Here is a 72,089-nt window from a genome sequence, read left to right as displayed (position 1 = left end):
CCATTGCAACCCTCTGGGTCCGGTTCTGGAGAAAGGAGCATATCCAGCACAAGGCTGTGCCCCCTATCCCTGTGCTGGCAAGGTGGTGGACCAATATCTGAAGATCCACGATGTCAAAGGCCACCGACAGTTCTAAGAGGACCAGTAAGACTGATCCGCCTCTATCCAACTGGCAACGGAGGTCATCCAGCAAGGTGACCAACAACGTCTCCACCCCATGGCCAGGACAGAAGCCAGACTGATATGGATCGAGTGCCAAAGTTTCCTCCAAGAAAGCCAGGAGCTGGTCTGCCACCACCCTTTCCAACCCCGTGCCCAGGAATGCTAAGTGCGATACTGGGCGCTAGTTGGCAGGATCCCGTGGGTCCAGCATTGTTGTTTTTTTTCAGGAGAGGGTGAACCTCTTGGAGAAAAGCCCTGGTTTTGGATCCCATGCAGGTACAGGGATGCCAGGCTCCAGGTGGGAAACAGAGAAATGCTGGGTCCCAGAAGTAGGATCTCCAGGTCCCAGTTGGAGGCTAGCATCCCCACCACTTGTCAGGTTTTCATCTTCCACTGCAACTCCCTGGAACCCACTGCAACTCATCTCCCACTGCAACCCCCTGGGTCCAGTTCTGGTCAGGGGTGCCACCCTCCAGGTGTGACCTGGAGAACCCACAGAATGAAAGTTCCTCTCCAGGCTGCAGAGATCAGTTCCCATGGAGGATACGGTCGCTTGGGATGGGCATAAAGTGCCGTGTTGTACTCCCCACTAAATGCAGAAAGAGAGAGAGAGAGAGCACAGAAGACAAAAGCATTCATCTCTTCTGAAATGGCAAGCCTTATTATTCACACAATCACCTCACCATGTAGGAAATACCTGAGTGTCTCCCTACTTGAATTGCTCTGAGAAGCCATTGGCCAGAAGGTCCATATTTAAAGGAAAATAATCCTATAATTGTCAACAAACAAGTTAAAAAAAAACTTACACCATCCTCCTGCAACCACTTCTTCTGCCTGTGCTCTAGCTACGTCTCTTAAAGGCAATGACCATTTGTACAGCTTGGTGTAGTGACTAAGAGCAATGGCTTCTAATGTGGTAAGCTGGATTTGATTCCAGAGGGGGCTCTCCAGCACTGTCTGCTGGACAGTGGAACCAGTCCTTCTCCAAATGTTAAAGCAATTCCTTTGCACAGAGCCAGCGCGTATAAATGAACGTGGATTACTACTTTGAAAATGAAATGCGTAGATAAAGTTGTTTCCTTTTTTCATATGTGGTGGAAATGCAAAAAAATATACACATTTTGGGCTAAAGATCATACTATTATGCCGAAAATGTGGGGTTTGAGTTTTCCTTTGAAACCTGAATTTATATTGTTAAGCATACCACTGCAGTGCCTCCCAGCTCAAACTAGAAGCTTATTTTTTTACGTGACGATGGCAGCATGGTTAGTCCTGGCCAGAAAATGGAAAGCCCAAGAACTGCCTTCAATAGAGGATTGGTTGAATAAATTGGCAGATTTGGCTAAGATGGCCAAACTGACATTGACCGTCAATGGAAAAACGGAAGATGTCTTTCAAGAACAATGGGGCCCTTATCTGAATTACCTAAGAAGATAAACTAAAATGGAATACTAAAATTGAGGGGGTTTACAGTAAAACATATGTAGAGGATAACTTATTTGATGTTTACTAACTCATATCTTATATATCTGTTCTAATTCTGTTTTTTAAGATAAAAAATTGTATTTAAATAAAAGAAAAAAATGAAACGTGTGCTTGCCCTTATGGGAGTCTATGTGTATTCAGAACACACCTATGAGAGTCTTGCATGCATAGTGTGTTCATTTGTTTCTACCTAAATTAGTGTCTGAATAGGACTATGAGAAATTTTCTAGGTGAATTTAATGCTAACAGAGGAAATGTTATGCACCCTGCACATGAACATGCCAGGTTTGAGAACCAGGCTATTCCGTTCAAAAAAGTGACATCAGCCCAGAATACACCAGGTAGCTTTAAGCAAGATGGAAAAAGGAATAACACTGATCAATTTTAAAGCACAGTAAAAATTCCTGAGAGTACACCTTCGTTGGAAGGCTTTTCATTTCATATGCCAATAAAAATGCATGTAAAGCACCAAACATCTTATGATTATTTAATATTTGTCAGGGATGTAGCAACTGCCCTGTTTATTGCACACAGGTGCAGTTTCAAGATGTCACAGTTTATAACACTGTTCCAGGGTCAGTCATAAAAACAGAGTTCCAAGGTTCAAGCACAGGACAATACTCACAGCTTCAAGTCCACAGGGAAATTCAAGAATATTACAAAGGTACAGCAGAAAATCCCGAGCACCAGCAACAAGGTCAATAACTAGCAGACAACTTGATTCCACCCAGTTGCTCCCTGCTCTGCTGCTTTTAAGCACAGGTCCCTAAACACCTGTATTGAATCAGGCATATGCCAGCTGCCTCAGTCCTGCTTCTGCAATCACTCATCTTCACTGTTGATGCTGAACCAGTGCTGTGCTGCTAGTTAGGCACTGCACCTCCTGACTTGAAGGTCTCTCCTTACCTTACCGATGGCACTCCTGAGGCTCTGGTGATGGGGGGGGGGTGAACTGATCAGCAACTGGCTCTCTGTTGCCAGCCTCTGTCATTGGCTGTGGGTTGGGGTCAGGTCTGCTGGCTGCCTCTAATTCAAAGGAGTCTTCAGCATCTCTTTGCTCTACTGAGCTAGGCTGGTCCATGACAGCAACACTGTAGAAGCCCTACAAAGATTCTAGAGATGCAAAGAAGTCAGCACTGAAGACCAAAATGTTTAGATTTGTCACAGGGAAAGACAGCATTTTATCAGTTCTCCAGTTACGTAAACTTGAGAAAAGAATGGCACCTTGAGGTAAATCCAATCCATCCATCCATGTCCATCATCTTATCATCTATCAGCTATCATGCATCCTGGCTCTTGGTGGTACACAATGTGACATGCAATACATTAAAAACTAGATCTAGTTAAGACAGTTTAAAATGCAGTTAAAATGATTAAAATAGCAGTAGACTTCATGTTAAAAATCTAGAGTTGGCTATGTAAAAACTGGCATCTCTTATCATATTTCAGTCAGATTGACAAAGGTCTCATTTCAGTGAGATCTCTCATTTCAGTGGTAGATGGTAGCATGTGGGATGGGTGGGGCCTGATATAAGCTAGATGTTCATTTTCATCAGCGCCAACCAAAGGCCAGGTGGAAGAGTTGGGTTTTGCATGCCCTGCAGAACTGTGCTAGATCTGTCAGGGCCCAGATGTGCTCTGAGAGTTCATTTCACCAGGCAGGCGCCAGGATGGAAAAAGTCCTCGTCCTAGTTGAGTCCAGACATACCTCCTTGGGGCCAAGGACCACCTCACTTCAGTATAAACCTGACTGTCTAATAGGGATAAGACTATTGTCAGAATCATTGTGCTAATATATGAAGAGTTGTTTAAAAAACATAAAATATAAACATTAACATTAATTATATTAATATTCAGGATGGTGAATGAGACAGTTATTGTATGTTCTTCTTGCACAAGAGTATTCAGAAAAAAATAAAGGAACACAAATATAGAACGCTATTTGTGAGCTCTTAGAAGGCTACGACAGGTGTCAACATCACTAGCACCATACTAGAAGTGTGAAAATATGGTGTAAAAATACACAATATACAGATTTAGTGGGGGTGGGGGGATCATTCTTTTGGCCACAACAGCCAAATAACAAAAACAAACAAACCTCAAAACGCCAAAAGAAAGCTGAGGTATATACAGTCAAGAAGAAGAAGAAGAACAACAACAGCAACAGCAACAGCAACAGCAACAGCAACAGCAACAGCAACAGCAACAACAGCTAGTTCTTATATGCCTGGAAGATACTAGTTGAATATTAAGCACTTCAATGTTCTACATTTCATCTGCTCATTTCCCTTTGCACACAACTTGTGTGGTGAGCTATAGTTTAAAAAGTTCACAACCACCACCCAGCCATTGCTCTTATCACTTAGGACTGAAGCCTAGAAATGTAATATAATCCAGTTTATATTCTTGCTGTGCCTACAAAACAAAACAGTAGCATTGTGAAAGGAATAGGTTACCAATTACATGGTAGGCAGGAGGGGGCATTGTTGACTTCGAGAATATTTCAACATCTTTTGACTTAGGTGCATAGTATTCTTGGAGCTCTTTTTCCAGAAATATGCTCAGTTGGATAGCCCACAGTAGTATTCTGGGTAATTCTTTTTAGGACTTCATCTATAATAGCGATCCACAACCTGTGGGCCGCTGACCACATGTGGTCCTTCGACTAATTGGAGGTGGGCCGCGGAGGACGCTTTCTCCCCCCCCCCAGCCCTTTACTTCATCCCCCCCGGGCCTTTACAACACACTTCAGGTGTCATTGTCTCCCATCACTCCCAGATGGGACTATCTCGTTGCAGAGAAACAAGCTCAGGGTTCCCATTGATTTGTCATTGTCATGAGTTAAAATTTCCATGAAAATAAAATGTTCCTTATGTTCCTTGTTGTGGCGTGTCTCTATCTAATTTTGAAGGGATGATAAACATTACCATAGCAATCAGAAAGCGTTAGGGCAGTGGTTGAGAGTAGAGGAGTAAACTACCCCCCCCCCCACCGGGCCTCAGTAAAAGGCGTTGAGTGGTCCCCGGTGTTGGGTGGTCCCCAGTGATAAAACGGTTGGGGATTACTGATCTATAGCATTGCTGCTTACCCAGTAGAAGTGGAAGAAGTCCCACTATACCTCATTGTCCACCCTGGATGCAATAGCTGGAATGGTGTCTTGCAATATCAGATCATTTCTGACTGTGTAACCAATTTTACCATAGAATTTTGATTGAATCTTAGAACATCCCATAGTGGAGTAATGTTAGTTCTGGTTTCCTGGGTGGAAATGACATAAAGTGGTTAGAGGATGCCATTCCACTGTGTGGCCACTGCCTCAGTCTCCTGGACTTTGCCAGGTGGGCTGGCAATCTTATTTCTCAGGGTCAATTGGACAGCATCCCTGGTGGACTTGTCAAAAAGCTAGGGAAAATTGGATTGTCGTCAATTATGAAATGCAAAAGATACTGAAAATTAGACATATTATATCCAAACTGTATTTTATTAAGTATGGTGTCAAATAATATTAAAATGTATAGTCAGCTTGTAAATAATATGGGACAGCTGCTAGGATTTTATATGCTTCAAGACAGAAAAGAAGACGAAACATTCCTAGATTTTATAGACTGATCAAATAAACTGATGAACTTCACAACAATGGCAAAACATACATACTTGATGCACAACAGATCAATATCAGATTTTAGGGGGATATGGAGTTTAGATTGTATTACTTAGTAAAAATAAGCTGGAAAGTAATAACTGATTTATAGACGGTATAAGTAAATATTGGAAAGGATATTGTATATGTTATATTATATTATAGTGATGATGATGTTTGCAAGAATAAGATGTATTTCTGGGTTTTTTTTTAATTGTATTGCAAAATGGCAGATTCATGCTTTTTATAATAGCAGCTCTATTACTGTATTTTTATAGAGTCCAATAGCAATAAGTGAAATATTAAAATGCGAAAAACTTATTATTGTTGTTGTTGTTGTTGTTGTTGTTGTTGTTGTTATTATTATTATTATTATTATTATTATTATTATTATTATTATTATTATTATTATTATTATTATTATTATTATTATTATTATTATTATTATTATTATTATTATTATTATATTTGTTTCCCGCCACTCCCTTACGGCTCGTGGCAGGTTACAGTATCCTAAAGTCCCCATTAAAACCCCATTAAAAGACAAAACATTAAACATTACCAACATTACCAACATGGCGGAGATCGGCAACTCAACTTCCCCCCCTCCCACTACTGGCGGGTGGAGAGGAGGTCCTGATGATGTTCACTTCAGGTCCCAAATCCCGGGGGGGGGGGGCGGCGTAGATCTATGTTATCAGCCCCGGCCTGAACCATAAACCTGGCAGAAGAGCTCCGTTTTGCAGGCGCTGCGGAACGTTGAAAGATCCCGCAGGGCCCGCAGCTCAGTATCCCTATTTTAATTATCTATCTGAAAGGTAACCTTTGGCATATGTAAGACGTATGTTTGCTATCACAGCATATTTACTAAAGCTGTTCTTAGAAAAAATCTATGTGGCAAAACTGCTTTCATTATTGGCTGATACAAATGTGTGAAACTGCCTTATGGTAAGTCAGACAGTTGGCTCTTCTAGTTCCGTGTAACCTACTCTGACTGGCAGCTGCAGCTTCCTAGGATCCCTGGGAGATAAACATTTTTTCTAATGTCTATTACAGGGTATCCTTTGTCTGAGGATGCTAGGAATTGACCTCGGACAGGTATGGCCAAATTGTGGCTCTCCAGGTGTTCTGGTTGTTATTAGTTGCAAAGTCATGTCCAACCCATCGCGACCCCATGGACAATGATTCTCCAGGACTTCCTGTCCTCTACCATTCCTCGAAGTCCATTTAAGCTCGCACCGAATGCTTCATTGACTCCATCCAGCCACCTCATTATCTGTCGTCCCCTTCTTCTTTTGCCCTTGATCGCTCCCAGCATTCGGCTCTTCTCCAGGGAGTCCTTCCTTCTCATGAGGTGGCCAAAGTATTTGAGTTTCATCTTCAGGATCTGGCCTTCTAAAGAGCAGTCAGGTTTGATCTCCTCTAGGACTGACCAGTTTGTTCGCCTTGCAGTCCAAGGGACTCGCAAGAGTCTTCTCCAGCACCAGAGTTCAAAAAGTGTTAATGGACTACAATTCTCATGAGCTGCTGGCCACCCGACCTAGGATCTTCTGCAAACAAAAGAGCTGCACTGAGCCTGACATTCAATATAAATCATAATCAGCATATCAATAGGCACAAGGGATGAAGATATACTTGCACTCACTTGAGAAAACCCTCAAGGTTAATCCAAAGACATATGAAGCCCCCCAAAAGGCAAAAAGTACTTATTTCAGTGAAGAATTTTTATAAAAAATAGACAAAAGGAGCCTTTCACAAGCCACTGAATTATGAGCTCTACTCTATTGAAATGTTCTAGGGACATAAACTTTCCATGAGACTGAAGTGCTTTATGGGGGCCTCAGAATCTCCAGATGGAATTATGGTCTCATAAATATAATCTTTTCACATTTTGATTATATAAAATATGTCCCTTTGGTTTTCAGGAGCTGCATACAAACTAATCCTTCTCCATTCAGTTCCCCTTTATTTCATTTGAAGTGACTAAATGCTAGGGTCAAAAGGAACACCAAGGCCATTTGGTTCAACTCTCAGCTCTTTGGGGGAGGGCTACATTTCAAAACTCTGTGTTGATCTTCTCAGGAGGGATGTACCGTATCCCTTTGGGAAACCTAAGAGGAATCTGGAGGGAAGAAAAATGTTTCTGTAATCACTTTTAATTGCATCCCCGAAAATTCTTTGAACAGTATATCTACAGGAAAGCCTTCAAATTTACCTCAAAATTTGACTTTGAGGAAAACTTTATGGTGCCTTGGGGCATGTAGAACCTCCCTGAGAAATTCTGCTGGTCTTACCAGCATTCGTTTCATTTCTTTCAATGGAGCAAGGATGTTTCACTGGAGCAAGGATGTCAAAATTTGCCTTAACATTTTGTTTTACCAGCAATGCCATAGCAAATCTACTTCTATTTTTAATCTAGATCTATATCAGCCTTTCTCAACATTTTTACCATTGAGAAACCCCTGAAATCTTCAGACTTTGAGAAATCCCAGAGTGTACAGAATATGGTTGGGAAGCACAGCTCTGTACATGCCCACCCTCCCCTTCCCACCCCTCCAGGCTGGCCATTTTGGAAGGGGGAGGCAGGTTGACATGACAATACACGGTCAATCACCCCCATACGTTTAACAAATTATATGTATAAGGGAATCCCCAGGAATTGAGAGTTTTTCCTGTGACCACTCGATGCACTAGTTGAGTACACAGGTACAACTCAGCCGCTTAAACAGCTTAGCAACAGCCCTTCAAGGCTGACTTCACCAAACTATTTGCTGATTGCAATTCCAACAATAATGAAAGGGAAGATTCAATATTCTTTCAGTCACCAGAAACTATGCTCTGGTCTTGAGAATGAAACACCTAGTGGTGGGCAGTGTTGGTTGGCTGGCTGATTTGGGTTTTGTGTGTGTGTTTGTTTGTTTTTAACTTTCTGTAGTAGAGCCATCATGGTGCCTGCACTGCTCCCAATGAAACTAAACTATCTAATGCTACACAAAAACAGCAAATTCCCTTTACACTCAACGGTTCCAAAGCATTATCTTTATGAAGCAGAGGACATCATAAAAAAATACCCCCTCCCCCAAAAAAGTGTAAAATATGCCAAGTTTATGTCACTTAATGCAGAGCTGGGGCGGGTGGGAGAAACAAGGCTTGGGGAGAATGGCTTGGAATAGATTTAAGCAATGCTAAAAGTGATCATGGCCATGTGGGAGCTTAGGCCATAAAGCTTTTGGCTCAGCAGCATTACAACATAATGACACCGGGCTCTGTTTGCATATACTGATGCTCAGAGACTTTGCAATAAAACAAGGGCAATGAAACAGTGCATATGAATAAAAAAAGTGTTGTGCTTCCAGCAAGGTTGCAAAATGGGACTTTATTTATGCCAGTATATCTGGGGTCATAGCATAGGGTTGCCAACCTCCAGGTGGAGCCTAGAGAACATCTGCTATCATAATTGCTCTCCAGGTCAAAAAGGGGGATTGTTATCATATGTGGTGGAGTTGAAAAATGCAATAACATATTAAGGTAGAGTACATGGTGATTTTTAAAAAAAATGTTGAATTGTAATTGGAAGAAAAAAATTGAATTATTTTATTGACTTTCATAGATGGGGGGTATACCTAAAGACAAGAGGACCCTCCTTCTATATGCAGTATCAGCAACAAGACTAGTATATGCAGACAAATGGACAAGCTCAGAAACTGCCACTACAACTAAAGAAGATGTTGAGTTGTGCAGATTTCGCCAGACTAACATCATTATGAAAGGACAAAGATTTGGAGAAATATTATGAAGAGTGGTCACCTTTCTGGAACTACATGAAGAAAGTCTTTCTGGACTCTGTAAAGTTCTATGAAACATAAAGAGAGTGAAGCAGCAGATAGTTCTAGTTAGGTTTTGGCACAGGAAGTGGGTCTACTTGTCCAGGAGGGTGAATTAGGTTGGAAGTTGAATTGTAGGTTGTGATGTGATGTTTATATTATTTTTGTGTGAGTGTATGTATATTGTTTTTGGTTTTATTGTTACACTAGGGGGTCAAGCCTGTCGCATTCAGGAATACCATGGGTGCTAGATTGGGGGGCGGGGGAGAACTCTGCGGATGGCCACTCCCTCTCCCCAGGACCTGCAAAGGCTGCAGGCAGCTGTTATGGAACTGACTGGTAGGGGCAACTCTCAGGCGGCGGGGATCTGTAGCCTCCGAGCCTCTGAGAGAAGTGGGAGGAGGAGGGGGAGGTCAGGGGTGGGGGACGGAAGGCGATTGGCTGGCTGCTGGACAGAGAGGCAAGCTGGTTGGAGGAGGAGGCACTCAGGGGTGGGACAACCACCCTGAGTGGTTATTAAGCACTGAGTGGCACTTAAGCCATGAGACATGCTCCTCCTACAAGCCCTTACCAGAAATATATTATGTGGAACAGATGGAACAGAGTGTTATTTGTATTTGAACAAGCAGAATCAATTTTTTTTCTTTTAATTGCTCTCCAGGTGATAGAGATCAGTTCCCTTGGAGAAAATGGCTAATCTGAAGACCTGCTGAGGAAGGATCCCCACCCACTTTCTCTAAACATCTGCTAGGCCCCTGGAAAGTTTTTGGCAAGCACTGTGGCAACCATGGCCACTGTTCTGGGGGACTCTTGCATTATGTTATTGCTTTATACTAGGGAGCCATACCAGCAAGGGCTCATGGGAATTGTAGCCAATGGGCATCTGTACAGCCACAGTTTGGCCACCCCTGCTTTATACTGTTCCATTATGCTATTGCCTTTATAAATTGCCCTCCCAAACAACTGTCTTTGGTATAGTTTGTGGGATGGATTTCTTAAAGCATCATCACTAAGCCAGCTGTCCCCTGTCATAAGTGTATCCATACGTGTGTGCAATATATTGATCCATTTCAAGTGACCTTTCTGCATCACGTCTTGCTGCCCAGTCTTCAAGGTGATAATAAGGCAATACCCCTGGTGATGATTTTTGCATACACATCTTACTTTCACGAACACTATGACTTATACAGCCATAGCTCGGTGATAAATGGTCAACTCTGCAGTACTTTGCATCTGATCTCTCTTGTTTTCCTGGAAGAATACTTCTTTAAAACTCCCTTTCCCAGCAGGTCACTGTCCTGGATAACCTTTAGCATTCTCTGGAGACTTAAGTGAAAATTAGGTTTCTTTTTCTCACCTCAGCTCATCTGAGCGTGGATTTCTGAGTCATGGAAATTAGTTCTGCATCGTCCCCTGTTTCTACTTCAAGTCCCGGCAAGGATCTTTCACCCCAGAAAGGGAAGAGAGGCTGTAGCTGCTGATTGGTGATCACTAACATGTCAGATGAAGCCCACACAATGGCATGTTACCAAGGAACATCTGGAGTGCTCTGCTTGTTATGTGCAGTACCAGAATCTTCTCTTCCCCTTGATGCTTTGGGCCACCCCTTTGGGCCATAAAGATGGATGCCTCTGTGCAGAAGAGGACCTTGAGACCTTCACAGGTTATTGGACTTTTGCTCTCTTAAAATACAGGTACAGCTGCCACTCAAAATATTGTCCAGCATATAGGGAGGGAACAAAAATCAAAACGCTTATTTGATAAACCGCTAATGGCTGGTGATTTTATTTTTTTTTAAAAAAGTGTGAGCAGACTGAGGATTTGTAAGTGTTGTTCAGGTTGCTGACATGGTTAAGAGCAGTGGCCTCTAATATGTAGAACTGGATTTGACTCCCGCTCCTCTACATGGAGCCAGCCATCTTGGCTCAATGACAGTTCCCTCAGAGCTATCTCACCTACTTCACAGGGAGAGGACAGGTAAGCCACATTGAGACACAGGAGGCTTGCTGAGTGACCTTTGTCCAGTCAGGGAGTGAAAAGTGAGGTACAAAATCCCAGCTCTTTTTCATCTTCTTCAACAATCACCCCTCACAAGGCTTTGACTGATTGATTTAACTATTTCTGTCCTACTTGACTCCCCTCTGGGGACTGAAAGAAGGTAACTCCAATGTTATTATTCTGGACAACTAACCAACAAATAACAAAAAGATACTCAGTGCAACACATGGGCTACTTCAGGAACCACTGGCTGGCTTCCTTATGGCCACAAGGTGCAAGCCAAGAGTCTTTTAGGTTTTGCCCTTAAGTTCATGTCCAAATAGGATTTGCGAATTCTGGGTTAGGACATTGCCGGAGATTTGGAGCTGAAAGGGGAAATGATGGGACTTGAGTTCTGTGTAAGGCCGTAACATTTGCCCTCCAAAACAAGTATGCCCTAGGTCCCAGGCACCACATGGGATTAAAAAGGAAGAGAGGAATGGTATGAAAACATTCATTCTGGTTGGGGAGGAGGAAATCAATTTGTAGTGAATTTTCACTGTAACCTAAAGGGAGGTGTTAAGCCACTTCTAATCAACAAATGTGAAAATAATGTTCCTTCTAGTGTGCTGTAGGATGCGGGAAGAGCATGCGGCCCTCTCATCCAGAACTCTCAGAGATGGAAATGATTAAGTTCAATCCTTACACATAAATGTATATTCTATCTAAAACCTGATATATGTATATATTTACAATGGATGAAACTAGCATGGAAAACAATGATATCAACATAGAACAATACGTTTTTTCTCTCAAAAGAAGAATTTCTTTTTAATTCATGCATAATTGGGGATTTGCCCTGTTGCCCCATCGCCGCCAACCTTGACTTCCTGTCCCATGCATAATCGGTCTAAATGAAAGAAGCTTTCATCTGAGTGTTTATTTATTTATAATCCAATCTATATGCCATGAGAATGATCAAGAAATGACTATTTAAGTACAAGTGCAACAGTACAATCTGTACAACATGAGCTGTTTGTTCTACTCAATTTTTTGGCATCCTTCCATCTGGAGAGTTTCCTGATTACTGCTCATCTTTGGCTGTTCCTTGCTACAGGCATGCCTTTATGTCATCATGCCTTAATGCCATAACGTCTAGAACAGCCTTTTTAAAACTTTTGACCATGGAGGAACCTCTGAAATATTTTTCAGGCTTCAAGGAACCCCAGAAGTTGTGAGACTGCTCTTCGGAGAAGTGGGCATGGAAGTAAGATGTGGGAGCCAACCAATCAGTAAGCTGATCATGAAGAAAGAGACTAGGCCTAGAGCCATGAGGGAAGTGGAATCCAGTGATGTCTAGTGATGTCAGCAGCCAGCTGAACATCTGGGAAAAGCTGCAAAACCTCTGGGTCTTGCATAACCTCAGGGTCTGGAACCCTGTTTGGGATTCCTTGAACTAGAGTTCTGCAAGGGAGGTATCTTAAGATATCATACTCCATTAGGGTATGAAACTGTGGTGCAGGTCGTGTAGACACCCTGTCTCATGTGACCTTGGAATGCAATCATTTTTCTGAGCCTAGAAATATTTTAATTCCTGGATTTCAGTAATATCACTCAAAATGAATCCACCAGTCACAGAACTTTTCTGTAACAAATGATGATGATGAAATCCGTTCAGTCATGTCCGACCCTTGGCGATTCTATAGGAAAGTCTTCTCCATGTGTCCCTGTCTCTGACTGCTCCTTTTAACTGGTTCATGGTCATCCCTGTATCGGCTTTGATCATGATGAGCCAGCAGATCCTTTGGCGACCATATTTCCTTTTGCTGCTATCCATGCTGAGCATTAATGATTTCTCTAGCGAGTTTGATTGCATGCTGTGTCCAAAGTAAGTGAGCTATAGCCACAATATCTTGCCTTCCAATGACATAAGTTGGTTTGCTCCTCTCTAAAATGATCTTGTTGGTAACTTTGGCTGTCCATGGCATTCACAGCATTCGTCCAACCCTCCCCCCAAAATATAATGTAGAATAGTTCCACCTGCAATGTCATTTCCTGCATGGCCAAATAACATATTTGCTTGTAGTGATTGTAGGATTTTTCCCCCCTTGCTTAATTGCAAGTCAAGTCCAGTTCAAAGATGGAAGAGTGAGCTGTTTGAAGATTGGAGCAATGATGCTACAGAAAGCAGCACAGACACTAAGGTGGAATAACTATTACATTCGGTCATACTGAGAATTACAGCCATTAAGGAACATATTACAGGCACATGACTGTTCTTTGGGATGCCTCCTGGGAAGTCCATCTGGAAGGATGGCTAGGTGCCCACTTCAAATATGGTCGGATACTTGTCATGTTCCAAAGGTGCTAGATAGCAATCAACTTCCATGAGTATCCCAAGAGAATCCTGCTTAGGGCATCTGCTGAGTTGAAACAGGAAGTCCATCTTTGCTGACATCTTATTCCACTGATCCTGGATTCTTTGAGAGGATGAAAATATCTGAACATGGTACCTTTTGAACAATGGAACAATGGGAAAGTATAACACTGTTTATAGGCGCTTCTGGATGCCAGATGAGAAGAGACAATCCTATGGTGTCCATTTAGGAATGCCTGGCAGGTAATCCAAGGATGAAACTAAGGTTGTTTTGTCCCTACCTGCCACTTCCTGGCAGGCAACCTCTCTAGGCAAAAGACTGATAATCAAACTGAATCAACCCAAGGTATGTGATGGGCAGATTCTACACCATGGCATTAGAGCTGATGAAGAAACTAAGTAAAACTGATCCCCCTCCCCCAGGGAGTGCATTGTCCTTTTTCATTCAAAGAAAAAATGGACAGCTTAACTTGTAGCATTTATTTCTGCACAAAAAAATATGGGTGAGATAATAGGGACAAAAAATACAAATAAATGCCAACCAAACCCATCTGTTGCACTGGCATAAAACATTATAGAGAACTTTCTTTCAACAGTAGCAGGCTGATCTCAAACTCAAGAACGCTTCCAAGAGAAAACTGTAGGTTGAACCAAACAGAAATAAGACATATGTTCCTCACTAATAGTTCTTTGCTAACTTTGTTAGTAAAAGCTATCATATGCATATGTTGACTGTTCCCTCAACACCACCCCTTTAAAAATGTTTATTGAGCATATTTGCAAAAAGGGTTTGATTCTAAAGTTTTCCCTCCTGGCATCTGTTCAGAGAAAATAGCAAAGGACACGTGGCATTCTCAAAATATCTGTAACACAGAAAGCTAGCTGTCTTTTCCCTGAACTGTGATGTTTCTGTCTGAAAGGAGATATTTTCTAAATTATGAGTATGAGCATCTGGCCAAGCTCCCAGGGCTCCCACCCCTACTGACTGCCAAGAGGCACCCCCTACAGCTTCTTTTGGGGCTCCAGGTCCTCTTCCCTTGGTCTCTAGCCCTTTGGCTGTGCCAGGCTACTCCCTGCATTTCTCACTCCTTTGTCTCTCTTGCCCACTCATCACTCCATCTCTCGTTCTCCTCTCCTTCCTTCTTTTCCACTCCTTGCATCCAACTAGTGGTCCTTCCTTTCCTTTTATCCCTTCTCCTTCCTGCCCCCTCCCTCTTTGTTCCCTCCTGTGAGCTTACAAAGGCCACCATGAGTTCCCCACTTCATTTCCTTTTCAGCACCCTCACTGACTGGCAGACACACACTGTGTCCCAGCACACCCAGACAGGACTTTTTGGGCAGTGGGGTCAGCCAGTGGGCTATGCTTTTCCTCTGGGGTGTTGTGGAGCTGCTTGTTACTGAGCTTGTGGTTTACATCCCCAGCAGCTCAGACAAACCTGGCCTGGCAGCTCAGTCCTCTAGCTGCTGAGCCTGCCTTCTTGACAGGTGACAGCTGACTTTGTTTGGCTGGGGCTGAGAATCGTGCTGCTCTTTCCTTGGTCAGGGCACTCCTCCAGTGGAAGGCAAGCCTGGAAGACCCCTCTGTCATTGCTCAAAGGCCTGTGAAGGCTGGGGTGAGCTGCTGGCCCAGTGAGTAGAGCAGCTAGTATTGTCTACTGATTGCAGGTCTTCAAGGTCTCCGGCTGAGGTCCTTCACATACTACCTGATTCATTTCATGTCAGATAGAAATTGAACCAGAGATGGGTGATTCAGCTAAGATAAACCTCCAAATACTTGAACCTAAACCAAATCATACATCATATAAAACCAGTCAAATCAGAGAAGCCCAATTTGATTCAGGCTTGCCTTGGCAGATTTGGCTGGTTGAAAATGCCTCAATCTCCACAGACAGTGAAGGGTCTGGATGGAAGCCCTCAGGTCAGCTGTTCAGCAGGCCCTCTAAATGCCTCCCGCCATACCCTTCCCAGGCTGCAAAGAGTGTGTCAAGCATCTGGTTCCCAGAGATCAGCTCTCTTGTGCTGCTTCAGCTGAATCGATTTGAGGTTCCTGAATTGGCCAAACTCGAATCAATATACTGAATTAGTGATTCAGTTTATTTCAGTTGTACCAAATCAGGAAACCTCAAATTCATAAAGCCTCAATTTCCCCCTCATATAAATCCCCTTTAGCAATTGCTGAGACAGTTTTCTGATCCTCATCTACAAAGGAAAAACTGGATGATTTTTTCCTTCCAAATCAGACCAGATTTCACACACTAATAAAATATGTTCCAAGGACTCAAGCCTACCAGATTCACATTTACAAACTTTATCCAAATGTGACATGCCTGTGAATAGGCCTTCCAGCATGGCTGAGGGAAGAACTTAAACAAGTGAGCATAAATGCCCTTCAATAATGATCTTTAGAAAGAATGGGAACAGACTGGAAAAAAATGTTGTTTGTGTCAGTTTGTGGCCCTGCAAACGCCATTGAAAAGGACCACAGTCCCTTTAAACCTGGTTTCCAGAAAGTCCCCCAAACAGCTGAGCTTAAAAGGACTGTACTAGACAGCATGGGACAGCTGAACGGAGGGGAGTGGGCTGATGCCCAGTCCTCAGCTGTTTTTGCAGCTTTTGTGGGAAACAGAAAGCAGGGGTTATAAGGGAATTAGAGTCTCCTTAAATGCTTGCTTTCAGGTGCATCCATAAACCACTTATATCTACTTTAAAAGTTCATGGAACTTCACAAACTCCAGTTCATGAACCCTGAACAGGGCAAATTTCCTGATGAATTTTGCTTTGTGGTTTAGTTCATGCCCACCTTTAATCTTTAAGTCTTTTAAGAAACATGGAATAGGGCAGGGGTACAAACTGTTGCCCTCCAACTGTCCATGGACTACAATTCCCACGAGCAAATGCTGGCAGGGGCTTATGGGAATTGTAGTCCATGGACATCTGGTGGACCACAGTTTGACTACTCCTGGAATACGGTAAAGAAGGGAACCCCAAAGAACACTGGTGAGCATACACAGTGTGCCCTTACTAAGGTACTTGCTCTGTCCAAATTCAGTATTCATGGCTCTGTCAGTGGATCATAACCATTGGAGTCCATTTTTAATTACCATCTTCTATGGTCCCACATAAGATTCTTTCTCAATAATATTCAAAATCCCTTCATTATGTTAAGGTGAACTGTTGAGATACCACAAGAACAAGCTAGCCTGGGCCATTCACATCTTGGGATTGGCACAAACAGGCTGACAAACTAAAGTTCATCAGGAATGTTGGCTGGGTCATGGTTCATGATGCAATGTTCATGAACTTTCACAAATTTTGATGTAGTTCGAGGTAGCTTGTGAAGAGCAGACTGCATGTGGGGGAGCGGGGAATCAAACCTGGCTTGCCAGATTAGAAGTCCGCACTCCTAACCTCTACACCCAGCTGGCTCTTATAGTATAAATGCCATTCCTTAGAATTTTATCAAATGGGTCTCAACAAGAAGATCAATGGATGCAAAGAAGACACAGATACGATGGGCAATATGTAGGGATGCAGTCATATGGGTAATAATGTGGCCGTGTGTCCTCTGCTTAGGTTGCCAGGTACCCGCAGGCTACCAATGGTAGATCTGGGGGTATATTTGCAAGATCTAGTCTGAGAAACTCCTGAAGATTAAGAAATGGAGCCAGGGGAGGACCGGGACCTTAGTGGGGCACAGTGCCATAGAGTCCATCTTTCAAAGCATCCATTTTGAGGAAGATATCTATTCTATGGAGATGAGCTCTAAATCCAAGTAATCCATAGGTCCTACCTGGAAGGTGGTAGTCTTATCTCTGCTAGGCCCCAATCCCTTTTTCTCATTTGTGTCTTCCACCAGTTTATTTTGTATAGTAGTCAAAACATTTCTGTTATGATCTAGATGGACCAGACTTGTCCAACCTTGTCAGTGTGGTGAAGATGTTGAGTGACAGACTCTACTCTGGTTAACTGGGTTTGATTCCCCACTCTTCCATATGCAGCCAGCTTGGGTGACCTTGGGCTAGTCATAGTTCCCTTAGAGCTGTTCTCACAAAGCAGTTCGGTCTTTCACCCCCACCTACAGGGTGTTTATCATGGGGAGAGGAATTGAAAAATATTTGTAAGCCACTTTAAGTAGTGAAAAGGGGGGCATTAAAAACAGTTCTTCAGATTTTTGGAGATAAGCCGGGTTGGCCCTGTTTAGCATTTGGATGGGAAACCACCAAGTATTTGATGGGTCACCATGGAGACGAAGGCAATGACAGACCACCTCTGGTTACTCTCTTGCCTTGAAAATCCTATGAGTTCTCCATAAATCAGATGCACAGCACTTTACACACAAGCATACACACAAAAATATGTCTAGCCTCCCTTTCTCCATAGCTCCAGGCAGCTTCTCATACATTCAAGATAGATTTCACAGAATCACAGAATCATAGAGTTGGAAGGAGCCATACAGGCCATCTAGTCCAACCCCCTGCTCAACGCAGGATCAGCCCTAAGCATCCTAAAGCATCCAAGAAAAGTGTGTATCCAACCTTTGCTTGAAGACTGCCAGTGAGGGGGAGCTCACCACCTCCTTCCTGCTCCTTTCTGAGAAGTCAGGCTTCGTAGTTAGGCTCTCTATCAAGAAGGGATGATTGGCACATGTGAAGAGCATGGGCACATTGCCTACCTATGTATGAACTAACATCACACATCCATGCAACATAAAAAATAATCATCCAAAAGTGATATGTAACATGAGATTTCTCTTGAAACTTGAAAACATTGTTTTTCATCCCAAGACAGAATATAGAGTAACATTTACTGTGTGTTGTTAAAAATATCATATTTTGGGTTTAGACCCATGGGATAGCTGTTGCTCATCCACCCTCCAGACAATTGGCACAACCCAACAACCCTATTTGCTTTGATCTTGCTGCCTTTGTCAGTCGCTTTAAGAAAGAGGGGGAGGGGGAGGAGCAGTGGCAAGAAGAAGAAGAAGAGTTGGTTCTTATATGCCGCTTTTCCCTACCCGAAGGAGGCTCAAAGCGGCTTACAGTCGCCTTCCCATTCCTCTCCCCACAACAGACACCCTGTGAGGTGGGTGAGACTGAGAGAGCCCTGATATCACTGCTCGGTCAGAACAGTTTTATCAGTGCCGTGGTGAGCCCAAGGTCACCCAGCTGGTTGCATGTGGGGGAGTGCAGAATCGAACCCGGCATGCCAGATTAGAAGTCCGCACTCCTAACCACTACACCAAACAACATGGGCCATTTCGATGTGGCAACTGAAGGTGGAGCAGAGAAACAAATATCAAAGCCTTTGCAAAACCAGGAGATGCGCAAGAGGAAATCATTAGTGCGCCGAATAAAAATAGCGCAGCCAATTAATAGAATAAATGTTTTCCTTGTTATATTTCCAAACATAGTCAGAACATGCTAGATTGAGCCTTGGGGAACAAAATTTATTAGGAGCATGACAAATGTTTCGGTTTCGGTGCTGTTTTGTAAATGACAACATAATATGTTATGGATCATTAGATTATTTTGTTTACATTTTTTTTGGGGGGGGGTAAGTGGTATATGAAAACTCAGAGCCCCAAAAGGCATGTGCTGCTACCGGCACGTGCTGCAGACCTAGACTTATAGCATCTGGCAGCAGGACAATTGTCAGTCCAATGCAAAATTGTCACGGCAAATTCCCTCCCAAAGGGATTAGATTGGTTAACAGCATAGGCATTGCTTGGTAGATTGCTGCAATTAGTCCCTTGGCATGGCACACACTGTTAACTATTGGACATAAACACAATACAACTAGCCCCTCAGCACAGCACACACTGGTAACCCCTGGACATAAGCACAACACAAACAATCTCAGCCACACAACTAGGGGGAGTCCTTGATGTGTCATTCTGGACACTTTAGCTGCAGATTATGTTTTTTTCGTATCCGGCCAAAATGAAGCAGGCCATGCAAATTTCACATTAAAGATGCTCAAGCATTGTCCAGTTTAGCTCACCTTTGTGTTCGCCAGATCTGAACAGAAAACCGCTTTCTTGACACACTCATTCTCTGTTCCTGGACCTGTTTGTGATGTTTGGTAGTTTGCTTCAATCGGTTCCTACTGGTGTATGAGGCTGTTGGGCATTTCCCGTGGGGTTTTGTTAGTAGCACAGCATTTGTAGCAGCTTGGCCAGAGGTAACCACAGCCAGGATGCTGCCGATAGAGGTTGGGACCTGGCCTAGCTGCTGGGGCCTTCAAAGACCAGTTGTCAGATTGGCCAGAGGTATTCAGGAAGGGAGGCTGTCAAAGGATAGAGCCAAGGAACCTGGGATCTAGACCCTGACAAAAAAAACTGTGTCAGTGCATGGCCAGTTCTGGCAATTAAGCCATTCTTGCACTCTGATCAAATACAAATAAAAAAGGTACATCCTCTTCAGTGCATGTGCATGTTACAGATACATGTACATGTTTCTTTAAAAATACTTTTTGTGTTTGTAAGGAAGTTATATTGCATCAAGGGGTGTCATATTTTCAGGTAAATATGGTACACCAGTGGAAAGCAGAAGGTTAGAGGAAAGTTGGAGGCTTAGGACAGTAGTGAATACCCAGAGAAAGGCAAAACCCCTCCAGAATCCCTGGGCCAATCTCACCTGAAGGAAAACTCCTTCTTTACCTTAAAGTGGTAATTGGCTTTACCCTATGTAAGAAAGAGTCACAGGAGCCAAGCATTGGTTCATGCCTTCCTGCCCTTCATCTCACAATCAGCTTAAATTCACAGAATTAGCATTGTTGTCAGATGGTTATCTAGCCACTGCTTTAAAACCTCAATAGAAGGACAACCCACCACCTCCTGAGGAAGCCTGTCCTACTGGGGCTCAGCACAAATCATCAGAAAGTTCTTCCTAATGTTTAGCCCAAAACTTTTTTCATTTAATCTCAATCCACTGGTCCTGATCTGACCTTCTGGAGCAACATAAAACAGCTCCACTCCATTCTCTATATGACAGCCCTTCAAATACTTGAAGATGGTTATCATATAACCTTTCAGTCATTTCCTCTCCAGGACAAACATACCCCACTCTTTAACCTTTCCTCATAGGACATGATCTCCAGATCCTTCACCATCTTCGTTGCCCTCCTCTGGACATGTGCCATCTTGTCAACATTATTCTTAAACTGTGGAGCCCCAAACTGACACAATACTCTATGTGAGGCCTAAACAGAGCACAGTAAAGTAATGCCATCATTTCACATTATCTAGACACTAGACTTCTGTTGATGCAAAATCACATTTTACCTTTAAGCTACTGCATCGCACTGATTACTCATGTTCAGTCTCTGGAGTACTTAGATCATGAAGGAGGAGGAGGAGAAGAAGAACAGCTGGTTTTTATACCATGCCTTTCACTACCCAAAGGTATCTCAGTGTGGTTTTCAATCACCATTCCCTTCCTCTCCCCTCAACAGACACCCTGTGAAGTAAGTGGGGATCAGAGAACTCTGACAGAGCTGCTCTGTGACAACAGTTCCCACAGGACTGTAACTTAGCTCAAGGTCAATTAACTGGCTGCATTTGGTAAAGCAGGGAATCAAACATGGCTTCTCCATATTAGTGGCTGCCAATTTTAACCACTACACCAAGGCTAGCTATCCCAGGTCCTTTTTATCTGTACCACTGCCAAGACAAGTCTCTCCCATCCAATAATTATGCATTTGATTACTCCTCCCTAAACATATTACCAAACAGTTATCTCTTTGAGATTCATTCTGTTTTCACTTAGTTTTCTAGCTTGTCAAGATCACACAGAATCTTAAGTCTGTCTTTTACTGTATTTGCTACCCTTCTCATTTTTGTAAACTTTGCGAAAGAAAGAAAGAAAGAAAGAAAGAAAGAAAGAAAGAAAGAAAGAAAGAAAGAAAGAAAGAAAGAAAGAAAGAAAGAAAGAAAGAAAGAAAGAAAGAAAGAAAGAAAGACCAGTCAATAGGGCTGAATCCAAGCCAGGAAACAGTGATTCATACCCTTTCAGATCAATTCGGGTCAAATTCTAAATGGTCCAATTTTTCTCCCCCTGTGAACATGCCTAGCCAAGCAAGGCTCGTCTTTGGCCTTCCGCCTTTGGAAAACTGAGCGCTGCAGACAATTGGTGAGGCGCTCCTGGGGCCCTCCTCTGGCACACGCATGAACGGTATTCTGTAGCTTAACGAAGACAGATCTTTCGGAAGGGGCCATGGCCCGTTCATATCCTCCAGACGGATTTGTGTATTCGTTCTCTACAGGCCTCTTCTGTGCAACCCGGATCACCTCCTGCGTGGCAGACTCCATTAACATTCTGCAGCTCAGCCCAGAGCCAGGCCCTTCTCCTTTATTAATTTAAGCATTTTAATATTCTCTATATGCAAAACATAATTAGAATTAATGGACTTGAGTGCTAATGTAGTGCTTGAAGCAAGTGAGTGCATTAATCTTCTGCATATGATAAACACAAATCTCAAATCTCTTCACCACCAGCCAGGCTAGGAGCTCAGCCTTGTCTGCCGATGGAGTCGGTGTCCGGATAATGATCATATCATCTGACAGAGACAAGGGATGGGGAAGACAATCATCTGCTTTGTGATAAGCAATTGGTCCTCAAGGGAGGAAATCAAAGATGACTGATTTGGACTGATGATTAAGCAAGAGCCCATTATTAATCCACGAAGACAGAGCGTTGCCAGCAGTGGACTACCCAAATTTGTATTGCAAACACAAAGGAGATGGACATTTTTCTAGACCGCCGCTAATTTGTTAGACAACCCCAAACTGACTTTCCATTCTGATAAAAGAACAAAGCCGTCCTATCCGGAAAGCCCTTTTCACATTACAACGATACATTCTACTAACTCTGTTCCATCCGATGGTCAGAGAACCAGCTTGGTGGAGTGGGTAAGAGCGGTGGACTGTTCTCTAGAGCAGTGGTCCCCAACCTTTTTATCACCGGGGACCACTCAACGCCAGGGACTACTCACCGGGGACCACTCAACGCCTTTTACTGAGGCCCGGTGGGGGGGGGGGGTAGTTTACTCCTCTACTCTCAACCACTGCCCTAACGCTCTCTGATCGCTCTGGTAATGTTTAAACATCCCTTCAAAATAAGATACAGACATGGCACAACAATGAAGTGTGTTGTAAAGGGCTGGGGGGGGGATGAAGTAAAGGGCCGGGGGGGGGGTAGAAGGTGTCCTTTGGGGCTGACCTCCAATTAGTCGAAGGACCACATGTGGTCCACGGCCCACAGGTTGAGGATCACTACTCTAGAGAACCAGGTTTGATTCCCCATTTCTCCACATGCAGCCAGTTGGGTGACCTTGGACTAGTCAATGTTCTCTTGGAACTGTTCTCTCAGAGTGGTTCTGTTACAGCTCTCTCATAGACAGATAACAACAATGTGATGATACTGGAATATAAAATAAGCAGCATGACAGGATAACATATCTAAGGAATATTTCAATGAAAGCTACATTTAAATAAATGGTCCTTAAAAGAACTCCATAAGGTAAGCCAATGTTATTTATTTTTATCTATCTATCTATCTATCTATCTATCTATCTATCTATCTATCTATCTATCTATCTATCTATCTATCTATCTATCTATCTATCTATCTATCTATCTATCTATCATCTATCATCTATCTATCTATCATCTATCATCTATCTATCTATCTATCTATCTATCTATCTATCTATCTATCTATCTATCTATCTATCTATCTATCTATCTATCTATCTATCTATCTATCTATCTATCTATCTATCTATCTCATTTGTATGCCACCTCTTCTAAGGGTCAGGGAGGTTCACATAGAATGTAACAGAGGTTCACATAGAATGTAATACATTAAACTGGCTGAATAAATAAAGTTAGCAATAGTAATAACAATAAACAAAGAAGAAGACTCTAACATTGGGCAATCTAACAGGCCCATGGCTGGTCAGATCTGTTGCATGGGTTCAAGGGAGGGGGGCTGGGGCCCAGTAGGTGTTTGGTCGACCCCCAACCAAATGCCTGGTGGAGGAGCTCCCTTTTGCGGGCCTAGCAGAATTGTTTTATTTCCATTAGGGCCCTGATCTCCTCTGGGAAGTCATTCCACCAGGTGGGAATCTGGACAGAAAAGGTTCTGGTCCTGGTTAAAGTCAAGTGGACTTCCTTGGGGCCAGGGATCTCTAGCTGGTTGGTGGTGGTGGTGCGCAAAGCTCTTTCCTCCCTTCTCCAAGTTGCAGAGAGTGTATGATGAAGATAAATTATGATATGCTACCCAGTTACATTTTTGATAGACCTTTCTTTGTTAGCTTACTTACTTATGTATTTTTATACTATGCAATACATGAGACTACAATAAAATATAATATTCATGAGATAAGACTGAACAATCTAAACAAGGTACAGTGTCTCTTTTTTGAGTAATTCTTTGGATTTGTTTTTATTCCAGGAAATAATGAAAGGAGAACAGACTTCTACAAAGTTTCTGTCATCATGAGTTCAGTTCAGTTTATTTGCAGTCCGTTGATCAGCAAATTCCAACAGATTAGATAAAATTGCATCATCTACATTTAAACAAAGAGCTTAACTGTGCTGGATCCGAACAAATAAAAATTAAATTAGTATGGCATAGATGCATTAAAGAGCCTCTTGTGGCGCAGAGTGGTAAGCAGCAGAAATGTTGTCTGAAGCTGTCTGTCCATGAGGTTGGGAGTTCAATCCCAGCAGCTGGCTCAAGGATGACTCAGCCTTCCATCCTTCCGAGGTTGGTAAAATGAATACCCAGCTTGCTGGGGGGTAAACGGTAATGACTGGGGAAGGCACTGGCAAACCACCCCGTATTGAGTCTGCCATGAAAACACTAGAAGATGTCACCCCAAGGGTCAGACATGACTCGGTGCTTGCACAGGGGATACCTTTACCTTTAGCTTTAGATGCATTAAAATTAATAATGTATGTCAATGATGATAAATAAATAATAAAAAGGATCCAATAATTATTATTATAGTAGCAAAGATGGAAGTTAATAAAATTATGTTATTAAAAGAGCTTTGCGTTTACGGATTGTAGTTAGACAGAACTTTGCAACCATGTATGTGATTTGCTTGTGTCTGCCATCCAGAAGATGTCTCAATATGAGGCCCTCAGCATGTTTTAATTTTTTTCAAGAGGGTTAAACTGTGGAAGAAGGGGCATCATTAGGAATGTGCATACCCATCAGGAATGTGCACACATTTTGTTTTGGCTTGGATACACCCAAATCACTATCTCATAAAAGTCTATTTGGTTCCATTAGAGTCCAAGAAACAGTTGATGCATCTGACCGGTTCTGCTAGAGAAACATTTAAAGACACCCCCAAATAGCTGAACATCAAGATCAGCTGTTTGGCGGTGTCTTTAAACATCTCTCCAGCTGCCATTCAGATAACTGAATCAACCCAAATCAATTGCTGAATTCTGTTCAGTGATTTGGCTCCCAAATGGGAGCTAACAATACCACGGCTTAATATACATGAAAGGAACCTAAGTCAATGCTGATTTGGTTTTGGGGGTATTCTTAAGCCAAACAACACTTCCCTTGTCATCATCCCAGTACTGTATATTGTCCCCATCAATATGGTTTACTATATTTTCCTTAACAATTTTTCAATATCTGGTGCCTTCTCCTGTCTCTGTGCCATGGCTGTGGTGAATAAATGTATTAACCACATCTTGTTAGATGAAATCCATCTGGCCATAATGTTAAAAAGAGCTTCACTGGGATAGTTTTCTAACTTAAATACCTTTTAAAAAATCTTCTGTAATTAGGCACTGCCATGGCTTCCTTGATGCAGTCTCTCCATCTCATTTTGTGTCTTCCTCTTTTCCTACTGCCTTGATTATCTTTCTTTTCTTCTCATAATGTGACAAAAGTACAAATTGTACAAATTTCACATGCAAAAGTACAAATTGTACAAATTTCACATGCATACATAGTAAGAAGGAATCCTAAGAATCTTTTCTAGATCCTTGATGTCTCCCATTCTCAGCTTAGCCTCCTTCTGATTTCTTGGTTACAGTCTCCCTTTTGGTTAATGGCTGATCCAAAGAATAGGAAATCTTTAACCTTAACATTGTGTAATTCTTCAATAGTCATTAGTTTTGTCTTTGTGAAGTTCAGCTGTAATCCTCCTTTGGCACTTTCTGAACCTTCAGCAATAGACATATCAGGTCATTACTTATTATCTGCCAGTAATGTGGTATCATCTGCACATCTTGAATTATTGATGTTCCTTCCAACAATTTTCATTTCAGTTTCATCTAAATCTAATCCATCTTTCCTTATGATATTTTCTGAGGAGAAAGGGAAATAAAATACACCCTTGCCTAACCCCTTTGCTAATTGGAAACCATTCTGTTTCTCTATATTCTATTCTAACAGCAGCTTCAGGACAAGAGTACAAATTGTACATCAAAGCAGTCAGATGTTGTGGCACTGTTTTTCATGATCCACATAGTCAAATGTTTTCCTGTAATCTATGAAACACAAGATAATTACTCTCTGAAATGTTCTCATATACTCCAGTAACCAATGTAAATTTGAAATATAATCTTTAGTGCCTCTTCTTTTTGTGAATTAAACTTGAGCATCCAGCAATTCTCATTCCATAGATGATAATAGTATTTGTTGTAAGATTTTGAACATCGCTTTACTTATATGAGAGATCCAATTGTTGAGTGCCCAGTTGTTGCTGCAGTCTTTGACATTTCCTTTTTTTCAGAATTGGAATGTAGACAGACTGTTTCCAGTCTCTGGGCCAGTGTTTTTCCCCCATATTTGTTGATATATCCTTATTAAGATTTCGATTAACTCTTTCTCTGGCTCAGAATAGCTAGATTGATAACTGACATACTCCGGGTGATTTGTTTCTCCCAAAAGCTCTCAGTACATCTTTCACTTCACTTTATAAAAGGGTAAATTCGTCAAGTTTATTATTTTCCTTTCTTCTGTATCATTCTTTAGAATGTTGTTTCCAGTTTTTCTTGATTTTATCCTGGTCAATTAATGTATTTCCATGTTGACTTTTCAGCATGCATTCAATTTCCCTTTGATTTCTTGGATCCCTTAAACCTCTTGTTCCTCCTTATCTGTTGTTGTATTTTTCTCCCCTTCCCCTGGCCATTATAATAGTTCTTTTTATTTCTATGTGCAAGCCACTGGGATGCTACATTTAATCTTCTGATTCTATTTCTGTCACCTTTGAATTTTGCTTCTCATTTATCTTCAGCAATTTTAAGACTCATTAGTCATCCATCAATATTTTTCATTTATTTACCAATAAGCAGCTGGTTTGGTTGAAATCCCTTCATCAATGGCTGTCTCAGTGTGTTTCCCTGTTTCCCTACCTATCTTCCTGGACCCAGTGCATTCCAGCTACCAAGCTATGGCCTCAGAAGTCAAAAACAGACCTATTGAAGAAGAGTTGTTTTTATATCCTGCTTTTCACTACCCAAAGGGGTCTCAATGCAACTTACAATCACTTTTCCTTCCTCTCCCCCAAAAACACACCCTATAAGGTAGGTGGAGCTGAAAGACCTGTGACATAAATGCTCTTTGAGAACAGCTGTAACAGAACTGTGATGAGCCCAAGGTCACCCAGCTGGCTGCATGTAATCAAACCTGGCTCTCCAGATTAGAGGCTGCCACACTTAACCACTATACCATACTGGCTTTCATTTCTTAACTTAATGCTAACTTCCTAGATATTAATATTTATTTATTTATTTAATTAATTAATTTGTCACCCTACCATATGGCTCAGGGCAGTTTACATACAACATCACAGGTGGATACATGGAATTAACTAACATATAACATAATCAAATACTACAACAATAATCTAACAGTGGTTCTAAATAACACAATATCAATGATCTTAAACAACAATATAACAGGAACAGGAACTTATCTAAGGCCCCTAGAGAGGTCAGACTGGTTCAGGCCATGGAGGGGATGTCTGAGGGGGACCTGTGGTCGGTCTCAGGCAAATGCCTGGTGGTGGAGCTCCCTTTTGCAGGCCCTGTGGAATTGTGGGAGTTTGGGCAAGGCCCTGATCTCTTCAGGGAGCACATTTTGCCAGGTGGGGGACAGGACAGAAAAAGCCCCAGCCCTCGTTGAGGATTGATGTGCTTCTTTGGGGCCAGGCATCACCAGCCAGTTGGCGGTGGTGGAACATAATGCTCTTTTGGTGGTATAGGCAGAGAGATGGTCCCTTAGGTTCACTGGGCCCAAGAACCAAAACCTTAAGCCTGATCTGGAATTCAATTGGGAGCCAGTTGAGTTGTTGAAGTATATGCCGGATGTGAGATCTCCACAGTGTATTGGTGAGTATCCTGGCCACTACATTCTGCACCAATTGAAGTTTCCAGGTCAAGGATCAGGGTAGAGCAAGTTGCAGAAGTCCTGTCTAGAGGTGACTGTCAAATGAATCACTGTGGCTAGGTGTTTTGTTGCAAAGTAGGGCGCTAGTAGCTTGGCTTGGTGTAGGTGGTAGAAGGCCTGCCACACTACTCTTCTGACCTGTGCCTCCATGGAGAGGGAGCTGTCGAGGATCACCCCCAGGTTTCTGGTGGAGTGGGCTACTGCTAGACACACTCCCTCCAGGTTGGGTAGGCATGCTTCCTCACTTGGTCCCTTCTTACCCAGCCACAGGACCTCCGTCTTTGAAGGGTTAAGTTTCAGATGACTCTGCTTGAGCCATTTCCTCCAGGCATCTGGAAGAATATGAGGGGGCCATCAGAGCCAATTGGATCCTGCTCGGACCTGAAGTGAAAGGTTCATCCCACACCACCAAACTAAGGGCAGGGGGGAGGGAAATTCCAAGAGAAAGATCAATAGAGGAGGCCCAGAAGGACTTAATCCAGAAATGTACTGGGCACTCAACAGCCACGAACTCCCATAATGCCTCTAACTCCCTCATGTCTTTGAGTGGGATGGCCAAAGCCATATTAACTTAGTAGGGTGTCCTCAAACATATGTTGATGCTCTCATGTTTATTTCTTCTCTGTGTGGTATATATTGTTTCTGACACAAAACATGTACACTTTTCTCTGGTTTTCTGTAACGACATCACCACACTTTTTAAGACTTTGTGGAAGCATATTTTTAAGTGAATTCAGTACAGGCATTATGAGTTTGTACATGTCACACTATGTATTCCATTCCTCCTAAAATTTGATCATCATTGGTGGCCTGATCACTCCACAAAGCCAACTTGTGCTCGTTAGATGAATTCTGGAGCTCCCTGTTCTTCCCCTTGCTGATATTCTTCCATGATTGAGATGCTAATTACTTCCATTTGACTAATTTTCTTCCGGGGACAAGAATAATTATAAAATGCAAAGCATGCACTCTTTTTCTTAGGAAATTGGGGCAGGGCACATTTAACAATTGGACCATGCAGCCACTGAAGAGGATGACAAAAAGTTTTTTTAAAAAAACAACAACACAAAACTCCATAAACTCCCCACTGTGAGCCAATTATTCTCTCTGAAGTTGTTGTTTCTTGTGATGTATTCAGAATTCTATTTGCATTAACAATGACATTACAATGGTACGTTCTTTATACGCTGCAGCTGTTGGAAAGTGAAACACTGACTGCAGAAAGTATTGGCCATCACATCATAAAACATAAATAATAGTGCTCTGACACTCAGTGTGACAATCGTCCACTTCAGCAGGATGCAAACCACAGAATGTCTGGAAGTAGTGGAGCAGCCATGGTCCTTGAAGTGCTGGATGAAGTAGCCGGATTTGCAAGGTTTTTCATACGCAGATGTTGTTTTTTTCCTCTTGTCTTGCCTTCACTTTGAAATACATCCCATGTATTTCAAAGATCTGGAAAGCTCTTTTATACATCATATGATTTTCACCAATCAGTGATCCTCATGATGGTAACCTCTGGACTGGACTTCTGCAACTCGCTCTATGCAGGCCTGCCCTTGACTTTGATTCGGCAATTGCAACTCTGCTTACACCCCCGAAAAAGCCTGACAGTCCAGCACTTCCAACTTTCTGGTGATCCCAGGTCCCAGGGAAGCTCACTTAACCTTAACCAAGACCAGAGCTTTCTCCGTCCTGGCCCCAACCTGGTGGAATGTGCTCCCAGAACAGATCAGGGCCCTGATGGAACTTGAATAATTCCACAGGGCCTGCAAAAGGGAGCTCCTCCGCCAGGCATTTGGTTGAGGTCAACCTGAACCACCACTTCCCATGGACCCTCCCCCTAAGCCTCCCTCCTATGGCACCCACTACCCTTCCGCCCAACCCACTGGGCTATAAGTATGTGTTAATTTAATGTTTTCCATATTTTTCTACTGTTCTATGTTGCTTGTTGTTATCACGTTATTATTGTTAAACTAAGTTATCTGTATTGTTTCTGTTTTATGTAGACTGCCCTGAGCCTTCAGGGAGGTTTAGCGATTAGGAGCACAGACTTCTAATTTGGCGAGCCGGGTTTGATTCCCCACTTCTCTACTTGCAACCAGCTGGGTGACCTTGGGCTCGCCATAGTACTGATAAAGTTGTTCTGACCGAGCAGGAATATCAGGGCTCTCTCAGCCTTACTTACCTCATGGTGTATATGGTGGGGAGAGGAAAGGGAAGGCAATTGTAAGCCATTTTAAGACTCCTTTGGGGAGAGAAAAGCAGCATTTAAGAACCAACTCTTTGTCTTCATCTTCGTATTCATCGTCTTCGTATTCGTCTTCATCTTTGTCTTTTTCTATTTGCCTCTTGTCTTGCAAATCCTATGGGGTCACCATGTCAGATGCAATTTAACACCACTTTCCACCACAAGTGGCATATATCCTACAGTATAATCCTCTACAAAGCCTCCATGTTGATCAGATCTACTTCAATTAACAACTTGACTATCATTTTCAGAAATAAAGCACGTTCTATATGCATGACGAGCCTCTTGTGGCGCAGAGTGATAAGGCAGCCGTCTGAAAGCTTTGCCCATGAGGTTGGGAGTTCAATCCCAGCAGCCGGCTCAAGGTTGACTCAGCCTTCCATCCTTCCGAGGTCGGTAAAATGAGTACCCAGCTTGCTGGGGGGTAAACGGTGATGACTGGGGAAGGCACTGGCAAACCACCCCGTATTGAGTCTGCCATGAAAACGCTGGAGGGCGTCACCCCAAGGGTCAGACATGACTCGGTGCTTGCACAGGGGATACCTTTACCTTTATATGCATGTGATCTATTACAAAACAAAAGTCAGGAAAGCAAAAATATACATAGTAGTAGGGATAGGTACGGATTGCATAATGAGGCAAAATTCATAACTTTTGTCTAGTTCATGGTTTGAATTTTGTCCTGTTCATTGTTCGTAAACAAAATTTTTGATGGTACTACCATCACAAATTTCCACAGACATTTAACACAGTTTGTCGTGGTTCGTGAATAGACCAGAAAGCAGGGGTTTAAAGGAACTCCGAGTCCCTTTAAGCCCCAGTTTTCTGTTTATGGTGAAAACTGCAAAAACAGCAGATGGGTGGGGTGGGAGGGCTGCTCAGCTGTTTCAGGCTGTCTTCCGCAGTCCTTTTAAACTTTAAAGGGAGTACAGAAAACAGCCAAAAAAAAATAGACTTGTGTGACAGGGAGGAGCTCAGCTCTTCTGGCTTTTTTTTTTTTTTGCAGTATCTTTAAAATTTCAAGCACTTCCATGGTTCTTGTTCATCTCACAGTGGAATTAGGGTCAAACTAGAGGATGCATGTGATGTGAGTGGTAGCAATGCGATCATAGAATGTAACTCCCCATAGCAGGTTAAATTTGGCCCCACAGCCCATTTGGCAAAGCAAAATGGTACAAGAAAGAAGACTGAAGCCTCTCTTCCTCATTGAACCACAATCTCAAGCCAAATCAGATGGTAGGCCATATAAGAACTTTAGAAGAAGAAGAAGAGTTGGTTCTTACATGCCACTTTTCTCTACCCAAAGAAGGCTCAAAGCAGCTTACAATCGGCTTCCCTTTCCTCTCCCCACAACAGACACCCTGTGAGGTGGGTGAGGCTGATAGAGCCCTGATATTCCTGCTCAGTCAGAACAGTTTTATCAGTGCTGTGGTGAGCCCAAAGTCACCCAGCTGGCTGCATGTGGGGGAGTGCAGAATTGAACCCAGCATGCCAGATTAGAAGTCCGCACTCCTAACCACTACACCAAACTGGCTCTTTAGTTGTATGTATTCAGAAATTTCCCTGATGTGATTGGCCCTGGTTAATATTTGTGTGGGAGATCCTCCAGGAAGCCCAGGGACACAATATGGAAGCAAGCAACGGCAAACTACCTCTGAATATCTCTCGACTTGAAAAGCCTAAAGGGGAGCTATAAGTCATATACAAGTTGACAATAAGCAACAACCCATCCAATCAGTGAACTGCTGATCCAACTTGTAAAACATGCCTTGTTAGGGTTGACAACTTTCATGGAAGAGCTAGAAATCTCCTGGAATTACAACTGAGCACCAAACTACATACACTAGTGATTTATTATTTATTTACTTGAGCCATTAATTTCACTTCAGGTTTTTAAGAGAGCTGTATTTATGTTCCCTGCTTTTTGCTACCTGAAAGAGTCTCAAAGTGGATTACAATTGCACACCCTTCCTGGCTCCACAAAAGACACCCTGTGATGGAGGTGTGGCTGAGAGAGTTTGGAGAGAACTTTGGCCCAAGTTCACCTAGCAGGTCTCAGGGGTCCCAAAGTGGCTTACTATCACCATTCCCTTCCTGTCCCACCCTTTGAAGTAGGTGGGCTTGAGAAAGCTTTAACAGAGCTGATGTATGAGAGCAGCTCTAAGAGAACTGTGACTGGCCCAAGGTCACCCAGAAAACTGCTGGTTCTCCAGATTCAAGGCTACTGCTCTTAACCATTGTACCTCTCTGGATCTCCTGGAAAAAAATGGCTGCTTTAAAAGGTGGACTGCATAACATTATGCCACACTGAGATTCTTTATCTCCCATACCCCCCCCCCCCCGCTGCCTGTTTTCATCCTCAAATATCCAGGTATTTCCAAACTCTGGGGTTGCCATTTGTAACCACTACACGAAGCTTGAAGAGGTGTCATTTCTGTGGATTCCATTAGGGCAGACAGAACTCTTAACTGAGGTCTGATGGAAGTGGCTATTTCCAAACACCGGGTTGGCAACTCTATGTCTTGTCTTGCTAGCCTCTCAGATGTACCTGCTTATATAATAGAAACTTGTTGATCACAAATTATAGGAGGACAAAATGTTGTCTGTTGCTCATGGCTGTGTCCAATTCTTCCTCTCAAGTTTTCAAGGAAACATCAACAGGAGTCTTTCCTTTTCATCCTCACCATGTGAGGTGAAGTAAGAGATGAGGCTTACCTAAGGGCATGAAGTGTAGTCATGCAAGGATTTGTATACAGGTTTCCAAGGCAGAGTCTTAAACAGCTTTGCCTAGATAACACCGCTAGTGCCCTCAATATCCTTATGTATCTGGACTGACTATGAATAACAAAATCAGCAAGAGACTGGGGCATGCCTAACAAAGGGCAGGAGGGCCTGAAGGCCTTGCTTTGGCATAGAGGTATGCCTCTACTGCTAACCTCCCTCTCCTGTAGTTCTGCATGCTGCCCATGCTGTTTCGTGGAATTAATTTCGAAAGACAACACATGGAGTCGTCCACTTAGGAACTAAACTGCCAGTACGCTTTCACTCGCCTTTAAATGAAAGGAAGGCATTTGGCCCCCTCAGGCATTCTTTCAGATCTCTTCAAGAGAAAGTCCCCTCTGTCTCAGCATTATAACTAAGAAACCCTTTTCAGAAGTGGCAGAATGCCACAGTTCATTTAGGAAAGGTTTATGGGATCACAGGGTAGTAGGACCAGTAGGGAAGTAAGAAAGAGGCCATCCTGTATGAAGTTATGTCCTGGGATGCTTATTGATTTCAGCAGGTCTATTAGGGTGTAAATTTGTCTAATGCTGTGAAATGCATATCTACAAATGCTGCAAATATTAATTGATTTAAGTGGTAGATGAAGGCACGATAGTTCGAGGTGGCTAACTGGGGTAGGCACAATGTAACTGACTCAATTTCAGAGCAGTGCTAGAGTTCCTGTTCATGGTAGGAGAGTATGTGGTACAAATGAAGCAGTAGTAGCAGTGAATGTTTGAGAAAGGCCACAGTCCACTTCTTACAACACAAGCATTCACAAAAGCCTTCAGCATCCTAGAAGGGGAAGGAGAAGGAGAAGGAGAAGGAGAAGGAGAAGAGTTGTTTTTTATATGCTGCTTTTCTCTACCCGAAGGAGTCTCAAAGCGGCTTACATTCGCCTTCCCTTTCCTCTCCCCACAACAGACACCCTGTGAGGTGGGTGAGGCTGAGAGAGCCCTGATATCACTGCTCGGTCAGAACAGCTTTATCAGTGCTGTGGCGAGCCCAAGGTCACCCAGTTGTCTGCAGGTGGGGGAGTGCAGAATCGACCCTAGCATGCCAGGTTAGAAGTCTGCACTCCTAACCACTACACCAAACTGGTGATCAAGACCTGGTGGGGCTTTTGTCCAGCAAGGCTTTTGGTAGGCTATGCAGATTTTTATTTTTTTAAAAAACCAAAAACCTTGTTTTGACAGTAGCTGCCACCATCACACAAGGATCTTAACTGTGTGACTGAAGGGAAGCTGTGATGACCATACTTCCATCCTATGCCCAATTAACCATCAGGTTGTGTTTCTACCCATCCAGTAGGCCTGTGTGGGAACAGTTGTTTTATTACATTGTCATCATTGCAAGTGTGTTATTGTTTTATGGGGATTTTAATGGGACATTTGAATGGTTTTAATGTATTGATTTGTATTTGAAATATTGTAAACGGCCGCGAGCCAGTTCTCTGAGATCTGCAGTCATACAAATTGAAAAATAAACATAAAAATAAAAATACTGTAATCGGCTGTACCTTCTGCAGCAACCATTTTATAGCAGTGCTTTTGTGGCTGTGAAGTCCAAAAGGGCCCATAGGTTCAACACGATTGGGGAACCTCTGTGATACATTAACTCAGTCTTTCTCAACTTTTTTAGCATTGAGAAACCCCTGAAACATTTTTCAGGCTTTGAGAACCCCCAGAAGTGGTGTGATTATTCAGAATATGGTTGGGAAGCAGAGCTGTGCACATGCCCACTTCCCCTTTCCACCCCTCCATAATTGGCCATTTTGGAAGGCTGGTTGACATGACCATGTATAGTCATATATTGATAAATATTTCACATTTTCAAAATATTTTAAAATTAATTAACTCCCATCCATTTGGGAAGCCTTTCCAGAGCCACTAAGAAACCCCAGGGTTTCATGAAATCCTGGTAGAGAAAACCAGCATTAACTAGTGCAATTCCATTGTGAGATATTTAGCACTGGGCCAGTAAAGTATGGGATCTTACCTTTCTGGTTGTACCTCTTCCCAAGGTGGTGGATCAAAAGTCAGCAATGGATTCAGTAGCTTGGGGAGGGCAGCTGGTCAGACAGGGTGTCTTTGTTGACTCTTCATGCCTACTTGCTAACCCTGAAAAAAATAAAATACTGAACAGAGAATGTACCTTGTTCTTGGACAGTTACAAAGAGAATTTGAGCTGTACCTCCTCACAGTGACCAGATAAGCCTTGTTTTATACCTCTGACTACTAGATGTATTCCATGTAAAACAGTCCCCATGTGAGTTATTTTAATATGTGTGGTGCCAAATAAAAACAGGCCAATGTATGAAATATGAAGCCTACTCTGGATATAAAATCGCTGGTTCTTCCTCTCAACCCTCCAGGAACAACCTAGTTGGAAACCAGGACTGAAGCTGGCATTCCCAAAAGGTAATCACATCATTGTGATCACTTTGTTTAAAACACACACACACATCTAAGCCCTAGAATCAGCATCCAAGAGTAGAAATCCTCCTGAGGCACATATGTGCAAAATTAATGCTGCTTAGGAATGAAAATGGCAATGCAATTTATTAAATGAACAATACTTAAATTATTCAATTTTCTCATTAATTCTATGCTATGTGTCTAGCTTCAGCAATTACTTGTTAATTAATAAGGAACTTGCCCGGCCACACATTTATGACGTCAAACTCAGCAACAGTCTCGACTGAAAATGAACAACACAGGCTGTATTGCAGAGCTCTTAGCAGTGAGTGGAAAAGAAAAGGATGAAGGAGCACCAAGCATGGTGTACTGTGAAGTATGAAATGCAATTAAAGACATTGACTATTTCCGCATGGAGGGGTAAAACATGAGTGGCTTCCTGCTTGCAAATGTGGGATGGTAAATCTCATGTTTGCAGCCTTCCTCATGGGGAGACCACTCCCACATTTTCCCTCTGTCCCATCGTGGCTTTTTGCTTCCTAAGGAGGCTGCAAGGCAAAACAAGCCAAACTTCTCCCTCTGTTCCTTGGCTTGTCAATCACAGCAATCCATCAATCACAGCACACAAGTTTTCTCAAGGACTGAAACTTTCTCCCCCTCTCCCTGAGCCCCCAAATTATTTTTGTAAAGACACTTCCACATTGCTATATGGTAATGCTACAACACAGATGCATTCTTAATAAAAATCAACACTGTCGCGTTACTATGGAGAAATGACAGAATGATACAGTATCCACTCCCCCTTTGGGCTTCCTGTTCTTTGGAATTTTATTTCTGTCAGGGTGGATTTCTGAGATGCTGAACATGGTCCCTGGAGCCCCAAAATACATTTTGTGTTAATGTTTGGTTATAAAACAAAGCACCCAATCCTCCGTATGATCGGGAGAAAGCGGCCCGATCACCCCCCCACACACTTTTCTATCTCATTTCCCACCTCTAGAAAACAGAAACTGACTTAACTGGAAGAAGGGGGGAGGGAGTCTTCCTGAAACCCGCTCCTTGTGTGCCATGTGTATAGTTTGTTGTGGTGGAGCTTCAATACAGAATCTGGGAAGCAGTAAATCTGCTGATGTCACTGTGTCCTGCAGATACATGGAAGTAAGGAGAAAATAGGCCTGGAGGGACAATAGAACTACAGTGCTCATTTTTATATTGGCAGTAAGCATTATGAAACTGGTCATATCCAACAATTCAAGGACAATATTTCTGCAACTGGGTATGGTTTATTTCTGATGGGACTGCCTCTCTTAATATATACTCTGGAAAGTACTGTATTTATCAGGTGTCAATTTGTTTGTAATCCTAGGCCCCAAAGAGGCCTAGGCCTGTCCTCATCTTTATGTCATCTTTATGTCATCTTTATGTCAATCACTGGATGTACCATTGATTTGTCAGAATTAATGTTACTAGTCAGGTTGACCCATTAGTCAAAGACTCCTTTCTACTCTGCCTGGTGGAATGAGTTGCCATTGGATATTATGGCTCCGCTAGAGCTATTTCAGTTTTGCAGGGACTGTAAAATGGCCCTCTCCCACCTGTGGGTGAGTCCAGGGAGGCTTAACATCATGTGTGTCTCTCTCCATTCTTCTCCCCACCTCTCTTCTTTTTCTTCTTAGCTGAACATTTGTTTTCAGCCAATATCCCATATGTAGGCCAGGTGGAAGATGTTTGCAGCAGGGTAGAGTTGGGGTGGGGGAAGTGATCTCATTTGGGAGTTTTCATTGTTAGGCCTTTAAAATTTTGACTATGAATATTTTAACTATTTTTTAAACCTCCTCAAACACACTTGTGGGGAGGGGTGGTCTATAAATCTAATAATAACAACAATAATAAAATAACATGCTGCGTGGATTTGCTTTTGTACAAAAGCATTCAGACCTACATAAAGTATGAAACAAATAATTTGTTATTTCTGGCCATTTGGGCCCAAATTCTATTCTTAGACCAATGACAGCTCTAGTCTGTTTCCCTGTGCAGATAATCCTACCGTTCCCATGGCTGCATCTGTACTGACTTACTTCATGGCTGAGTAGATCTGCTGGCCAGTGCATCCTTTCATCAGCATCCACCACTAATGGCCTTCCTATGACAGAGTAAAAGAAGCCTTTGAATAATAGGTCAACCTGACTAGTATTAACATTAACTTTGACAAATCAATGGTGCATCCATTGATGTATGTCAAGACACTCCTCTGGACTCTCCTATACATAGAACCCTGAGACAGAGGTGGTTACAAAATGCCATTTCTCTACAGAAATAATTGCCCAGTTCCAGTGTCACAATCTGTCTTTTAAAGATATGGCTCCAACAGAGTGAACCTGACTATGTTAGAGGCTTCTGATACAATTTACACAATAGTTTTGGTGGAACTCACTTACCGGTTAAATAGGTTATTATATTAAGCAAAGGAACTGCACGACAGTGGGTGAAGTAATTTTTGAAATGAGTCTGCTAGCTGTTGGCTGACTTGTCAGGTGTTATCTATAACTGCAAGGCTACAAGGACATAGCTAGCACTGAATAACACTTTGCTCCACCCCAGTAACATTAATAGGGTTTGACAGGGCACACATCACTGCAGGATGGATCCCTAAGGATTCACCAATCACTTGTCCTAATGCCTTCTCATAGATGTTGGTAGACCATTAGGGGAACAAGAAGCCCCTGGGCAGAGAAAAAGCATTTTTAAAACTCTTTTCCATTTTATTTCTTTAGGGGTTGGCAAAATGGCCCATCCTGGACCATACCTGCATCCAAGGATTGCATTTAAATTGTCAGACTACACTTGCATTTAAATTGTCAATCTACTCTAAAAGACCACAATGAACTAGGATTGCTTGAACTCTGGGTAGAGAAATGATTAGTGAGTTGTGAATTGTAGGCTGCCTCCATGAATGTTACATCCTCATTATAAATTAAATAGCATTGTCAAATCCCCGGCGATTTTCACACAAGTAGACTCTTTGGTGCAAAAGGAATCTCTTTATTGAAGAAATATACATACAGGTTCAAGGAAATACCTTGATGAAACTGACCTGCAATTAAGCCAGAATAACTATTTGGGCATCCATGACCCCACTTAGTCTTGGTGAGCAAAGCCTAGGTGGAAACCACATCCAGTAACATTCCCACGGTAAAAACCTGCAGGAGCCATTTACTTTACCTGTCCAATACCATGGCAGGTGAAAACATGGGAATCAGTTCTGGGGGAGATCACTATACCACTAATGGGGGTCAGCACAGATGAGCCTACAAACTGCATGAGAAAGATAAAAATATAGAAAGATGTCAGGTCAGACAACATAACAGCACATCGTTAGAACATGGAACAGGATTTTGACAGGCATCAGTGTACATGGGTAATTTACAGGGTTTCATAAGCAGAGAAAGAGGAAGGCCCAACATGAGATTGATTGACTCAATCAAGGAAGCCATGGCCCTTAGTTGGAAAGATCTGAGAATGGCTGTTAATGAGAGGATGTTCTGGAGGACATTGATTCCTGGGGTCATCATGAGTTGGAAGTGACTTGATGACACTTAATACACACTTATGTGAATACTAGACAACTTTTATGCCTCCAAGGAGTATGCACACTACAACAGATATGAGGGGAAACAGGTGAGGGATAGGAAGGAGAGACAGAACAGGCAAAGAATCTGCAATTTTCAGCTTGATATGAGGACTGAGTTAAAATCAAATGTTTTATAAGGAAAATATAGGTTTGGGAGAAAGATGACATGCAGAGTATTTAAAATATGGTATTCACTACTACATGACATAGTGATGGCCACAGGAATAAACAGCTTGAAAAAGGGATTTGTTAGATTCATGAAGGATAAGTCTATCAATGCCTACCATTCCTTTTGGCTGAGGGCAACCTCCGCAGACAGAGGCACCAAATCTTGGAATCTCAGAACCAGGACGAAACATTAGTGGAAAGCCTTGGCCTCTGTGCCCTGTTGCTGGTCCTCCAGAAAAAACAGATTGACTACAAGATGCTGATTTAGATGGACCATTGGTTTGATCCAGCAGGGCTCTTCTTAGGTTCTCATGAAAGCCAAAGACTCTATGCCCTTTTGTTGGCCCTCCAGTGGAACTGGTTGGTCACCATGTGAGAAAGGCTGCTGGACAATATGGATCACTGTGTTAATCCAGCAGAACTCTTCTTATAAAAGAGAAGATGGTATCACTGGCGTATTCAAGCAGTAGGATATATATACATCATATGTTTCTATTGTCCTGTTATTTTTGTACATTAAGGGAAGAACATAGTCCATCTCCAGCTTCTAAAGACATAGTGTGATACAATTCCAGCATCCACCAACATGCACACTGGACGTTTCAATAGTCTTTCTGCTCAGTTTGATTGGAACAAAGAATTCAACTTGTTTCCAAAATCCATCCCCTGCCTCAGACCTTTCTTGTGCATTGTGGCACATTTTCAGATCAATTATCTGGTCCTAACCTCTAATCCTCATGAACTTCAATGACATCTGTGTCACACTGCATTCCATACAATTAAGTCAACGGCCAAGACAATGCCTGAATAGTAATTTTAAAAAATCCAGATCCAATTTCAAGAATAAGACTAATAAGAATATGAGACCAAGTCATATGAGGAAAGGATAAGGGAGTTTGGTCTGTTTAGGCTGGAGAGAAGATGACTAAGTGGTGGTATGAAAGTCATCTTCAAATACTTGAAAGGCTGTCATATAGAAGATGGAGCAGAGTTGTTTTCTGTTGCCCCAGAGGGTTGGACCAGAACCAATGGGATGAAATTAATACAAAATCATTTTCAGCTAAACATTTGGAAGACGTTCCTGATGGTTAGAGCAGTTCCTCATTGGATGACGCTTGTTTGGGAGGTAGTGAGTTCTTATACTTTATTTATTTATTTATACTTTGATTTCTTACCCACCACTACCAAATGGCTCATGGCAGGTTACAACAGTCTGCATAAAATCCCTAATAAAACTCCCCTTAAAACCCCAGACATAAAACACAAAACAAAAAGATAAGATAAGATAAGGCAGAAAAAAACCCACAGTTCTATAACAATACAGTCCCATTACCCTCAAATACAATCACATAGAGGAAGAGGGGACAGATGGAACCCGTGGCTGCCATACACATAGCCACGGGGTGGGTGTTACCACTGAAAGGGTGGTCATACAGATCTTCCTTAGCGTGCCAGCCTCAACCATAGACCTGGTGGAAAAGCTCTATTTTGCAGGCCCTGCGGACCACAAAACAGGATGTGCGATTCGGCTGCATCGGCAGCTGTTCCAGCCGGTCGCAGCCAGTGCTGTGCTGCCTGGGGGAGAGGGCGGTGTGGGCGGCAGCACGATGGTGGGTGCAACTGTGCAGGTGTGTAACTCCACCCCTGTGCGTTTGTGCCTGCTGTCGCACCGCCACCCGCACCGCCCTCCCGCTGGCTGTGACCGGCGGGAATGACTGCTGAAACGGCCAAATCGCACATCCCTAGCGGGAAGCTCCCGCTTCTTCATTGGAAGTTTTTGATTAGAGGCTGAATAGCCATATGACAAAAATGTTGATTCTGTGAACTTAGGCAGATTGTGAGTGAGTGGACAGAAGGGTTCTCTCAGGACAAAACCAGGCAGGGATCATCTCGGCATGGATTTGGGGTCAATGCAGGTGGGTAGGTAGTTGTGAGCTTCCTGCATTCTGCAGGGAGTTGCACTAGATGACCCTGGAAGTCCCTTCTATGAATCACATGGTGCTGCATGAAAAAAATTGACAATTCCAAAATAGTGACCAAGGAGAGACAGAATCTATCCAGTGACTTAATTAAGCATAAGAAGATGTTATTTATGTTATTTATTTAGGCTTTGACTCTGCCAAAACGGTCTCTAGATTCATTTGTTTTCCATTTTCAATCTGGCTTTCGTCAGTGGCAATGAGTCCGTCCTTGTTAATATTTGAATATAATGAGGCAAATGCTCCTGTATCATGGAGATTTAAGGCTGTGAGCTCTATGCTTCTATGAATCACATGAGCAGAAAGCCATAAAATAAAACCCACTGAAATGGACAGGTTTCACCCCGGTTATATTTATGAGAAAAATAATAATAATGACTCATAGGCAAAAGGTTTTCAAGACAGCTCACATATCTCATCAAGGTATGACTGAAGAAAGCCAGTATTTTGGATTTATTCAGTTATGTGTCTGGAGTTCATCCACAACCACCCCCTTTCCCACATGCCAAGTCCTGGAATCTGTCCACACCCTGTTTACACTCAATATGCCACTCACAGAGAATGATACTTGGATTGTATTCCTGTCTACGCGTATATGCTAATGCAGGTACATTCCAATGATGTATGTGTCTGGAACGGTATGCCTGAGCTTGCTTTCCAAGCTCAGGAACTTTGGCAGAGGCTCACTGCTGATGCTGCAGTACAGTCGGGCCCTTCTGAATTCCCAAAAGATGTCTGCTTCTCTTCAGCTTCTCTCTCACAGAAGAGGATTTTAAATCCCGCAAGCCCTTTTCAAAAGATTAGCGGACAGGCTGGGAGTTTCTGATCAATATTCCCTTTTCCCTGAATGGACACAAGCATGCAAGGTGGTGTGTGAGTTTAATGGCTCCTGCAGTTGGCTCTGCAATCACTGGCATTACAGGCCTCTCATTCATTACTCCAGAAAGCCCTCTGAGAAACACAGCCGTGGAGAACAAAAAGAGCATCCACTGGTAGGCGAGAGCAGGAAGGAAATCATCTGCATCTCAAAAAAGCAGACCTCCTCATGAGGGGAAAGATCACTTAACACCTGTACCTGTACGAATTCCATGCAGGAAGGTTTATCCCTCTCCAAGTATCCCTTGTTTCAATCGATATTTTAAATTAACTACACTGGGCATTAAATTAGCCCCTTTCAAAGTGTGTTCTGTGGTTGGATCCAGTCAGATTACCCCCCCCCCCCCGCCGCCCCCATCAATCTCAGCTGCTTGCTGGCCAATCTCTTCATCCATATTGATTAATGAATGGCTGCTAGCCTTGGCAACCAAAAGACACCTCCAAATTAGGATTGCTAAGTCCTCCCCCACCCCTTGCTACTCACTGATGGGGGTGCAGGTGTAGGGTTGCCAGATCCAGTTTGGGAAGCTCCTGGAGATTTGGGGTTGGAAACTGGGGGAGACAGGGACCTCACGAAGGGACCTCACACAGTAATGGGTTTAAACTACAACGGTATAGGCTAGATATCAGGAAATAAATTTTCACAGTCAGAGTAGTTCAGCAGTGGAATAGGCTGCCTAAGGAGGTGGTGAGCTCCCCCTCACTGGCAGTCTCCAAGCAAAGGTTGGATACACACTCTTCTTGGATGCTTTAGGATGCTTAGGGCTGATCCTGCGTTGAGCAGGGGGTTGGACTAGATGGCCTGTATGGCCCCTTCCAACTCTATGATTCTATGATTCACTGGGTAATGATGCTATTGAGTCCCCTTGCCAACTGCACTTAGGGTTGTTCGGCCAACATATAAAGCCTTGCTAGCTCATTTATATTCGCTGGACTACTATTTATCAAGGAGGGCTTTTCTATTGGCAAGAGTAAACTCTTTCATTTCCAATGAATCACAGGGTAGGCTTCACCAGAAAGTTGCTGTTTGCATGATTGTAAAGTCCCAGACACATTAATTCCAGACACTAGGTTGTCTAGCCTTTTGGAACCAATGAGCTGTAATTCAGGATTATATGTCAGATCTAAATTTAAGATGTAGATCTAAGTCCCTTATTATAAAATCTATGCTATGTGAGAGATCTTATAAAGCTTGTAAAACTGCTGATGTACTTGGGAATATGTTGAGAATAAACAGTCATTTTTTGTTAACTCACAAGGGACAAATTTAGTTATTGATGGAATCACTCAGTTTTTTTGATATTTAGTCATGTCTCTCTTGAACTATGTGTTTTGTTATACCAAAGAGAGTGTTACACTCTTGGGTTCAAATACAGCAAGGGCATCAAAACAAAACAATAGGTCCAATTTTAAACTAAATATTTAAGCTAATTATCACATTTTTAAAAAAAGGGTCCCCCCCTAGAGTTTAAGCCAAGCCTAAAAGAGTTAAATTCACACTCAAAATTTAAATAGCATTTAAAATTAATTAGTATGACTAATCACTAAACATCATGAAGTGGAACTTATGTGCGGCCAACTCATTCCCTATGTGATCGACCCTTTCTTGAGGAATGCTACCAACAGGGAGAGAGCGCTCAGCCGATGAGGGCCAGTCAGTTCAATTTGCACTCTGCCAATGAGGGCCAATCAAGTCAAATTGCATGCAGACAGCCAGGAAATCCCTCTAGGATGGAAATGATTATTTATGAGTGAGGGCCAATCAGTTTAAATTACACTCTACCAACGAGGGCCAATCAGGTCAAATTGTGTGCATACAGTTAGGAAAAGCCTCTAGCCTGGGAATGCTCATAGGTAAGTCATGGCCTTCAGCCAGGATAAATTGTGTGCCAAGAAAAGCTTCTGCCCTGGGAATGTTTACTCATGAGTAAGTCATCTGAGGTTTGCAATTTGCAATCTGACAAGGGAGGAATGCTTTGGGGGTAGCCACCTCAGGCAATTGCAGCAGGGAAAATAATGGTGGTGTGGCTGGGGCCAAGAAGATATAGATTTTCCCTTTCCATATGGATGCCACCTTGGTCTTGCTGCGATTTTTCTAAGACCATCACAACAAAGCAAATTTGAGTCAGTTGGCATGGAAAATGGGGAAACTGTAGATGGGGCACAGAAGCATGGGGACATGTGGAGGGGGAGAGACACTGTTTCTCAGTAGCACCTTCCCAGTAGAAGAAGAGTTGTTTTTTATATTTTGCTTATCACTACCCAAAGTAGTCTCAAAGTAGCATATAATAGTTTTCCAATCCTCCCCCCACAACAGACACCCTGTAATGTAGGTGAGGCTGAGAGAGTTCTATGAGAACAGTTTCTAACATGACTGTGACTGGCCCAAGGTCACCCAGCATGTGAAGGAACAGGAAATCAAATTCAGCTCACACATTATAAGCTGTTGCTTGGTGTAGTGGTTAGGAGTGCGGACTTCTAATTTGGTGAGCCAGGTTTGAATCAAACCTGTGATCCCCCACATGCATCCAGCTGCATGGCACTGATAAAGCTGTTCAGACCGGGCAGTAATATCAGGGCTCTCTCAGCCTCACCCCCTCACAGGGTGTCTGTCGTGGGGAGAGGAAAGGGAAGGGGATTGTAAGCTGCTTTGAGCCTCCTTTGGGTAGAGAAAAGAGGCATATAAGAATCAACTCTTCTTCTTCTCCTTAACCAATACTCCACATTATACAAACTGCCATTGCCTGAAAGAGAGATAGCTAGAGCACAGGCAGAAGAAGCTGCTGCAGGAGGATATTGTAAGTTTTTTTTTTTACTTGCTCATTGGCTGTTATAGGATTCTTTTCCTTTAAATATTGACCTTCTGGCTAATGACTTTCCAGAGCAATCCCAGTAGGGAGACACTCAGGTATTTCCTACATGGAGAGGTGATTGTGTGAATAATAAGGCTTGCAATTTCAGAAGGTATGAATGCTTTTGTATTCTGTGTGTTCTCTCTCTCTCTTTCTGTGTGTAGTGGGGAGTGCAACACAGCCCTTAATGCCCATCCCAAGCTACCATTTCCACCAGGGGAATTGATCTCTGCAGCCTGGAGGGGAGCTTTCACTCTGTGGGTTCTCCAGGTCCCACCTAGAGGGTGGCATGCCTGACCAGTGGCAGGGATGCTAGCCTCCAACTGGGACCTGGAGATCCCACTTTTGGAGTTTCTCAAAGCCTTAAGAATATTTCACAAGTTTCTCAATGATAAAAACATTGAGAAACCCTCTGTAAGTTCTTTGCCATCCAATGTTTTCATGTTATATTGTAATATACAACTGTTTTTTATTTACCCTGATATTGAACTGAACTGAAGAACATGCTGACTGAAAGTTTTTTTTTTCAGTTTTTTAAAGCAAATCTTACTATGAATAAAATATTTTCATTTAAGGAAGAAACGGTGACAACTTTAAGAATTATTTTATGTTTATTGGTATTAGCAATCACTGCCACCCAGAATTTCTCTTGGTTTCCCAACTGGAGCCTTGCATCCCTGCACCTCCATGGGGATGCAAAGCCAGGGCTTTTCTCCAGGGGGACTGATCTCTGTAGCCTGGAAATCATCTGCAGTTCCAGCAAATCCCCAGGTCCCAACCTCTCCCACTCTGCAACTTCTTTGCCACAGTGTTCCCTCCTGCCAGTCAAGCCATTTCATCTCCAGGAGCCTTGAAGTCATGAGTATGTGCTTGGTGCAAGGTGCTGCTGGTTCTCAGGGAATGAACTTGCACTTGAGGTCAAGGGAACTGACCTGAAGAAGAAGAGACACAGAGTTATGCATACAGATAAGACTCCCCAGGACTTGTTAGATGTGTCTCACCTTGAGAACGGCAGCCATTCCACTGTCAGGGATCATGAAGTCAAGGGGAAACAGGGTATCACGCTGATGAAAAGGGGGATGTTCCAGCAGAAGGGACCCCTTCTTCAGTTGGTTAACAGGTATCCTTTTTTACCAAGGAACTATCCTTAGGCAAAGAGGGAGGGGGGTCTTGACAACTGGTGCCTTGATCCTTAAGCATATAAATAGATGGGTTGCAAATCTGCATATGACCATGGTGACTTGCCTGCCTGGTGTAAAGGTAGTGGACATTGTGCATAGTCTAGGGTAGAGCCACTGGTCATGGTACATGTTGCCACCAACAATGTAGGGAAATGTTATTATGCAGTCCTGGAGGAAACATTTAGTTTACTGGGTAGGAGACTCAAGGCCAGGACTTCCATGATAGCGTTCTCAGAAGTTCTATCTGTTCCAGGCAGGCACAAATTAGGAGTCTCAATGAATGAATGAGATGATAGTGTAGGGAAGAAAAGGTTTGTATTTGTTAGGTAATGGGGGGCTTTTTTGAACAAGCAGGGCCTGTAAAAAAGAGGCAGCGTCCACTTGTCCTTGAAAGGAAGCAGGCAGCTGGTGCTTAAAATCTCAAAGTTGGCAAAGCAGTTTTTAAACTAAATCTTGGGGGAAAGCCAATAAGAGAAAAAAATGTCTGTGGTTCAGGATATCTCATCACTAAGTGATGAAGGTGCAACTGTTAGTGTTCTAGAGGGGAATAGATTAGGACTGGCCACTAACAGGGTGATGAAGAATCCTGACTACCTGACATGGTCTAGAGGCCACAGGAGTAATGTGGCAGGCCTGTGTCCTAGAAATTATAGATGTTTATATATAAGTGTCTGAGTTATTATGGGGGAGCTGAAATGCTTAGTGTCAGAGGAGAACATAGACAATTCAGGGCATTTCAGAAACTTGGTGTAATGAGGATATATCTATATATTTGATTAGAAGAATGGGGGGAGAGTCAGAGATGGTGATAGAGTAGCTCTCTATGTCAGTGTGAGTGTACAGTCCAGTAAGATTGAGAATGTAAGAGGAATAGCTTCACTTACACCAGTGCTATCGGTGGAAATAGTGTGCCCAAAAGGAAGCTTGACTCTGGGAGTTTGTTACTGCCACCAGATCAAAGGTTGAAGTATGATCTTAAGACAACTAAGGAAAGCATATAGACGAAGTAACAGTGTCGTAATAGGGGATTTTAACTACCCATACATTGATTTGGTCAAGATGTGTTCAAATCAGGAGAAAGAGTTTTGGTTTCTAGATACTCTCAATGATTGCGCCATGGAGCAGATGGTCACTGAAACTACCGGGGGGGGAAATGTGATTCCTGGACTTGTTTCTAAGTAATGACCAAGACCTGATGAGAAATGCAAATGTGATGTGGGATCCCACTAGCTTTCCCAGTAATGAAAATAGAAGGGGGACCATCACGGGGGGAGGGGGCAGTCAAATCGGACAATTAGGGTTGCTTGCCGTCAGCTGTGACCTGGGGATCCCTCAAAATTACAGATCATCTCATACTACAGAGATTGGTTGTCCTAGAGAAAATGATGCTTTGGATGGTGAACTCTATGACATTGTACACCACTGAGGTCCCTATCCTCCAAAGGATCCACTATAAATTTCCAGGATTTCCTAACTTCCAGGATATCCTACCGCCAATGCCCAGGGGGACCTGGTAACCCTAGAGAGGGGCTGCAGGGGAGAAAGAATCAGCCGATATTGTACTGCAGTGCTGGATGAATCTAACTCAGAGGATTCGATCAAGGATCCCATTTATTCCAATGGGAAGGAAGGGAAAGGGGAATTTTGACCAGTTCTCCCTTGCTGCTCCACCACCCTTGATAGTCCCCTGTTCCGCACTAGCAGCGTTGTGGGGAGATCAGTGGGTTGGACCATAAGTTGGGAGGCAGAAAAGTTCAGTTCCACTGGCAGAAGCATCTTACAACGGCAGCAAATTCATTCTGGATCCAACCCAATACGTATTTTTTTCCCCTTTTTCCTTTTCACATTGAAATAAGGCTTTCGAAGCCTTCAGAAGTCCGGGTTTAAATGTCTTCATTTCTAGAGAACAAAATGGGCAGCTTCCAATCCCACATCTCTGGAGGGGTTCGTAGCGGCCTGCCTTTTTTCAATGCCATGACAAAACTTTAACCTAAGAACCTCCATCTCTCTTGGTACAACCAGGCAGCGGTGGCTTCCCCGCCTTTCCTTTTGCCAAGCGAGCAGCTGAGTGCTGGCTTCCTCCCAGCTGTGTTGGACGGCATCCTGAATTTGTTTCCCACCAGACAATCTTCATTGTCTCCTGCTAAACTGGCTGCTAGCCGGAGTGAGAAGAACAACAGTGTTTTAGAAGAGCTGTGAAAGTGCCAGTGCTTGAGCCTTGTACGAATGCTTCCGAAGGTGTTTTGCGGAGGGAATGGAACAGGCTGCCGACTGCTGTGTTAGGGATTGTGCCGGGTTGCTTGTTTTTGTCTGTTCCTCCGTGGCCTCTCTGCCCCATTTTTGTCCCACTTAGCTGAAGCGACTTATTTTGAGAGCAGCAAATTCATTCTGGATCCAAACCACTTGTTCTAGATCCAAACGTAAGCTGCTCAAAACAGAACCGTACAGTTGGAAACTTCCATCTGACTACAGCTCCTCTCCAAATTCTTCTGAAAACCCCGTCAGAAGAAGACGATTTGGGTTTTATACCCTGCTTTTCACTATTTGAAAGTGTCCCAAAGTGGCTTACAAACACCAAATATTTACAAATGTATCCATCAAGCAATTCTGGACAAGGTTTCTCCAAAGATCCTGAGGAGAGGTGCACCGTGCGGCAAAAAATAACCTCACTTTAGTACGAAAGAATTAAAATGAACACAAATTGAGCTTGGTTCCACTTCAGAGCTGGACATTCTTTATATTTTCTAAACGCTTTGATGTGAAAAAAAAATCTTTGATGAAATCGGAACCTTGTCCAGAATTGCTTGATGGATACATTTGTGAATGTTTTCCTCTGGATCCTCGTCACTGAATATTGAGATTTAAACAGGAAATATAATAAACTTTTATGCTTTTTTATTCATTACTGTACACATAAATATTGGCCCCGCATGGATTGTTGTTTTTTGTTTTTGTTTTTTTGTAACACATTGGGTTTCTCTTGACACCATAAATTTAGCATCATACTTACCCTCTGAAGATGCTATATTCCAGCCATGCCACATGGCATCAACAATCTTCTGCAGCTAACCGGCCAGCTAACTGCTCGCTATTTTCGCCATTTTAAAGTGTGAGTTGGTGAATCCCAAAAACTGGATTCACCAGTCTAAAGACTATCCCCCAACAGACAATCAGTAGGCCACCAACGAAAGAAACATATGGAGGCAAAGAAGCTTCTCCCTTCTTACAGAGGATGGAAAGTGCTTTTTTAAAAATGGAGAACAGCCTGGAGCAACGAAGGATGAGGTAGTGGTGGTGGTGGTGGTAGTGGTGGTATGCCACTTTTCTCTACCCGGAGGCATATCAAAGCAGCTTACCTTCACTTTCCTCTCCCTGCAACAGACACCCTGTGAGGGACGTGAGGCTGAGAGAGCCCTGATATCACTGCTCGGTCAGAGCAGTTTTATCAGTGTCATGGCAAACCCAAGGTCACCCAGCTGGCTGCCTGTGGGGGAATGCAGAATCAAATGCCATTCAGCTGGCATAATGCTATTTTTACCCAAGTGTGGAAATGCCCGTTGCTTCTGTGCGCTCCCGTGCTGTCCTCATCAGACTCTCTGATAAGACAGGAATCTGACGCATTAACGCATACACACAAAACCTCCAAGAAGTAAATAAAATGTCCAGCAACTGGTCACACATTCAACACTTTGGCACAGAGAGACCCCTATCTTGCCATGTCCTATCTCTGAAGATACCAGCCATTGTTGTTGTTGTTATGTGCGAAGTCGTGTCCGACCCATCGCGACCCCATGGACAATGATCCTCCAGGCCTTCCTGTCCTCTACCATTCCCCGGAGTCCATTTAAGTTTGCACCTACTGCTTCAGTGACTCCATCCATCCACCTCATTCTCTGTCGTCCCCTTCTTCTTTTGCCCTCGATCTCTCCCAGCATTAGGCTCTTCTCCAGGGAGTCCTTCCTTCTCATGAGGTGGCCAAAATATTTGAGTTTCATCTTCAGGATCTGGCCTTCTAAAGAGCAGTCAGGGCTGATCTCCTCTAGGACTGACTGGTTTGTTCGCCTTGCAGTCCAAGGGACTCGCAAGAGTCTTCTCCAGCACCAGAGTTCAAAAGCCTCAATTCTTTGACGCTCGGCCTTCCTTATGGTCCAACTTTCGCAGCCATACATTGCAACTGGGAAGACCATAGCCTTGACTAAAAGGCCATACCAGCCATAGTTATGGGCAAAACTTCAGGGACTAAAGCTACTGAACCATAGCCACACAGTCTGGCAAACCCACAACAACCTCTCTGTAGCATGACAACTATTACAGCCTAATGGGAGGCATTGGGCCATACAGAAAGTCTATTCAGGCTTTCTGTTAGCACAAATTGACAGACAGGAGTAAATTTAGCATTTCTGCTTACACGGGAATTGTCGCACAAGCAGAAGTTTACTATGGGATTCAGCCAAAGAATTAGCACAGAAAGCCTTTCTACTTAACTTTGAGATGAACGTGCCCTTTTCGAAGTGCCAGAGGCCTGGTACACACAATGAGGTTGCCAGTCTCCAGTAAAAGCCTAGAGATTTAGAAATATAACTGGTCTCCAGGCCATAGGTCTCAAATCCCCCTCAAGTAAATCAGTGTTTAGTAGGGTTGACTGGATGGTATTGTACGCTTGTTGAGCTCTCTTTGTTGAGGTGGAAACTCTCTGGGGTTATGGCCATATCACACTGCTTAAATTTGAACTGTAAACTAATTATGAGCAGGCAGTGTCATGCAGAGGTTAAGGAGGCAAATGCAGTCTTGGCCTCTGTCAACAGAGGCAACACACTAAAATTGCAAGATGTCATAGTCCTGCTGTATACCACATTGGTGAGACTGCACTGTGTTTTTGCTCTTCCGGAGTCCTGTGTGCAGTTCTGGAGGCCTCACTTCAAAAAGGACATGGACAAAATTGAGAGGGTGCAGAGGAGAGTGATGAGGATAATTCAGGGCCTGGGGATTAAGCCCTATGGGGAAAAGCTGAGGGACTTGGAAATGTTCAGCCTGGAGAAGAGAAGGTTCAGAGGGGACATGTTTGCTGTCTTTAAGTATTTGAAAGGTTGTTACTGGGAAGAGGGCAGGGAGTTGTTCCTGTTGGCAGCACAGGAGAGGACCCACAATAAACAATGTGTAGAATAATACTAGCTGGATAGCAGGAAAACATTTTTCATAGTCAGAGTAGCTCAGCAGTGGAATTGGCTGTCTAAGGGGATAGTGAGCACCACCTTATTGGCAGACTTTAAGCAGTGGCTGGACAGATATTTATCAGGGATGCTTTAGGCTGATCCTGTATTGAGCAGGGGTTGGATTAGATGGCCTATATGGCCACTTCCATAACTCTATGGGTTCCACCCCAAAACTCCAAGTTCTGGAGGTGGGAACATGGCATCATTACTGGCATGATATCTGGGTTTTCTAGAAGTGGCATTGGATGGTTCTAGGAACTGCCAGAAATGAGAGAGAGAGAGAGAGAGAGAGAGAGAGAGAGAGAGAGAGAGAGAGAGAGAGAGAGAGAGAGAGAGAGAGAGAGAAATTTCTGGTTGTTCCTAGAACTATTTATCACAAAGTGTTAACAAGGAGGCCTTTTTTAATTGAAAGATATCTGACATCACATCTGGGTTTTCCCAGTAAGTGACGTCATGGTGCACAGGACTTGTACTTAAAAAACTTCTTCTGCCAGCAACAAGGTCTGTTGATGGGAATCCTTTCATCATATAGGGAGGCCTTGTATTTTATGGAAGACGTTCAATATGCAAAGAGGAGCAGAACACCAGAGGAGAGAGAGAGAGGGAGAGAGCTAACTAACTGTTCTGTCACTTGAAATCATTCTTCAGTTCAACTGCTGTTTTGGAGGAAAGCAGTAAGGAGATGTACTCAAAGAAGCAGGCTGTCTCCTGTTGGACCAATTAGGGCACTGGGGGAGCTAATTTCAAAATCATCAACAAGTTCCTCTTCTAAAAGTAAAGGTAAAGGTATCCCCTGTGCAAGCACCGAGTCATGTCTGACCCTTGGGGTGATGCCCTCCAGTGTTTTCATGGCAGACTCAATACGGGGTGGTTTGCCAGTGCCTTCCCCAGTCATTACCGTTTACCCCCCAGCAAGCTGGGTACTCATTTTACCAACCTCGGAAGGATGGAAGGCTGAGTCAACCTTGAGCCGGCTGCTTGGACTGAACTCCCAGCCTCATGGGCAAAGCTTTCAGACAGCTGCCTTACCACTCTGTGCCACAAGAGGCTCCTATTCTAACCATGCTCAATATATATCTCCTCCAATGCCCCTTGCAGGATGCTCTTTATATTCTGCTCTATCAGGCACGCTGCAAATTTGGCATATTCCAAGAGAATTCACTTGTATTAATGGAATAAATGTGGAGTCCAGTGGCACTAAGTCCAACAAAGCTTAGTTCTGGGTATAAGCTGTGTGAGTACATGTGTCTTCACATGAAAGCTTATATCCAGAACTGAAATTTGATGGTCTTAAAGGCACCAGTGGACTCAAAATTTGCACTATTGCTTCAGACCAACATGACTACCCACCTGAATTGTATGAATGGGAATGTGCTATGTTCCTTTTCTTTTTCGCTCACCCATTTGGGGACCCAATCCACAAATTCCGGCTCATCCCAGGCGCATTCATAAAGGTATATTCATTGACTGCAGGGCAATGACAGTAATTAAAATTTGCAGCATGCTGCATCTTAAGAGTGATTTTTGTAAAGATATATGAATGAAGTCTGACTCAAATTTTAATTGGGGTGGGGAAGGCACATATCTCAGCAATATTGAAGAACTTCAGGGAAACACAGCTCTAGGTATTGATTAATGATGGATTAGCAATGAATGGTTTCCTCTTCTGTGGATAAGCTTATGTAAACACGGCTCGTGATTAAATTCCCCTTCTAGCACGTCTTTTTTCAAATCTGTTTGGAAGCTGAGGGCCGGGGAAAGCGGGGTGGAAAAAAATCTCTTTTCTTTAAGTGATGTAATCAAAAAAATATTAAGTCTTACCACAGGCTATAAAGAAATCCCCAATGTAGCATCAGGTTTTTGGTTGTTGGGGTTTTTCTGTTACAGATATAGGAGATCAATATGCAATAAGCCAGCACTACATTTTATGTCTTTTTAAGCATCCCGAAATACAACTGTCCAAGAAAATCATCCAGATATGTCAGGCGGATGCTCAATACTTTCCCATCAAAGAAATTGTAAGAATTCTAAAATCCCTGGTCACTTCCTTCCAATACTTTTCAAGCTTTCTATCTTCAAGAAGGCTGTTACAGTTTCCTGGGAATTGACTCTGCTCTAAAGAAAGCTCCCTCACAATTCATCCATTCTCTTAGGAAACCAAACTTAGCATATTCCAAACTGTAGCTGCCTTTCAGTTCTGGTGACTGCTCTATTGGTGCAACCAGTAATCATTCCCAGGCAGAGGCATTTCCTCTGCACCCTGGATCTCAGAGGGCTGGCAGGGGACTGTTTCCGGGCCTTCTTCAGTCCCTCATCTCCAAAAGGTTTGCAGAGGCTGCCCCAGCTCCCCTCCCATGTCCTCCAATTTGAAAGAGGCCAGGAGACCAGGGCAACATACTGGCAGCAGGGCATGCTCTGAGGCTGGCTCCTATTATGCCAAGCAAACTTCTGAAACTGGTAGGAAGTTGGAGAGCTGACTCCTTGTTAAGCCCTTCCTGGAAGAGGGCTGATTCTTGATTGGGGCTAAACTACTAGTGCAGGCCATTCCTGGACGAGGGCTATCACTTACTAATAGGTAAACTTTCACAGGACAGAGGCTTTTCCTTGGCACCTTGGATCCCAGAGGGATATTATCTGGCCATTTCTGGGCCTTCTTCAGCCCCTCACCTCCAGAAGGTTCTCAGTGGCTTCCCCAGGTCACCCCCACCATGTCTTCTGAGTTGAAAGTGGGCAGGAGGCCAGGGCAGTGTACTGTCAGCAGGACATGCTCTGAGGGTGCCTCCTCTTTTACCCAGCAAACCTCTGAATCCAGTAGGAAGTTGGAGGTGGAGAGCTGAACCCTTATTAAGCCCTTCCTAGCTGAGAGTTGATGCCTGATTGGGTCTAAACTACCTGCATGGGCCATTCCTGGATGAGGGCCAATCAGGTAGTGTGTTACTTGTCATTTTGGGTTTTATAAGGTTCACTGATGCTCCTGAGACTACAGAACTGTAGTTTCTCTGTAGAACTGTATCACACAAGTAATTATCTTCAACGGCTGTCTATCTCTCATTAGTAACCATAGCAGGTTGGGGGCATTGCTTGACAATTTATGGTACTTTTTGTATTCGGGCTGAATCAATCTGGGCAAATACAAAATCACTGATCACTGGTTCAGATTTAGCCAATTAATTCTGCTGAATCTATAGAGTATCCTTAAATGCCTCTAGAACTGCCAAACAGATGATCTCTCAGTATCAGCTGTTTGGTGGCTCTACTCTCCCACCAGCTTTCCCATGTAGCAAAACCCAGCTTTTTTTTTGTTCTTTAAGAAGACTGAAGCAGGGAAAGAGACATTTAAACAGCTACCAAAGAAGTCCTTTCCTTACTCCAACACATTCCCTGTGCCTCCCTTCCCTGAAGCAAGCTGACAGCTGGGTCCTAAATGATCAGATAGAGCAAGTGTAGGGTGACTATGTTCACCCCACACTCATCCTCCCCCATGGAAGTGGGTATCAAGCCTCCACTGCCTGGAAAGGCTCTGGTGGAAGGGGGAAGCATATAAAGATCCCCAAACAACTGATCTGTGATTTGATCAGCTGTTTGGTGGCTCTTTGACCCTCCTTCCCAAGCTGCAGAGAGATCCTACGGCCTGTGACAGCCTGCACAGAAAACATTTAAAGACCCTGAAACACAGCTGATCATCAGCTGTTTGGATATGTTATTTTATATGCCAAAGCAGCTGAATCTAGGCCAAATTCATTCAGGTACCTGTGATTCAACTGATTTTGATTTTTCAGTTCAGCTTGGATTTGGGTACATTTTAACTTATCCAAATGGATCCACCCATCTCTAACCACAACACGTCTTCTCCACTTGTATTCTGGGTCTCTCTTTTTCTACTGTAGAGGTCTGCTTTATAGTGTGCACTTAACTTCCTGAGATCTGAAGGAAGGAGGCGGTGGAGAACAGCATGGCCTGAAACATTTCTATTTATGATAACATAGTCCCACTGTTTCTCTTTTTTTCTCTATGCCTTTTGCCTTCATGAAAGGAAGCGTGGTTTCAATTATTCCCCTGAAACACGGATCAAGCACTCTTGCCAACACACATTTCTGTCCCTTCAAACATTTCTCTGTCACTGAAGTCCACAGACGGCTTAAAAGCTAGGCCCTCTGCCAGGGTTCCTTCAGCTCTTCACCTTGTCATTTTCAAATTCTGTTTGCATCGGTTCAAAGCTGATATTACCTTAATTCACGCTGCATGTATTGAATCTGCAAAACCAGCATCGGTTCCACACGGAGAGGCGGGGTGGGGGGGGGGGAGATGGGAATCAAAATAGATAATTCCCCCCCCCCATTTATTTACATGTGCATTATTCTCTTTGAAGCCTCTCAGGGATTTCCTGGGAAACAAGGCAATGACATTTCTATTTATTAATTGCTCATTAATTATTTAGATTTATATGCCACCCCTCCTGGCAACCTGGCTCAGGGCACTTAACAACATAATAATAAGTACACAGAAAATTAAAGCTTTAACACAGTTGCAATATTCATTAAAACAAAGCTAGTTAAAACATTTCTTAAGATTCCTTTGACACAATATTATCCAAGCAGCTGCCAATAATATTCCTCATTCCAGAGGAGTGGGTCCATTGTAGGAGGGTGCCAACTCAATGATGTTATTGGCCCCAACCAAATACCAGGCAGAAGAGCTCCTTTTTGCAGGCCCTCCAATACTGTGCTATCTCTTGAAGGCCTACAGCTCTTCTGGGAGCTCATTCCACCAGATAGGGACCAGGACTGAAAAGATCCTGGCCCTGTTTGAGGTCAAATGTATCTCTCAAAGGACAGGAATGACTAGCCAGTTAGAACTGGCCACATGCTATGTCCTTGGGGTATGTGTGTAATTAGTCAGGCAGTTCTTTAGATCATGTATGATCTTAAAGGTGAGAACAAAGACCTTTTTACATAGTTCCTCACTAAGGATTCCAAAGGAGGCATTAAAAAGGCACGTAGGTACTACACAATTAATCCTTTAGTTATCAATGGATTTTGTGTAAAAGGAATGTAGAATATAAAGTGAAAGTAGAAGTTCTTGTTTGGAAAAAAGAACACCATGATAAATTTTGTCAGAAGTCCACAAACTTTATTAAGATGAGAAAAAAATTGTAGAGGTAGACAATTTTGTAGTATATTTTCAGTTGCCAAGTGAAATTTGAAGGAAATACAGAACTTCATTCTTGGTCAAAACATCTGAGGAATTCTGAGGGCAATGCATCTATGGCTATTGTTCTGGCTTCTTCTAAGTTCAAAATAAAGGGGGGATTAGTGGGACTGGAGATTATCCAGCCAATGGAGCTAGAGCCAGGAGCAAGATTGGTCCCTCAAAGGATTTGGTGTGTGCTACTGAGTGACCTACCTTATTCTGTGAGGCATCACTGACATATTGGAGATTGTTGAATTCCCCTATTATTGGCTTATTTTTTACCTGCTCATGATGTTTTGTGGGGGATGATAGATAAGACCAATCTCTGACTTGGTTGTTCAGGATAGGTAGGGTGGAATCAGCAAGCATTCTAAAGAACCATGTGTTGATGGAAGGCCATTTCCACCACAGCCTATCATAAGTTGTGTGGGGGTAGGAGAGAATGTCCTAGGCTTAAGCAGCATCAACATAACCTGTTGTCATCTATGTGGAAATCTGAAGATGAAACTTGGCATGCCTCAGCCTATTTTTCATCTTTTTTCAAGGCTGGCAAAATCACTGGCTGAATTTGATGGAGTTGCAGCAGTTTCTGGGGCTGCCTAGTGCTACTGACCCTTGAGAGCACTTGATGTCATGGTTAAGAATGGTAGCTTCTAATATGGAGAACCACTCCTCCTGCACATGCAGCCAGCTGGGTGTGATCTTGAGCTCTCTTCTTATCTACCTCACAGGTTGTCTGTTCTGGGAATAGGATGGGAAAGCAATTGTAAGCCACATTAAGACACCTTGGGGTAGTAAAATGTGGGGTACAAAAAACAGCTCTTCTTAAAATAGGGCAAAGGATATTTATGTTATGATACAAACCAGCCATCAAAACCAACTAAGTTCTTGTGAAGATGTGGCCAAACCTTGGTTTTCCAGATGCTTATGGACTGTTATTACCATGAGCCTCAGCCAGTTGGCCATGCTGGCAGAGGGTCATGGTAATTGTAGTCCATGAACATCTGGAGAACCACAGTTCAGCCACCCCTGCTCTTGTGTGTTGTCCTGCATCTTATTTTGGGGGAGGCATCAGAGACAAGATGCAATAATTCGGGTAAGTTTGGCAACATTCTAAAGTTATAGTAGAAAGGACATCTGGAGTTGGGTAGTTCTGTTTAGGAGAGTTGGATAGGGTCAACATGGAACTGAAAGGGCACTCTTCTTCAAAAGGAGATCTGGAGTGATAGAGTTCTAATCCACACATTGAGGGGGGGATGTTATCACTTTCCTTAAGTATATAATTCTGAATGTAATTGAAGGGGGAGGGGAAAGACATGTTGGAAAATGTCTCATTTTAAGAACCTAACTTGGCTAGGCCAGGCAAGCCTGCTCCAGTCAGATCTCAGAAGCTAAGTAGGGAAGGTCCTGGTTAGCACATGGCAGGGTGACCTCCAAGTAATACCAGAGTAAGTGGCAAACCACCTCCAAACATCTTTTGCCTGACATCCAGACAGTCTTAGGATCTCCTGGCTATATTAGAATAATAGAATCATAGAGTTGGAAGGAACCTCCAGCTCCATCCAATTCAACCCTCTGAAGAATGTAGAAAATTCACAACTACCTGCCCACCTACAGTGACCCCAATTTCATGCCCAGATAATGCCCCCCTCCAAAAAAAACAGAATCCTTGGCTAATCTGGCCTAGAATACATTATCTTCCCATTCTATGCACATGCCATGCGATATATAAATACAATCAATAAATCATTTTAAAAAGAACCTCCATGCATATATATACCAAGGATTGTTAATTATTCTCATTTATTTATTGACTTTGCTTGTATCCCACCTTTCTCCCCAATGGGAATCCAAAGCAGTTCACATCATTCTCCCCTCCTCCATTTTATCCTTACAGAACCCCTGTAGGGTAGGTTATGCTGAGCATGTGTGAGCCTCTGCTCACCCAGCAGGCTTCCATATCAGAGTGGGGATTTGAATCTGGATTTCCCAGATCCTAGTCAGGCACTATTCCATGCTGGCTCTTGGGAAGCAGGAAACTGACACTTCAGCATCCGGGTTTCCCATGTTTGTTCCAGCAAGTAATCTGTGTAATCCTGTGCTCTGGAATGAACAGTTTGCATCTGTGTCAGACATGCTAAATTTGAGGCGTAGGTTTTGCATAATTCCCACACGAGCATGGGTTGTGTCTGTAACACACAAGGAACAAGGACTTTGGCCTATCCCCTCCATGGCTTTGCTAACCTACAAGGATCCCAGGGGGGGTCCGGACTCAACACGTGTATGATATAATGTCTGAATCCAATTGCCGTATTTGCCGGCGTATAAGATGACTGGGCATATAAGACGACCCCCCAACATTTCCACTCAAAATACAGTACTATGGGCCACTATGGGCAGCTATGTCTATCCCAACTGAAGTGCACCCGGCGTATAAGACGACACCCCCACTTGGAGGCATGTTTTTCAGGGGGGAAAAGTAGTCTTATATGCCAGCAAATACTGTATTTTTTGTTGTAGAAGGCTGTGTTGGCCTTGCAAAGGGGACCTGCTCCAAACAGTATCTCTGAGAACGTAAGAAAAAGCTCTTGAATACTGCATTTCCACTCATCCTGAAGAATTCTTCTGAACATTACGGGCTGAACTAATGTAGCAGAAAATGCTTAATGAATCCTTGCACCTATATCCATTAGCACTGGGATTTCTCACATAAATTGCTTGCTCTGAAATTTGGTTATCTTTGTTCTTCTGATGACTAAGCAGTGGCAAACGCCGGCATTAAGGGGCTTTGCATTACACTTCATCAATACCACGTTTGCTGGGATGTTATTGATGAGGGCAGGAAAGCTGTGTAGGCATCTCAGATATCGTTTGTGCCAAGCAAATCTTTGATTCATTTTGTGTCCTAATGAACACGCAGCACAAGGCTTGTCCAGTGAGCTATGCAGAGAACAGAACGAGAAAGCTATTTATTTTTTTTTTATTCGTCAAATGTTCAATCCTCGACCGGTTCTTTTACAGATTCCCAAATACGTTTCCAGGATAGGGTTGAGTGAGTTTCCTTTTTCGCATTTGATTGTTCTGGACTTTTGTTCTTTGCTGCGTTCCGTTCCTAATTCCCCATTAATTAGGAGCGTTTCTAAAATTAATTCTGGAACTGTGCACAGTTTCCTCTGACTTTCTGAGCTTTCAGTCGATTTGTAACTGACAGAACGTGACATTTTAATCATTCTCGGGACTCTCAAGTCCTATGTAATATCCTGGGATACTGGAATTAATTAAAACCTGGCACTACAAAGGATTCTGCATTGGGGCCCAAATTGTAACTCGTGAACCATAATGCTGATTATGTTGATCTACTAAAAGATCCTAACCATTTCCAACTGCCTTTTTATTCCATTTTAGGAACTGTTTGCTAATGTTTTTCCCCCTGTCATTTCCGATAGAACCATTTAATAGCCAGTTGCTAGCAGAACTTATTTACCTGTTCGCACTAGCTTGCATCAGGTCAGAAAAACATGGTCAAGCCGCTTTTGAGGGATACGACTTTCTTCCATTTTCTACCCTTGCATTGTGTTGAGTCTGCTCCAGCAGAGTGATGTATAAATTTAAATCTGTCTGTCTGGATCCAGTCAGCTTTTGAAATCCATCCTCACGCAGTTCTCAGTTTGTACAATTGCAGATCTGGATATTTCATACAAGATACAGCTTTATAAAGGAAGTACATATTACCCACTCAGTCTGACAGCATCTCTCTAGGTTCTCTCTCAAGCCTGAGATCCTTCTAGACGGAGGTGGTTGGTGTTCAACCTGTAACTTCTGGCATGGAAATCAGGAGCTCAATTCCGGTGGAAATTTCCCCTCCCTACACCAAAATTAATTGGAATTGAAATGCTTATGCAGTGGCACCAACTGTGATTTGCCAGCTTTAATAATCATCTTACATGAGTAGAAATATTCCCAGAGAACACTCTGGTGATGTGAAAGTTTTATCTTTTTTCTGTGCTGGCTATTGAGTGTTCGGAACCATGTTATGGATCTGTAGTATCCAAAAAGTTAGCAGAGTGCTTAAATAAGCTAGTGTGCACTGCACAGCATGGCATCACTGGCTACTGAGTATATGTAGGCCAAAAGAAAAAAGAACATAAAGAAAGAAAGCATAGACTCTGGTTTTGCTATTAATGTAACAGCTATTTATTAGAGAACTCCATTCTAGAAAGGAAAAGTAAGAATATAGTTCCTAATCTAATCTAGCTAGCTGGATGGGGAAAGATTCGGGAGGCATCTGCAGCCAGGCAATCTGGACAGAGGAGGCAGGAAACAGGAAGTTGTCATTAAAAGACTCAGTCAAACCTTAAAGAGACAGCCTCAGAGAAACAAGAAAGGTCAGTGGTCTGTATTTCTATCTATCTCGCTGACTCTATGGCAGTGGTCCCCAACCTTTTTATCATGGAGGACCGGTCAACGCTTGACAATTTTACTAAGGCCCAGGGGAGGTAGTCTTTTGCTGAAGCAGAGTAGCAGGGCAGCCCCCAAGGCAGCAGCCAGGGAGGAGGACGAGGAGGGGCCGCGGCCCAGTACCGACTGATCAACGGACTGGTCCCTGGACTGGGGGTTGGGGACAACTCCTCTGTGTTACGGAATCTTCTACTCCTGCAGGCTGAGGAAAGAAAAATTGCTCAGGGCACAACTTTCAGCATTTTGAAACCTTTCAGTGTTATTCTTTCTACGACTACTGCCACCATCTCTGTTACTGGACTGGTTATTTTTGGGAAAATGAGAGAGCATACAGAATTACTCATATGAGTGATTCCAGCCAGTTAGAGTTTACCAACAGAATGTTGCTACATAACCATTGATGGAAATCCAGCCAAATAGGAAAGGAACAGGATCACATCACAATGTTATGTTGCCAATGGGACTTGGCTATGCAATTGCATCCTCCTTTCAAAGAAGAGCAGTAAAGAGTCCAGTGTTTCCTAGATTGGTCATCAAGATGGCTAATGAACAAAGAACCCAATTATTAATTTTTTATAGTATGGCATGTATGTAATATAGGCAGGAAATCCTAAGGCTGTCTGGCAACAAGGCAAGAGATGTTTGAGGTGGTCTTGCCATTGCCTTCTGCCACATCATGACCGTGGTATTCCTTGGTATTCCTTCCAAGTGCTATCTAGGGTTGACCCTGAAATCTGAAATCTGAAATCAGGCATTCCTGGGAAATCCGGGTATTATGACAATGAAATCATGGCCAATGTTGGTGATTTCCCAAGAAATTCTGGAAAATCATCAGAAGAAATATGGCGGGGAAACCCTGACAAAAATGTTCACAAAAATCTGGAATGGGTTTTGCTCAGTCTTGTTCATGCACCACACTGTTACCCCTGAAAGTATTTATCAATTATTATAATCTTGAAAAATTAAATACAATAAGAAACACCCTCCAAGTATATCTGGAGTGCAAATACATGTTCACTGGAGGCTAATTTCCCTTGGGAACTTTTGCAGCTGCCTGGATAGCCAAAGCTAGGCCTGTCTTATCACACCATGGAAGCTAAGTAGGGTCAGACTTGGTGAGTATGTGGATGGGTGGCCATGAGGGGAAATGGTTGCTATGCAAGAGCAGGCAATGGACAACCACTTCTGAACATCTCTGGCCGTGAAAGCCCTAAAGAGTTGCAGTGATCCAACTGTGATTTGATGGCCAACAAAAAAATTCAACAAATCATTTTGAGTGTAGAAAGTTTAAAATGTAGGCTCTGGAAGCATTTGTGTGTCAGTATAGTGCTATGGGATTAACAACCCAGCTGGAGTTCCTACAAGGTCATGGGTCAGGGAAGAATATAGCAAATGTTTATGACTTTGTGCCGCTCCTTCTCGGCTCTTTAATGACCCTTCAGAAAAAAAGGTTAAGTCAAATGATCTTCTCTGGTATCCTTGCAGCTTCCATGAATGCATGAGTCCATTATGTGACCTCTACCACTGAATAAACAACTCCCTCTCAGCATTTCAGGAATGTTAATCCTTTGAGCCTGCTCTCCTCTTATACATTTTCCTCCCTCTTCTTTTTGATGGAGTTATTTCCAAAGAAAATGAACCCAAACACTGATTGAATTAGTGATTCTGTACATAATATTAATACGGTAAATTGGGGATTGCAGGGAATCGCAAGGGGGAATAAATGCTTGGGGAATGCCCTGCCCCCTCCCAAATTACTGCTGCAAAGATAATAAAAGACAGGGTTTCCAACTCCTGGTTTAGAAATATTGGAATATGCAAGATCTGCCATGTGCATTATTCAATGGAATATGGCATCAGAGGTGATGTACACGAGGAAGATCCCCCAAATATTTGGAAGACTGTGTTTTGTTTGATGAAGCCCTGTTTTTTAGTGAACTACTAAGAGCCATTTAAACATGAGTTTTGTTATAAAGGTATTACTCCTATAGCTTATAAGACATTTTTGGTAAAGCACCTAATATATTATTGCATCTAAAATACATGGCCTTTGACTAGAACTCCATTCAAGTAACAAGGAGGAAAAATACTTTCAAAACATTGGCTCTCTTTTGTTGTAGTAGTTTTAGGATGGCATAGATGCCAGTTTGGAGGAAAGGTGGCATGGTATTAGGGTTGCCAGATCCCTCCTGTCAGCCAGTGGAGGGTGGGGGACATACTGTGAGTGAGAGGGAGGCTCAGACAATATTGCAGTGACCTGTCTACATCACTTCCAACATGACTCGGAAGTAGGCATGACTGATTTGGTTCAGATAAGCTGAAAAGTATCTGACTCAATGCTGACTTCAGTATTTGGAAGGCCTTTAAAGAGCTCCATGCCTCTCACTATCAGCTGTTATGTGGGGAGCTCTTGAAAGGACACTCTATGCCTTCAATGGTATTGGGAAGTCTTATAAAGGGCACCTCCACATAACAGCTGATAGCAAAATGTGTGGTGCTCTTTATATTTAAAGCATGCTTTACCTGCCGGTATCAGCTGTTATGTAGGGCAGTCTTTAAATGCCTCCCTATTCAATTGCGGGCAGCTCTGCCCGTAAAGGCATAGAGAGGCATTTTTACAGAGCACCACACCAAACAGCTGACAATGACAAGTCAGCTGTTTGGTGGCCTTTCTCTTCCCCCGCCTCTCAAGCAGTGGAGACATTCTCTGTTGCTTGGGAAAGGGGAGCCAAACATCCTCACCTGAAACTTTTCAGAATCAATTTGGCTGAATCCAAAAAAGTTAAGACTGCTTCAGGTACTTTAAATTCAGCCTGAATTGGTTCAAGCCAAAGCCCAAACGGTCTGTTTTTTTTTTTTTTTTTTTTTTTTTTGCACATGGCTACCTAGAAGTCTTGACATCATGCAACAATGTCAGGGTAATGCCCTTGGATTTGGACAAAAATTCTATAGTGAATCTGGCTTCTACCATAAAGTTTTTGCCCATATACCAGAGCGTCACCTTGATATCGTCAGCATGATGCTGCCTCTTTGAGGTCACGCCAAGTCTTTGCAACGTGCCATCATGAGTCAGTTACAACTCAGTGGCATGCCCCTGTTATCCACTCTCCCCAACAAGAAGACCTCATGGATACCCAAACTTCACATACACATACACATGAAACACTTTAAATGGTCTCTCTTGCTTCCCAGAATTACCCTGGGTCAGAAAGAACAGTCATATTCTGCAAGACTTGCAGTTTTCCCTCCGGAAGTGAAGTTTCCTTTCTCTGTTTATAACCAAACCCCGTTGCAGCCTGCATCAATTTCGTTTAAATTCAGCAGGGAGGGGAGACCACAGAGGAGTATTACCAATTAAAATTGTCACCCATAAATATTATATGACTACCCAATATAGGTACACCTCCCATTCCAAATGGATGCGCTTAGGGCAGTCTAGGAAAATTGAAGACGCTGCCCCTGGGGGGAAATGTAAAAGAGTTTAGTTTGTGGCTAAATAGGAAGGGAGGGGGAAGAAAACCCAAATCCTGAGTCCTAGGAATACTCAGTATATTTCTTGAAGAAATAATGAGGAATGTTGCCTCAGGCTACTACTTGTCTCAAATGGCTATTAATTCATTAATCCTCAGGAAATGCCAGGGGCAGCATCCATTCCTGCATACACATTACTCTGGGCCTGACTCGCAGGCATCTTTTCCTGGAGCATGAGAAAAAGTTCCCAATACAGATTCTGGGCCACTCTTCCTTCCCCAAGGTGGACCTTTGGTGTTTTCTAATTTCCTTAGTTTGAATCTTCAAGAAGAAACAAACTTGACAAATCCATTTTTGGGAGGGGGGGTGGTGTTTTTTGTTGTTGTTAAAAGCCTAGATCAGGGGTAGTCAAACTACGGCCCTCCAGATGTCCATGGACTACAATTCACCAGGAGCCCTTGCCAGCATTTGCTGGCAGGGGCTCCTGCGAATTGTAGTCCATGGACATCTGGAGGGCTGCAGTTTGACTACCCCTGGCCTAGATGGATGCAGATGATGAAGATGACTGGTTTTTATACCTTGCTTTCCTCTGGTTTTTATACCTTGCTTGTTTGGGGGGCATTGGCTTTTTTATGGTTGAGGTTGTAAGCCAGCTTGAGCAGATCTCTGTGGGGGGGGGAAATGAGGTCTAAAAAACAGCTCTTCTCCTGATGCTACTGCCATTTCTTCTGGGTTTTCTCGCAGGTGAGATGGTATGCTAGCAAGGCTGGTGATCTTTTTAAAAAAACAACAACAGCCCTTTCCTCCTCTTTTTGGAGAAGCAGCAGGCAAGAAGGGCTTGTAGTGAGCACTTCCCATCCCAACCAGGGGCTTTTCAGCCCCTCTGTCCAGTTTATGAAAGGTAGTTTTCTGCTTGCTTAGACCATTCAGTTATCTCTCAGTTGCTACAATGTGTGGGTAATAATTATGTCCTTCAAATATATATATGAATTTTGCAACAATTTCAAGAGCACTCATGAGACCTCATGAGTTTCTCTGCCTACTTTGACCCCTTAAGAAAATAGCTCCATTGGGACCAGGATGACAAGGAAATTTCTCCTGAGTGATTTCCTTGGAGCCCAGATATAATTGATGTGCTTTCTGGATGAGTACTCTGAGGTACATAGAAAGATAAATCTTAATAGAGGACTCCCCCCCTCCCCCCCTTTTTTTTTGCATTTCTTATATTCTGTGCCCAACTAAAAACAGAAATCTGTTCACAATTAGGCAACTTTGTGGCTTCACTGTAAAACCACCGGATCATGCTTCTCCCCCTCCCCCAATTTAGGCAAATAACAGTCCATTCCTCAGTTTCCAGCATGGGCCATATCTATGGGATCACCTCTTCCCTTAGGTGCTCCAAAGATCGTGCAATCAAAATCTGCTCAGGGGCCCTTGTCCCAGAGCAGTAAAACTGGCCTCAACTAGGGCCAGGGCTTTTTCAGCTCTGTCCCTGGTCTGGTGGAATGCACTTCCTACCGAGATCAGGGTCTTCAGAGATCTTAAACCAGCCTTTCTCAACCTTTTAACTGTTGAAAACTCCCTGAAACATTCTTCAGGCTTTGAGGAACCCCAGAAGAGGTGTGGTCTTCAAAAGACGGTTGGGAAGGACATCTTTATACATGCCCACCCAGGGTCCCTCCCATTCCCACTCCCTCCAGGCCCATCACTGGCCATTTTGGGAGGGGAGTCATAACCATATGACTACATATGGTTATATCACCTGATAAAAGCTTAACTGTGTGTGTGTGTTTGTGTGTGTGTGTATAAACTCCCACTCATTTGAGAAACCCTTCCAGGGCCGTCAAGGAACTCTAGGTTTTCACAAAACTCTGGTTCAGAAAGCCTGCCTTAAACATTTTCAGAAAGTCTGCAAGAACAGTGTTATTCCGCCAGTCCAGGAATAACATCATGAAAATGCTAGCCTCCCTCTTTGAGAACCATCTAATCTCTACCAATTAAACACCACCCAACCCTCAGAAGATCTGAAAATACAAAATAGGTGGGTTTTATAGGTTTCAATATTTTCTTTAAAACTTAATTAAATTGTTGAACTGTTATACATGTATTGTAGGTGTATTGTATATTCCTTGAGTATACCAAGATAGATAGGATATAAAAATATATTACTATTACTATTGTTGTTGTTGTTGTTATGTGAAGATAATAATTTCCTTGCAGTCTAGGTCATGAGGCTGTCTGACAGGACTCAATTCCCTCAAACACAGAAATGATCATGGAGACAGATCCTTTGACTGGCTTTCTTCAGAGTACTTCTTCCAGAGAACAGGAAAAGAAGGAAAGATCACTCATTTCTTACAGATGCAGACATCCCTCGGCATCTCAAAATCACAACAGTGTTTCAGAGTCCACAGTGGTTTGTTTTGTAGGTCATAAAATGTGTAGCTTCTATTGTTTGATCCACGGGTCATACTAAGTATAAAAACCTGCTTGCCAATACATGCAGGTTCAGTGATTCTGACTTCAAAGTCCTATATTTAGGTTTCCTGCGTTCTAGCTATCAGCTGGCATTCACTGACCTGGATTTTCTGGGAGGTCATGTAGAACTAAGTTTATGTGGGCAAAGGGTCGGATCACTGTTGCAATATAACAGGTCAATAGTAAATGCTAATCCAGGTATTGCTAGTTATGTTAATATATGTGTGAGTAGGGGGTGCGGGGAACCTGAATTCTTTCAATGACTGTATCAAAATGTTTTTAATCTTGTGGAAACTTCTAAGATATTTTGTCTTGAAACAATTCATCCAAATTAATCTTGTTCTTTGGTTATGTGAAATTCAGCAGCAACCTTGATGCGTTAAGCCCGCTTGAAAACCAGTAATTAAAATCCCTCTTCCAATTTTCTCCAACATTCGTCCAGTAATTTGCACGAGTGGGAACCAGTGAGTTTGCCTTGAACTGTTGTTTCTTATTGAACTTCTTTTAACTTTCTGTTCAAGGATTGCACTAAGGAATCACCTTATTTACCTCCGATTTTGTTGTAAGTGAAATGTTGTAGTAATGTGCGGATACAAAAAAGCATTTGAAGATCAAAGGTCTTATTTTCTTGTCTTTAGAAATGCTAATGTTCTCACAGGCTTATTGGCTTCTCTCAGAGTTCCTTATGTGTTTGTCTAACATGGAATAATGATTCTATCTGGAGGAGAAATGTATTGAGAATTGGGTTGAGGCTGATCCTGCACTGAGCAGGGGATTGAATTAGATGGCCTGTATGGCTCCTTTCCAACTCTAGGATTCTATGACTTTCTGAGTTGAGAAATACCAGATGATTTTGGAAGTGGAGCCTGGGGAGTGCAGGGACTCCAATAAAGCATAATACCATAGAGTCCTCATTTGGAGAAAAAAAAAGTTGCTTTCTCCAAGGGAGCTGATGTTGATCATTCAGAGATCAATTGCAATAGCATGGAATAACCAGGTGTCATATGGAGGTTGGCAGCCCTGATTGGCACCCAAAAACCCTGTAACATGAAGAACATTTAATTCATGATACAGCTCTGAGAAAGCAATGCACAAACATTTGCATAAGCTCACTGGAATGCTAAATGTTTGCAGAGATTAATATATTCAAATTGTCTCTTCTTACATTTGTAGCTACCCTACGCAGGTGTGATAAACAATATAACTGTGTTTCCGAAACTGTGTTAATGCCCATTTCCATTCTGACGCCTGTTTCTTTCTTGGCCTGTCAGGCTTCTGCAATTGTTCACCCACTAATGCTGGCCCCCTTGAGGCCTAAATCTGTGGACCCACTGCCAAACTGAAGGGCTGTTCGCTTTGCATCTTATGCAAATGGTAATCTTCTTTTCTTCAAAGCTGGATGCCAAATTTGTGTCTCTCGATAAACAAAAGACAATGGGTTGGAAGATAATGGGCTGGGGAGGGAAACTGGAGAGCTTCGCTGAACAAGAATCTCGAGAGTTGAATCACTGGTTTCATAAACCAAACCAGGAAAGAAGTGTTGATCTGGGCATTCTTCTTCTTGTGACACAGCCTTCTCAAGAGTCTCTGGAGGAACTACATCTGTCGGTTCCCAGGTTGGGACCTGAGGATCCCCTGGGATTATAGCTCATCGCCAAGGGACAGAGATCAGTTCATCTGGAGAAAATGGCTACTTTGGAAGGTGGGCTCCATAGCATTATACTCCATTGAGATCTCTCCCCACCCCAAATCCCGCTGACTCTCAGCTTCACCCCCAATGTTTTTCTGAATCCAGAACTGACAACGCTGATAATGTTGCAGTGACTGTCTGTAGAATGCAGAATAAGAGAACTCCATCTAGAGACTTCAACTGGAGACTTCAGTGAACCACCAATTAATCTTTTCTTTTTTCAAGAGTAGGGCTGACCAAAGAGAAAGAGGAAGCAGAAGAGGACTTGAATAAGTAGAATCTCAAAAGAACTGTCTTCATTTCTGGTGTCAGCCACGTCAGCAGGTGTGGAAAGAGTCTTTCTCTCAGTCAGAATAGCTTTCTCAGTGCTGTGGCGAGCCCAAGGTCACCCAGCTGGCTGCCTGTGGGGGAGTGGGGAATCAAACCCAGCTCGCCAGATTAGAAGTCCACGCTCCTAACGACTAGACCATAACACCATACATGACAACACCAGTTTGTTTTAATGCTCCCACCAAAGCAGTGGTAGACAATGAGATAGGGGATGGGGAAAAATGGGGGACTGGCAAGCCTAAAACCCTCTCAGATTACCTCCACTTAACATTTGGCTTTGGTCTGTGCGGTTCCATGATCCCCAGAATTGGCAAACGGGACCCCCTTCCCCCCCATTTTCACCAGTGGAACGTTGCTTGGATCCATCCTTATATATCTCCATACACAATAAGGCATCTGTAGTGTTCCGGCAACTTTTGCCCACGGCTACTTGTGCGATCTTTTCTGCATTCAGCTTTTTTTTGTGTGACTTTGCAAATCACTTTCAGCCCCTTCAATTAAATGTTCCTTATGATGATGAGGGTCATGATCTTGTAGCAGAGGTGAAAACAAAGAAGTCACAGCCTCGCTGAATTTTAGCTGCCGCACAACAAGTTCAACCGTCAAAGGCTTGCTGATGTCATCAGCGTGTTCCATTTTCATGCAGCCGGCTGAAATTAATTTGAAATGGCCTCCAACCAGACTCCTGAAGGAGATGCTAATTTGACATCTTCAAGCCTATTTAAAGAAAGCCAATATATCTTATGCCATCTCGCTGTTTCACACTCCATAACATTGGTTATAGTATAGTTCTGAACGATCCATTGTTTCCTAAATAGAAATGCATGCTTAAATTTTCATCATAGAATAAACAAAGCAGAGAAGTCCAAAGGCTTCCCTTTAGCTTTGATCATCTTCATAGACAGAAACTAGGTCAATCCTAAAAATGCTTCCCTGGGAGCAAGCCCCATTGAAAGGAACCTGAATAGAATTCGAAGTAGATTCTAAACCATTGTATCCAAAGCAGAGTTATGCCCTTTTAAGCCTACTGACTTCAACTTAATTTGAAGGGTGTAAAGATGGCCCAGAATTTGAGTCCAACAAATTTTAATTCTGGGTATAAGCTTTTGTGCACACGTACAAAAACATATACCCAGAAGTAAACTTTGTTGGTCTTAAAAGTGCCACTAAACTCAAACTTTGTTGTAGTGATCCGACAAACATGGATACCCATCTGAATCTGTTGAGATGGCCCAGTTGCTGCATTTGTCCTTTTGTTCCTTAGGGTTTCCAGCTCTGGCTTGGGAAATACCTGGATATTTTAGGGGTGGAGCCTGTTGAGGGGAGGGTTGGGGGAGAATAAGGATCTTAGCAGGGTATTATACTATAGACTCCATCCTCCAAAGCATCCTTTTTTTTTTTTAAAGGGGAACTGATCTTGACCACCTGGAGATCAGTTGTAATGGCATGAGATTTCAGTCAAGTCCAACTCTTGGCAATCCTATAGCTCAACTGTCACCATGATTTTCTATCTTTCACAGCTTCTTTTAGATGTGTAATGTTCTGACCAGTGTCCATTTTGATCGTATCCAACCTTCATATTCTTTGTCAGCCTAATTTCCTTTAAACACTGACCAATCCTAGGATAATTGTTTTCTCCATTGAGTTGGATTGCATGATGTGGCCAAAGGAAGTGAACCGGAATTTTGTGATTTTTGCCTTCCAGTGATATATCATGTTTTATGGGTTCTAGTATTTCCTTGTGTGTGACTATTGCTGTTCATGGAACCCATAGAAGCCTTCTCCAACATGAGAGTTCAAATGAATTGATTCTCCTCTTGTCTGATTTTTCCGTTGTCCATCATTCACAACCATAAATACCAAATGGAAATATGATAGATCAAACTAATCTACATTTGGCCATTAAGCTTATGTCCTTGTTTTTTCATGTTCAGTTCAAGCTTGTCATTATGAGGAAGTTGAGGCTAAGAAGGAATAATTTACCTGAGGTCATTCACCACATTTTACGATACTTCCTTCTGTTTTCTTCTCACAACAATGCTATAAATTAAGTGAGCATGAGAATGACTGGACCAAGGTCAAGGGTTACCAGCTCTAGGTTGGGAAGTACCTGGAAACTTTTAGGCTGGAGTGAGGCTTGGGTGGAATTTAGGGCAGGGGGAGACCTCAACTGAGTATAATGCTATGGAGTCCACAGCAGCTATATATTCCAGGGGGATTTATCTCTGTCATCTGGAGATGGGCTGTAAAACTTGGGAAACCCCAGGTCTCCCCTGGGGACAGGAATCCCTACCAAGGTCAGCAACTAGGGACACTTCTTAGATACACTTAGGCAACATTAAGTTTCATGCTCCAGATCCAGGACTACTCCCTTGGGTGGGATCTGCACCAGCATTATTTAGCCACAACTCATCAGGTAGCTGCACCTATACAGCATGGTTAGGTCCTGAGGTATCTATGCCTCCATAGCCTATGCTTTCTAACCTCCAAGTGGAACTTAGTAGGGCTGCCAGATTCCAGGGGGGCTTGGAGTTCTCCTAGAATTTCATCACCTGATCGCTGCTTCAAGGCCAGAACTCCAGAACCTTCCCACTGCTGTGATGATTTTGGAGAAGGCAGATTTGGATTTCTTCTCAGCTGCTTTTTCTTCCCCATGCTGGGACAGGGGTTGCCACCTTCCAGGTGGTGTGAAGAAGACAAAACCAGTCAAGCCAACAAATGTAGAAACGGGGATTATGATGACTGTGTAAATAAAGAAATTTTGCAAAAATCTCAAGTTGAAAATGTCTCTCTTTATATAATTCTGAAACTAGAGCTTCGGCCGAACATGGTTCGGTGTTTTCTCTCATTTTCAATAATTGTTTTTGATTAGTGACAAAGCTCCTAGTTTGTGCTTCAAGCCAGTCCATATCCGCTCTTTGAAACTTAGGTTTTTGAAATATCCATCTGGCAACAAGCTCAGCTTTTTGGGGGGACTGCAGTAATTCAATTTTTGACTGAGGTGGTAACTGAAGATCTCCTAGGATTACAAATGATCTCCAGATGTCAGATATTAATTCACCTGGAGAAAATGGTCATGACATCTAAGGCATTATACCCACTGAAATTTTTCCTGTTCCCAGCTCAGGCTCTACCCCCAAAATATCCAGTTATTTCCCAACCCAAATCTGGCATCCCAGCTGGGACAGTGCAATCTGCTTCTTTGGGAGGAGAAGGTTCCCAGTCTTGCATCAACAGTCGCAATCCTTTG

At 43.0% G+C, this 72,089-nt stretch overlaps 1 long non-coding RNA gene across 1 annotated transcript; it reads left to right on the top strand.

The window, feature by feature from the left end:
- Positions 1–44,868: 44,868 nt before the first annotated feature.
- On the top strand, positions 44,869–66,792 carry LOC143819049 (uncharacterized). The gene is made up of 2 exons (XR_013224741.1): positions 44,869–44,940; positions 66,562–66,792. It is a non-coding gene; the product is annotated as an uncharacterized LOC143819049 (long non-coding RNA).
- Positions 66,793–72,089: the final 5,297 nt, after the last annotated feature.

Source organism: Paroedura picta, chromosome 10, assembly GCF_049243985.1.
Source record: "Paroedura picta isolate Pp20150507F chromosome 10, Ppicta_v3.0, whole genome shotgun sequence".
NCBI classification, from domain to species: Eukaryota; Metazoa; Chordata; class Lepidosauria; order Squamata; family Gekkonidae; genus Paroedura; species Paroedura picta.
The sequence above is the reverse complement of the archived record's forward strand: the minus strand, read 5'-3'. Positions and strand labels throughout refer to the sequence as shown.